Here is a 72089-nt window from a genome sequence, read left to right on the forward strand (position 1 = left end):
GGTTGTGACTTGAGCCGAGTAAGAATAAGGGGTCACTAATGGGCCATGAAAAAAAAGTTTTTTTTATTATTTCTGGACAATAACTTTAGTGAAAAGAAATGGATCACTTTAAATTGTACCACAAGATGCCATTTTTTCCACAGGAAGTTTGGGATTGATTTTTACAGGTTTTTACTAGAACCATTTTGGACGAATGGCAAAAAAAAGTGACCAAATTGGTTCTGGTCAAATTTTTATCCTGTGTCAAATATCTAATCGTAATCAAATTTCGTAGCTGTGTCAAGTGTAAATGATGTGTCCATACTATATTTCAGGGTGTTTTCCAAATGTTCAGGGTTCAATATCTGCAGTCATATCAAGCTGCACCCTGCAAAGCATTTTATTCGAGTTTACCTTCAAATTTGTTAAGTAGCTGGCAGCAATACATCTTTAATAGAATTGATTCTACAATTGAGCATAAAAGGAGGGTTAATTTTATTTTGGGTATTGGAATTGGCTCATGGGGTAAATGTTACCATGCTCACCATGGTTGTTTGATTCAATCATCTCTCAGGGGCCAATTGTGTCAAATTTAGCATTTTGTTTCAAAATTTTGAACATAACCCCTTTATTCTGCCCCCAGAATGGCATATTAAATGAAACAATATTAACCTGAAATCCCAATTCCTTATTTACCCTGAAAAGTCTGTAAATCAAATCAACAACATTGTCCTTATTTTAAGGGTTGCAAAAAGAAATTTGTTTAAGGTAATGTGTATGTTTTTCAAATATATACACATGTACATGTACGTTATCATTTCAGCAAACTTTTTTAACTTGCAAAGCTCTATCGTATTTTTTAAACATTGTAGTAGTTGCTTTAATTGGTTAATTTAATTTCTATTATATAATCCTAACACATTGAATTAGATCCAAATGGCCTTCCATATTTTTCTCACTAAAGAGAAAGTGAAAGTAGCTATAAATAGAATTGAAAGAGTAATCAAGGGAACCAAGGTTATAGCGGTAATCAAAAGAATGTAATCCAAGGACAAAAATCAGACATGGAAAACAGACATACACAACAAAGAACATAAAGTAACTAAAATCATACATACAAAGTAACAAAAGTAAATGAGCGACTCGGACTCCACTGAAAACTGGGAGCATGGACCAGGTGCACCTGTAGGGTAAGCGTCCTCTGCTTTTCTAGAAACACCCACCGAGTTGCTCATAAAAAGTCAAATCCGGGGTAGACAAACGAGGAAAGGAAAACCATGACCCGTTGAATAAATCAGTTTTCATGGTGCTGATGGATACACCATAACGATCCATGAGTTCATGATGACCACCATAAAACCTCTGTAGTGATGACTTCAATCTTGTAGCAACATAACCCTTTCCAGAAGCCTATTTTTTTAGAGTTCTAGCGCGATACAAAAAGTCTGCGTAGTTTTTGAAAGTAGTCCCAATATAAATGGCTTCCATTTAAATTCATTTTGAGTAATTTACTTGTTACAATTAAATATAGTTTTAAGATTTAGAATCGGTTGAAAAGGGTAACTTGCACTAGATACATGTTTGTTAAATATTTTTGCTTACTTTTTATAGGTAAATATGGACTTACAAAAGATGTGTATTTAATGACAGTCTGGCACCTTTATATGCAATATTCAAGGATTACAGTAATGGAAAATGTTTTTAAATGGCTCAGAAAGCTTGTGCTAAATGATAGGAACATTTTGGTACATGATATGACGTTTTTATGGCATACACTAATAAAATATTGAACTTTCAGTTTTTGGTTTGTTTTCCTTCAGCGGAACCATAAGTCCAATGCAACAGGAAGTTGATATCTTAGTGATTTAGTGATTTTAGTTATTTCTTTTCACATTAAAAAAAAATTCATGTGAACTATTTTACTCCCCATCTTTGCAAATCATTTTCAATCATTTTGATATTGTTAGATATTAAATATTATTAAGCATTGTTTACTATACATGACAAATATGATGTCGTATAAGCAGACAAAGCCCAAAACAACATTGCCTTTGTCTACAAAACGTTTTACATCCAATGTTTATTATCAGATGTAGACGTAGAAAATAATAGCATTGATAAGACCTATACTGCTACCACTCTCCAAAGAAGAGAATGTGGAAAACCATAAATCTGTGCAATCCTCTTTCGGTCTCTCTAGATCTACCAAGGCCGATGATTGTGATTTACCGTCTATGTACCGGATTCCTAAAATCCACAAGAATCCATACAAAAACGTTTCATAGCTGGATCTGCAAAATTTACCACCAAACTTCTTTCAAAAATTTTAACGTCTATACTCGCAGTTGTCAAAGGGGGTCTGCAGTCCTACAACAACACCTGTTACTCCCGTATTGGTATTAATTCAATGTGGATCCTGAAAAATTCGAAAGATCTTTTGGAGACAATCAGTTCAAGACTATTATCAGAATATAATAGGATTAAAACCTATGATTTTTCAACACTGTATTCTTCTATTCCTAATACTCAGTTAAAACCCTGACTAAAACATTATACATCGTTGTTTTTCCCAAAAAGATGATACACCTAGATTCAAATATATAGTTCTTGGTAGCGATTCCTCATACTTTGTAAAAAATAATTCCAAATCATCTTCCAAATATATAGAAGAAGATGTTTACAAAATGCTGCAATTCTTAATCGACAACACATTTGTCCAGTGTGGTGGACGTGTTTTTCAACAAACGGTCGGCATTACAATGGGAACAAATTGTGCTCCTCTACTTGCTGACCTATTTATTTACTCTTTTGAGGCTGACTTTATAGCTCAGCTGAGCTGATCTGAAAGAAAGAATATCGTTTAGCTAAATCCTTTAATCTCAGTTTCCGCTTTATAGATGACGTATTATCTTCAGACAATCCCAATTTTTGGGATTTGATACATCGCATCTACCGCAAAGAACTTGAGATACTACAGACACTGTGAAGTCATCCTCACATCTTGACCTACACTTAGAAATCAATGGTAAAGGAAGTTTAGTTACTTTATATTATTTTGTTGTTGTGTATATCTGTTTTCCATGTCTGGTCTTTGTCCCTGGATTGCATTCTTTTGATTAACGCTATAACCTTAGTTCCTCTTTCATACAATCTTTTAGCAGCGAAAATTTGGATATTTTGCATTTTTAAATCTGTGGGTTACAGAATCAATGCGGCACCCATATAAAAAAAGTAAAGGAGTGCCCCAGCTCCCAGGCATCAATTGCGATTAAATACCATAATTTAATTTTGTCTTATATCCAATGCAAACACATTCAAGCTAGAACGAACTCGGGCAATACCAGTACCAGTCTGTGTCCATCCTAGTCCTTCGTGCAATATCAGTCTGTTTCCAAACTTGTTTTATACCAAAATAAATTCTTAGGCAAGCTAAAATGATAAAGCAAATTTATTTAGTCACGATTTTTTTTGTCAACAAAAAAGAGTACAAATGTCAGAGACACGAATATTTGTTTCAAACTGCAAGTTTTTCACTGTTAAGCAATTAGTAATTAACAAATTAGCTATACATTGTATGTATTCACACGTTTGTTTATACATGTTAACATGTTTTGTCGTTGTTGTACCCAGTAAAATAAATGACAATACAGAAAATAGTCATATAAAACATATCATTCTACGTCATTGGACATTTCTATACCCTATGATGAAAAATATATTAACACTTTTCTATCAAGTACACATACAACACTTGTTACTAGCGAAATTACATATCTCCAATTAGCCAATGTTTCAAAATTTGTACACAATATGAAAAAAAACTTTTTTTTCTAAATTCTAAAGGAGGTGTCAATTCACCTTACAAATATATTGTCTAGAGTGAAAGATGGACAGACAACTAACTGCAATAACACTTACTCTCGTAGTGGCATTAGTCATATGTGGATATTTAAAGATTTACTTCACAACATAAAATCTCGCTGTTATTTTCTTTCTCTTCAAATTTTCGAATTCTTAACTCTTTATACAACGTTGCTATATGAAAAAATATTCTTTGAAATCTCGTTTAAAAAGAACTTATTCGTTCATCTCTTGCTGATTCGAGAAATTATGTGGTTCTTAGTTAAAAATCCACATATTTTTCTAAAACACCACAGACGGTTAAAATGAGTTACATTTACACATTAATAACATATTTGTCACATTTGGAAGAGCTATTTTTCAGCAACAAGTTGGCATTCCAATTGGCACTAACTGTGCTCCTCTCCTTGCCGACCTATTTTTTCAAAAACATTTTAAGAGACTGAATATCTTCAGAATCTCGTAAAAAATAAAAATGATAAAAAAATGCTTAATCCCTAAATTTCACACACACACACACACACACACACACACACACACACACACACACACACACATATATATATATATATATATTTGTCAAATAAAGATCCAACATAACCAGAAGTTCCATATTTATAATTCATTAGTACTTTCACGTCTTCAAAGACGATCTTCAGGTGAAAAACTACAATAGTATCTAAGTAACGTTTCAGTGACGTTACAGATATAGAACGACTTAGTAACGTAATAATTAGATTTAACGTTATAAATAGAGTTAAAACGAAACTGAAAGTGTAAGCTAATACATATAATAAAATTGAATAAGATAGGTTTAAATTTTTCAATAAATTTTCGTTCTTTCAACTCCCTTAAAGTGTCTCTCGGAGATTTCATTTTATAAAATGGAAAAATAAAAAAAATTCCACCGCCACAAGTTTCAATGTGTGCACTCAGCGATATTTGTCTATATGCGGAATCTCTGACTTGTTGACGGTGTACCCTCATTCGTTCCGATAATGCATTTCCGGTCTGGCCGATATATATCTCTTCGCAGTTCGGGCATTTAATACAATATATTAAATTGGCACTTTTGCAGTTCATGTTTGCATTCGTATAAACTTTTGTTCCATTCCTAGAAGAAATTTCGTGACCGGAATATATGTGTTTGCAGGTGCCGCAACGTTTGTCTTCGCATGGTGACACTACGGGATATTCATCTCCTTGTGGATCAAACCTTGCTTTTGTTAATAAACGTATTAAATTCGGTGGCTGTCGCTTACTTTGTATAAGGGTATTAGGAGTGATTAAATCCTTCAATTTTTCACTTTGTGTAAAATTTGGTAGGTTAAGTTTCGTTACATTGAAAATTTTCGGATTTGCAGAGTTGTGCGTTACGACAAAAGGGATTATATCATCGTTATTTCCAGATGTTGGTGTCCTGTTGTTTGTAGTCCGTAAAGATTCTATTGGTATTTACATTGAAACTTGAGGGGTGGAATTTTTTTTATTTTTCCATTTTATAAAATGAAATCTCCGAGAGACACTTTAAGGGAGTTGAAAGAACGAAAGTTTAATGAAAAATTTAAACCTATCTTAAACGGACGTTAAATTCAATTTTTATTATATGTATTAGCTAACACTTTTAGTTTCGTTTTAACTCTATTTATAACGTTAAATCTAATTATTACGTTACTAATTCGTTCTATATCTGTAACGTCACTGAAACGTTACTTAGATACTATTGTAGTTTTTCACCTGAAGATCGTCTTTGAAGACGTGAAAGTACTAGTGAATTATAAATATGGAACTTCTGGTTATGTTGGATCTGTATTTGACAAATATATGAACTGTATACTTTATTCGCTACACTGCTCCTCCCGATCAAAATTGATACAGGGAAGATAATGTAAACTTATAGAAGGGTCTGAAAATTTCCAACGATGTTTGAACTGTCAAATTTGTGAAGCAAATCTATGGCAATATCGCTTGCGCTAAGTCCAGCGCCCTAGACCACTCGCCCAGCTAGGCTATGTAAAAATATAGCTTTCGATGGTCGGGTCATTCCTCCTCGTAGGATTAATCTAGGATTAGTGTAAGTTAGTACACGATGTATGGTAGTATCGGAAAGTTGATTGATTGATTAATTGTTGTTGTTTAACGCCAGAGCAGCAATATTTCAGCTATATTCAGGCCTCCTGTGGCGGATCGCAAAGGTTCCTACTCCTATCGAATACCACAGCAGGGTTCTTTAACGTGCGAGGAACGTGGCATCTTTCCCAACACAGTGCACCACTATGGTTTGCGGTCAGGTTTTCCGTAAATGCATGTAACACGCCAGGCGTACCCCATTACACCGCCTGGGGCATACATTCCAGTTGCTCTGTGGACAGAGCGCCTAGCCCCCGGCTAGGTTTCTGAGCACTACTTAGTCGCCTTTTACGACAAGCTTAGCGCTGCTGCAGGCCTATTCTTTAGACACCGAGACCTGCACGGGGGGTACCGGACAGTTCATCTAGGTGTTATTATGTATGATATAGAGGATCAAATCAATGATGCATGTCACAACAAATCATAATAATTCGCTGCACTGCTCCATCGGATCAAATTGATACACGGACGATAATGTAAACTAATAGAAAAGTCTGAAAAATTCCAAACGATGTAAGAACTGTCAAATTTGCGAAGCAAATTTTTGGTTGTTCTCTCCGCGGGACTCGAACTCGTTCCACTATGGCATCTATGGCAACACCACCACCTGCAATTGGAAAATATCAAAAGAATTCACTTCTCTTGATTTGTACAACCATATGAATTAAAAGTAAGGTGTAGGGAACAGACTGTCCAGTATATAGTAGTTGAGGCTTGCACAAGCTAGATGTACACAATCCGAGCTTTCATTGGGTCTGCTTGACAAACCGCTTTATTTGACACACAAAAAAAAATCAAAGACAAAATGTTTTTAAATCTATGAACAAAATGGGAAGTGAAGCTAAATCACGAATTCAAAATATAAAGAACGACACAAATAAAAAATATACAAAGAAAACTGTAGAATGAATGTTTCATTTAACATGTAAGAAATTATCCACGATACAAATATACAAACAAATATCCAGTCTAATACATCTTAATGATGAAATAAGAAACTAAATAAATACAAACAAAAGAAATGAAGAAAGAATGAAAAAAATCGTTAATGTCTGCTATAAAATGCGAATTGAAAAACAAACCAAAATGTACAGACAAAATGTAACTACTCCTCTTTTATTGATTAAAAGTAAATGTCGTATATAGATTTCTTTCCGAAACATCATTGTAGTCTTTGCTTTTAAAAGTATTAAATTGACATCTCAATAAATATGTTTTATAATGCTTAACTCGCATTACCTGACAAACATCTTTTATATTTTTATACAAGATTAGAACAAAATTGTAATAAATGAATATGTCTATCCTCTTCAATTCAAAATGTATTAGCCAATAAAATACATTGGTGATCATTAACAATCTATATAAAGCATTGTAGAACTCAATTCTTTAAAGGATTAAATATCGACACAATCTACGGTAAGATCTTGGTTATTTCATATGTATTGTTTAAACAAGCACTTTGTTGCTGTTGCTATAATAATTTCATTAAAGGATGTTAACGGTTTTGAAAGATAAGTTACTGAATGAAACTATTCTAAGTATTACATGTTTTCATTGGTAAGAGCTCTCTATATTTGGTCAGCCAATTAACTCTACATTCAAAATTTCAAACATTTCCATAGAAGTATTTTCTTTAGAATAGGACACCACAACATCCGTTCAGTAAAAGTATTAAAGAAATGTCTCGACCACGGATTTGCAGTGAGGGAAGTGCTGACAAAAAAGTACACTACAGAGTAGCAGTACTGGGAGCTGTTGGTGTGGGAAAATCTTCCATTATTTCACAGTTTCTATATGACAGATTTACCACTGAGTACCAAGAGACTATAGAGGAACTACACAGAGGTGAATATAACGTAGATGGTATAGATTTAACGTTAGATATATTGGATACTGCAGGTCACCATGAATTTCCAGCCATGAGACAGTTAGCTATTAGCTCTAGTGACGCTTTCATTTTAGTATATTCAATGAAAGATATAAGTTCATTTGACGAAGTACAAAAACTTTACGAAAGTATTATAGAAGAAAGGGAACAAGTGCCTATTGTGATTGTTGGTAATAAATCAGACATAAGTACAGAGTTATCTCCCGTAGATAAAGAAACTGCTGCATCTATTGCTTGTTATGATTGGGAAACTGGTTTTGTACAGGCCTCTGCCAAGGACAATATAAATATTGTTGGAATATTCCAGGAACTATTACGCTTGTCCCAGTTTAGACCAGCTCTTAGTCCCGCTGTCAGAAAAAGGCGTGCATCCATGCCAATTACAACTTTATCTAACTCCGTTCATAGACATTCCAGGAATAGTTGTGTTATAACGTGATCATTTTTGCGAAGTTTAATAAAGTACTTTGATATAAAATATATTGACTTTAAAAGTTGACAGCAAAAAAGTGCAAAGCACTTACAAAAAAAATAAAAATAAATCAAAATCTGAGACTTGTTCTATTTATAAAGTCGGTCGTAATTATCAAAAGAAGTGAATTTTGTAAAGACAAAACTGATCTGTAGAATCCTTATATTTTTGTTATCTTTTTATACATGTATATAAGCGAGAAGTAATTTACAATGATATGACCTTAACTGAATATGTTGAATTTTCAACTTTGAAGATGAAACTTAATTGGACTGCCAAACTACATGTAGAATAGTTATAGTCTTTATTATAAATTGTTAAATCTTTTCTTTGTTATAACATTAAAATGTCCAGTTGTCTCCCATTAGCCGTAGTTAATTGTAAAAAATATACAGATATTCATTGGGAACTCATTTAATACTGAAAGTTGGTATGTGATTGGAACTTTGGGTTGTTAATTTACTTTTCATCACTGTAAATTTAAAAAAAAAATCACTGAATATCTCAGTTTGTTTTCATTATCAAGACGTCTTTTTAGCACTTTCTAAAATATGTACCCGACTATTTCTTTTCCTGAAGTAGCATATTTTATCATTATACCTGTTAAGTGTTATTATACCATTATACCTATATACATCCTTCATGATTATCTGATCATTATTACTTTCTGATTTCTTCGTGTTTAAATGTTAAGTGAATGAAGGTTTTGTTAACTTTATGTAATCCATAAGAAGGAATTTTGTGTTAACTCCTTCCAATGTTGAGGACTAGTTGGTACATGTTAAGGACATGTGTAGCTTACGTCGTTGTAGATTATGAAGGCTAGATGGAACTTTGTGTAGGGAATTTAGTTGGAATTCATTTTAATATCGAAGATTAATAAATAAGTGGTAAATATTGGTAAATAGGGACTTTTGTTGACTTCCCGTTCCATGTAGAAGGTTAGGTGAATTTTTGTATAGGAACGTTTATAGTATATGTCGTAGTGGTAGTCTCTTTTCATGTAGCAGAATAGGTTTGCTTAGGATCTTTCTGGTGCAATTTCTTCCAATGTTGAAGATGGTACTGTATTCAGGAAAACTTGTTCCTTCAGCCGATGTTAGAGTCCCCTCGTATTTTGAAGGTTATATAGTTCTTCCTATTGGAACTTATGTAAATTAACTCGTTCACTCTGAAAACCGTTTGTTGATACTTGTTAAACAAACATGAGTTAGCGAGTTTGTGTGTTCAGTGCATAAACTAATCATTTTGAAATAAAATGCATTATTTTACATTATTACCGTGAAGAATCCAAATCCTTATATCAAGTTAAATTAAATAAATCATGTTTTGAACAGAGAGGACATAAAAAAAATATATCTTATCAGAACATGAAGACGAACATAACTCGAGGAATAAGCAATTAAAGAAATTAAGGGTTTTGATAATTCGGATGTAATAAATTCAGACATAATTTAGGTATGTTTAACACCTCTTTAACAGGGGAATATGTACGTACTAAGGGAAATGATAAAATATTCTATAAATTCAAATTAACATCGACACACTCAGCTCTAACACTAACAACTATACGCGTGGTAGTGTTTTGGGAAACTTATCCAGATAAAATCATTTACTTTCGTCAGGATTGACGTCAGCAAATCCAATTTTCTCATTGCTTTGTCTAATACATTGCTATCTTGGTTGTTTGTGTTGATATATTTGGTAGTAACACAAGAAGTGGAAATAATTTGTGGTGACATAAATGTATTTTATTGAATAACATATAAATTGTATCACAAGGATCTCGGAAAACCTATGTCTTATCTTAGACTAATAACATTTCGTCAATTTGTTTCTAAACATAATTCAATTGATAACAATACTGATATTGACGTTTAGAAATATATACAATGTTGGTATTTATGTAAGCATATCATATCAGAGGACTTTCGCCCCGTGCAGGTCCGGGTGTTCAAAGAATAGGCCTGCAGCAGCGCTAAGCTTGTCGTAAAAGGCGACTAAATAGTGCTCAGAAACCTAGCCGGGGTCTAGGCGCTCTGCCCACAGAGCAACTGGGATGTGTGCCCCAGGTGGTGGAATGGGGTACCCCTGGCGTGTTACATGCTGGGGTTGTCAGGCTATAATACGAAAAACCTGACCGCAAACCATAGTGGTGCACCGTGTTGGCAAGGATGCCACGTTCCTCGTACGTTAAAGAACCCTGCTGTGGTATTTGATAGGAGTAGGAACCTTTGCGTTCCGCCACAGGAGGCTAAATTGCCCGACTTCACCCATCCCTCCCTTTTTCTAGTGGCAGTCGGAGTTTGTCGACCCTACTATCCTTGTGTTCCATCCCGTTTTTCATTTCATCATCATTTCATGTTCATTTTATCACCCGTTTCATGTTCATCGTCTGAATATAGCTGGGATATTGCTGCTCGGACGTTAAACCCCAACAATCAATCAATCAGAGGACTTTCCATTGACCTGGTGATTTATATATAATATCAGTGGACTTTCCATGAACCTGGTCATTTATATATAATATCAGAGGACTTTCCATTGACCTGGTCATTTATATATAATATCAGAGGACTTTCCCATGGACCTGGTCATTTACATATAATATCAGAGGACTTTCCATTGACCCGGTCATTTACATATAATATCAGAGGACTTCCATTGACCTGGTCATTTATATATAATATCAGAGGACTTTCCATAGACCTGGTCATTTGCATATAATATCAGAGGACTTTCCATGGACCTGGTCATTTACATATAATATCAGAGGACTTCCATTGACCTGGTCTTTTATATACAATATCAGAGGACTTCCATTGACCTGGTCATTTACAAAAATATCAGAGGACTTTCCATTGACCTGGTCATTTATATATAATATCAGAGGACTTTCCATTGACCTGGTCATTTATATATAATATCAGAGGACTTTCCATGGACCTGGTCATTTACATATAATATCAGAGGACTTTCCATGGACCTGGTCATTTATATATAATATCAGAGGACTTTCCATTGACCTGGTCATTTATATATAATATCAGAGGACTTTCCATTGACCTGGTCAATTTCTATTTATTATATGTGACTTTGTTTTGTTGATTGTTTAAATTGCATAAAGTATCAAGGAATCCTTCTATATAGAATATAAACGAAACAAACACGTGTAAAATGGCTAATTTTGTAGAATACATTAGAATAAAACCTATGCAAGTTTTCACGTGAAACTAGCGTTTAATCTCAAAGATATTATTTTTAATTCTTCAACTGCTTCTTTCGTGAATCTATATTCTCAAGTTAGTCTGTCTTGGACGTCAGAACAGAAAAAAACTTTTCGATATAACACAATGATATATAATTATTGTCTATATTCCAAATGAATTTAATAAAAAAAAAACAAATCAACTCAATAGGTTTCATCTAGACCCTTAATTGATTTGCATTTATTGAGTCACTCAATGGACCGATAGGGAAATCAAGGAAACCAAGTGGTAATCAAACGAATATAATCCAAAGAAAACTAGACAAGGGAAATAGACACAACAATGACTATGAAATAAACCAAAATAACACATACTGAGAACAACCCAAACTCCACTATAAAAGGGAGCATGCACCAGGTGCTCTGGGAGGTTAACTGTCCTCCGCTGTTATAGAAATACACGCTGAGTTGCTCGTAAAATGTCACGTCCAGGTGAACGAAAGAAGAAAGGAAACCTATGACAGGGTTGAAAATCGGAGTGCGCTTCATTATTATATACTACTCAATGTTCATATCAAAGGACCTTAAAGACTTTATCAATATTCTACAAAGACATAACAATTGAAGTACATACGTAATTTGATTCTACCATAGAAATTGGTAATTTGATCGTGTTATTGAACAATGTTTATCCATAATTACAGAATGATGATTGCTTCCTGAGTTGACTGCAAAATGTCAATTAGTGGACCTCGTTGAATGAAAACTAGAAAATATAATAGATATAGAGAAAATCAATTTCAGTCATCATAATTCGTACTGAAATGTTTACTTCCTGAATTCAGTTCATGACAAGGTCTTAGAAAATGCATCTAGAAACTACGCCTATCTTTAAACTGTCTAATGCTTTCACTTTTGATACTGCAATTTTTTTCATCATCCTTTTTTTTAATAATATGCTCTCCTAAATATACAATATCCACTCATATTAATATTACAAGTTTAGACTTGATTTACATGTGTTTCAATGAGTAACATCTCGACAAAAGATCTTTATCCAAACAATAAAAATACAGTATATAATACAGTATACAGTGATCAAAACCAAAAATATCGAAAAGGTAAATCAAGAGCTTTTGCCATGTGCAATATAAGGAATGAAGCTTCAATCACTTAATGTTAGTGATTTTTGTAATTGCACGTGTTTCAATGAGAATATTCTAAAACGGCGCAACCAATTCGTGGTGTTGTTTCACTCCATCTGATTTTTTTTAGATAATTAAGTGTTATCTGTAAATTTGTTTGAATTTGATTATCACATTCAAGTGTGAAGTTTTGTTGGTGGGACCCCTTTTTGACTTGAAAAATATGAAAGCTTCATACGGAAGTGCTGAAGGAATGAAAGGAAAGTTGACATTACGGAATGAAAAGTCATCGCTTTCATCGTATAATTCGGTAAATAGTTTTTCTTTACCATCGATCTCTAAATGTAGGTCAAAATATGATTTCACAGGGTTTGTATTATCCTTTATGTCAAGTTCCTTGGTATAGATGCGATGCATAACATCCCGAAACTAATAATATTCAACGATAATGTGTCATATTTCATTAGATTTTCTTCAAAGGTTATGCAACATACGATTTTATATAAAATACTTTTCTAAAATATTACAATAGGTATAAATCCTTTGTTGTGTTTTTTATCGGTTTGCAACATATTTGTTTTTCGTCAAGTTCCTTACGATGTATTGCAAAAGAAAAAAAACAACCACATAATAAAATCCTTGTATTTAAATTCTGAGATAACAAACTTTCTGTTTAGATCTATGTCTATCAAATCAGATTTTGTCATGTGACTGTTACGTCATCAAAACATTTTTTTCGTGCTTCGTACTTGAAATGTTGGTGTGCACCATATGATTAAGATTATTCTTTCATGATAGAAAACAAAGTAAGAATCATTCTTTAAATGTTATATGGTACGATTATAATGAAATCTGTCAGATAACAGTGATATATAGTTTATAAATAAGTAGAGTACCAGCAGTAAACAGACTTCCTGTTGCTTATTTCTTCTTGTATTACACTAACAGCTACAAACTTAACTATCATCTATATATCATTTTGCATATCATATTGTATTATCAGGACGATTGAATAACTAAACATAGCATTACATTATAGTTAGAATAGTTTAAAATCTATACTGCATTCAGAAAAACTAATCAATGGAACCAAGATTCTAGCGGAAATCAAAATAACGTAATCCAGGGACGAAGACTAGACATGAAAACAGATAAAAGAAAAAAAGAAAATGAGCAACTTGGACTCCATTAAAAACTAGGAGCATGGACCAGGTGTTCCGGTAAGGTAATCGTCGTCTGCTTTTCTAAAAAAACACCAGCCGAGCTGTAGTCCGGGGTAGACGAAAAAGGAAAAGAAAACTATGACACGTTGAACAAATCAGTTTTCATGGTGCAGATGGATACACCGTAACGATCTACGAGTTGTTATCTTGTCCAAGAATGTTTCTTTGTTGTGCTGTTTCATCTTTATGTCCTTTTTGGTATTCCTGAGGTTATCTTGTCCAAGGGTCTTCCTGGTGTTATCTTGTAAAAGGGTGTTCCTTTTTGTTCATCGTGTCCTTTCGGTACTCCTAGTGTTATCTTGTCCAAGGGTGTTCCCTTGCTTTCCTGTTTGTTCTTTATGTCTTTTTCGGTGTTCCTGGTGTTATCTTGTACAAATGTGTTCCTGGTGTTATCTTGTCTAAGTGTATTCTTGGTGTTATCTTTTACAAGTATATTTCTGGTGTTATCTTGTCCAAGTGTATTCCTGGAGTTATCTTGTACAAGTGTATTCCTGGTGTTATCTTGTCCAAGTGTGTTCCTTTGTTGTGCAGTTTGTTGTTCGTGTCCTTTCGGTGTTCCTGGTGTTATCTTGTCTAAGGGTTTTATCCATTTTTTTGCGTAGTCTTCAACGGAATCCATAAGAACATTAAAGTTATAATTCCAATTTATGGAGCTTAGTTCACGGTACTTGGGACCTTTTGAAAGGACCTTACAGAGACAGGAGTGTCAAGACTTGTTTTGTAATGGACATGTAGTAGCGTAAGAGGTGTAGATAGAGTTTAGTTCGAATGTGATGAAGTCCAATAGGGTTTTTTTTATGAAATGAAGAAAACCATCATGGATCCTAGACGATGTATAGTGGCGATGACCATCCGTCTTGGATTTTTGGCAAATAATTTCTTCACATTAATGTTGTTGTTATATTGGCTTGAAAGGTTTCCTATACATTTGATCCTGGCGTCGTATCCGTAAGGTATTGCAGTACTTAGTCTGAGTATCAGTTTGCAATAAGTTCTCAGATATGTGCATACGTAAATTACTCTTGTTTACTTAGCCAAAATTAATACACAAGCCAGTCAGGGATATTAATTTAGAACGTATATAGTATAATACATTCAAAAATAATAATATCAACTAAATGAACGCTAATACTGTCTTTGTGCTACAAATACAAAGAAAAGTGATTACCCACATGTTTCTCCTCTGCTTTGTTCGGCCTTTATATGTATTAACAGTCAGTTATCTAAAACTATAAAAATAAACAATATTTTTAAAAATATTTTTTAATATTTTTTTCTTCAGCAATGTAACGAATTACATACAATGGGCGTCAAATAACAGAAAAAAAAGAATTGCCTCTTGTCCTTTCTTTTCAGGTATATAATAAATTATGGTTCAAAGTTGTTTCTTCGAACCGATTCTATGCTTCCCTTGATTACTATTTTATGAAAACATCGATGATATATAGGCCTTAAAGGGCATCGAAAGAAAAAAGTTATTATATGACCTAATATGATCATCACTTTAACTTTTAGATACATAGCTTTTTCTATCATTGAAATAGGACCGAATAAGATGATACACACAACAATTGCATTAGCGTACAACCTTAATACAAAACAGTAAATGCTTTTAGGTTTAAACATATGTAAACAAGTATAGTCTGAAAGGTTCCGGCATCAAAATCGACGGTAACAGAATGATAAAACTTCTTTATAACAAACCGAAAGGTAAAACAAAGATACATAAATGACCATATCCGGAGTGTGAACAAGACATGTCAGCAGAGGGTTACACTAGTTTAACTAGGCCATTATCACCCCCTTTAATGTAAGGTAGAACATGAACTGAAACAACAAACACTCCTTAAAAGTCTTCCAATAATATACCCAATTCCCTCATCGAATACCTCAACAAACACCATTATAACAAAATGAGATATCCATTAAAAACGCTTACAGTAACTTAAACTAGACCAGAACGTACTAAATATGACAATACCATTAACATTACCAGCATTAGAAATCATTGGTCACGACAATTCTAGTAGACAGGATTTGGAGTAGTAACATAAAGTACTAAATAGGCAAGACTTGTTGTGGTACAATACAAAAAAATGTCGAAGTTTGAGACCATGATTAGGTTTTCCACTAATGCCAATTACATCTGTCTTCTTTTATTTCAATTAGAAGTTGTATTTCATAGTCACCAATATTAAAAAGAAAATTGACAAATAATGCTGAATATATAATTATGTAACTAGACCACTATCAATTCCGATTATGAAAAGTTAAACTTTATTATTACATGAACAAAGTTATAACATTTTAGTTAGCCAATTATCTTTTATCCGTTCTGAAGCCGACAGGGGATTGACAAGTTGACAGGCAATTTTTTCCCTTTAAAACGAAAGTAATTGCTAAAACAAAGACCAAAACAACTGTCATAGATTGTCAATAGTATCCAGACTTACAGGTTCAATCCAAGTTCACATATTTATTAAGTTTTGCAATGTGGCAAGTGAAAAAATGCATATTTACATTCCAAAGGCCAAATAACCTGTGTTCTGGTTAATTGGCTTTATGAAATATGGCATAGTTGTAACTATATAGTTATGGCACATGGGTCTTATCTTTTTCAGTCAATCTAAGACAAACAAGACGTCTTCCACTCTACATCTTTAACTATTATATTTATGTAGATATAACACATTTGCACTAGTTATTGCAATTTTGTGTCTTAACTAACCTTTATTAGAAGTTTTGACCAATGTACTTGTTTCTTTTTTACTCAACTGGACAAGCAATATGACATACATAAATGAACTGTTGTACGATGTTAATTATGGTTAAAGACGTACTATGGTACTGCACTATGGAACGAATTTCAAGATCGTAAAAAACGATCGCTTTCTCTTTTTAAGAAAAGGCTTAAAACTAATATTTTTAGACTTGCGTACTGTGATGCTTGAATGACTGATTTATGATTTTGTTTGAAGGACTGTGATCATAACCTTCGTTTTTGATAGACATAGGTCTGCTTTTTTTTATAACATACTTGTTCAGTCTGTTCTCTTAAAATTGGATTTCAGTTTTATTATTATGAACATTTACGTAATTTTACAATAATTCGCCTGTTCTCAACCAATTTTTAATTCTATTTTATGATTTTTTTTTTTATTTTTCAGCTTTTCATTAAAGTCACATCTTTCATTTAATCTTAAATCAACTTTATAAGATTTTTACTTTATTTGTCAATTATTGTTTCCATTAAACCTGTACATAGTAGGTGTAATTGTTTTACTTATATTGTTTTTTTTTTTTAACTTTTTGACACTTTTCATTTATTAGACTGTATCAATTTTTGTTTGTATTCTAATTTTTATTGTATTGGTTACTTATGTTATGCAACGGAACCTGGATTCTAACGGTAATTTAAAAAAAGAAACTTTGATCAGATGATCAAAACAATGCAAAATTAATAAACTCAAACAACAACGTACAATAAAAAATAACTGAGTACCCGGACTCCATGAAAACTTGAGTTCATGGAACAGGTGCACTGATAGTGTGCATTTCTACAGACATCCACTCATAAAATTACTCAGTAGTCCGTACACAAAAAGGAAAGAAAACGGTGAACACACATATGCTCTTTAAGTGCAGACGGAAATAGAGATTATTCCGATTCAAGAGTTTATGATGACGACCATAAACCTTCTGTAGTGACTACAAATTTTTCACAACATAACACTGTTCAAGAAGCCTAGAAAATAAATACTTGGTTTTAACAAAAAAATGGATTTCGTGTCGACAATATTACAGTTGAGTTCGGAGGACAAATGTTCAAATCAAAACGCAAAGAATTTCCATGAGTACAAATTGTACACTTCACTTAACCGACCTATATTTGTAATAAAAATGCGATGACTGCTTCAGGAAAAAGAGAAAAATCTGGCATATTACCTATACTTCAGTTTTTTTTTTATTAAAATCTCTGAATAATCATACAATCATAGATTAGATACATTTTACCTACACACATATACGTGAAATGAAAGAGTCAATTTAAAAACCTTCGTCTACTACATACCTAAACGATACAAATATCACTACGATTGTTTAAAATCGAAACTTTGCAATAGAGATATTTTGTTTCATTTGTGAAATATAAACTTCAAATCGAATATCCAAATTATTAATGCTTATTACCATAAAACTTTTGTAGTTATAATGGCAATACAAACTGAATAAACATACATGAAAGTATTCTTGCTCTATAGCGAAAGAGTACACAATCGCATCCACGAATGTAACGAGACAACTGTGAAATGTGTATTCCATAGCCCAGCGAAATGGTTATATTGCCATAAAAAAGGGAAGTTTAATTGGACAGTGAAAAATATTTTAAAAAGATAAGTACTACTTGAAATATAGACCAAGGCCATCTTATTTATATATAATGAAAATAAACTATGCGCAATTTAGGACATCAATGTACTTTATACTTTAAAGTACATCTCTGAAATTTTTCTATATTCCTCATCGTGCATTTTAATGGAAATATACGAGAATTTGGTATATATAGTAATAATGATGTAACTAACATTATGGCATAATATGACATGAACACGTTACTTGACAAAATGTGAAGGGCATACGACAAATACACAAAGAACCACTTTCTATGCAATATGTTTATACCCGACGTCAGTTCAAGATCGTAACCGTATTTTTTTAAACATCTACCCTCGAAGCAAAGTTTCTTTTTGTTATTTATGTGCTTCTTTATTCACAAAAACTAAGCATCAACTTGTTGCTGTTCATATGCTTAATTAAAATGAAATTTACTTCCTTACGAGAAACCCCGTTGTTATTTCTCCATCCCTGTTGTCAAATGCCGACGGTTGACAAATACTGATCATTATATTTATCAAATTCTGTGTCAAAAAAATTCTCACAGATGTGAAAATAAATATTTGGCTTGAAACAGATGTCTGCTTTTCAGAAAAAAAAACTTTTGAGATATTTGATAGAGCGGTAAATGAACAGAACAGAACGGAAGTCGAATGATTTAATTATTGATACTTATAGCCTGAGTACGAGTACTATATACTAAACTTCAATCGTTAGTTCTAATTTAGTGGAACTTTTATTCAGAGTACCAAATCATAGATCTTCCAGCCTAAATACTTAATAAATGGAACTTCCAGCCTTAGTACTAAATAAATGGAACTTCCAGCTTAAGTACTTAATAGAATTCCAGCCTAAGCAGTGGCGTAGCTACCATTTGACGCAGCGACGCAAGCTTGCGTGCACAAAATTTTCCTATGAGTGGGGGTGGTGGTCTTATTTTTTTTATAGCCAAGGGAAAAACTGAGGTATGAATATTCATATGGCGGGTCTATTGTATATTGAATCTGTGGTCCTTTGAAACGAGATGCTACCGATTGAAATATTTCCGGATTTATCATAATTCTCTTTCTAACCTGTTTTGATTTTAAACGTTACAAAGTTATACTTCCGCAAAAATTTAAAAAAATGAAGAAAGCAGCAGAGTCTTGTCAAAAAATAGATTCCCTCTTCCGTAAACGAATAGCTATTCTAGATAATACAAGTAGTGACAATGTCCATTCAGATGATCAGGCGACGGAGCCAGTAGTGGCATCCACTGAAATTTCAGACAAATCAATGCCAAGTCCGTCAAGTCACAGTGATAGTTGTTCATCAAACCAGTCCTCTATCAAAAGCCTGAAAAGAAATGACCCCTCTCACCCTGATATTGGTGATATATCGAGAGAAGATATGACCCGGGACAATAATATCAAAATTCTTATTATAAAGACTAGCTGGGAAAGTGTAGACAATTTCTCTTTCCCTTCTAGGTATGTACCATTTTCTATCATTGATATAAAATAAATGTCATAAAATATGGATTCAAAGTCGGTAATTTTTATCATAACTATAGTGAAAAAAATACTAAGGAATAATCCAGATTAACAACACATAGGGCAAAGACAAATTCGAGCCAAGACCAAATAAAATAGATTCATCAAGGATATGCCGGAGGTTATCAAAATTAAGTCACACAGGACACGTGTTTCGGACCTAAAGTCTCATCAGCTACGTTTATCAAAAGTATAGTCAAATTAGTTAAAAAATAGTCGCAATCGAGGAGAAGTAAAACGTTAACAAAAATACGCTAACTTGGGGAAAATCAAATTTAATATCTGAAACATTTTAAAAATAGAAATCAACTCTAACTTGTCCATCACCGACCATATAAATTATATTTACAGTGGAAGTTTACCCCCCCCCCAAACCCTCAGACAAACTAATTAAAAAAGGTTAAGACTATGTACATGTACATACATGTAAAATTTAAGTTTTTATATGCATATGCCCACCGCTTGCAGCGAAGGGGATAATCACAATTGCACCGTCAAATCGTTTGTTCGTTTGGGGGTGGGTTGAACAACGACTGGCCATGCTAGGGGAGTTATTTGACTTCGTGTGTTTAATCTTGTTTCAAAAATAATAAAATGAAGTCATCAAGCTGAAGGATATCGAGCTTGACACAATTTAGTCACGTAGGACACGTGTTTCGAACCTAAAGTTCGCATCAGTAAATTGCTATTGAAATTTGTGGACACCTGTGTTCGTCTGTTGGAATTGAGAAACAATCATTAAAAAGCTGATATTTTCAACGGTGAAGGCAAATCTAGTGCATATTGTCCTATTGTCCTTCGTTCGTTCATGCGCGTTTTTTTTTTTTTTTTTTTTTGTTTTTTGTTTTTTTGTTTTTTTTTATGCTATCTATAGGATGTCGTCATTTTTAAAAAAATTCAAATGGAATAAAATCTTGACTTTCAGATATATTGGTGGTATTAAGAGAAAACTGTCTCCCTTGTGGTTAAAGAATCCCTGGTTAAGGTATTCCGTCTCTCAAGGTGCCTTGTATTGCTATTACAGTGTGTTGTTTTGGGAATGAAGGTGCTCGCGATAAATCGTTTGTTACTTCGCCTGTCTCAGATTGGTCAAACATTCATAATTACATCAAAAGACACGAGTGTCTTCACTCACATTCCCATAATTAACGATCTGTCCAGCACCTTGTAGATGTGAGAGACTCAAAGAAGGAACCGGTCACATCTTTACGTTCAACAAAACGGAAACACGACATTGGACGAAACAGACACATCCTTCGTGAGATAAGTTCTCATATTATGTGGACGCCAAAACATACCAATAAGGGGGCACACACCTGACAAAAGTAGTTTTATGGCAATATTGCAGCACACAGCAAATCGAGATTCTAAAGCACCATTTAAACAACCCACTATCTAAGATGAAATACACCTCTCCAGATATTCAAAACGAGATCATCAATATTTGTAGGGATATGGTAAGAACGAAAATTGTCGAATCGTGTAATCAGGAAGGGTACTTTGCTCTAATAGGCGATGAGGCCACCCACGTGTCTATCCACGAGCAGGTTTCTATATGTGGCAGATTTGTCGACACGATTGATGGTAAACTGAAACTTAGGGAAGAGTTTTTAGGTTTCGTGAGGGCAACTGATACCACAGGAGAAACACTCGCAGATCTATTGATTGCCACGCTAGAAAAGTATAATATCGAGGTATAGAACATGAGAGCGCAGGATTATGACGGGGCAGCCAATATGCGAGGTGTGCACAGGGGTGTTCTGGCAAGAATCAAAGAAATTGTCCCTACAGCAAAGTACGTCCATTGCAAAGCCCATGTTCTAAATCTAGCTACTGTGCACGCATTCCAGGGCGCATCAGGCAGGACGATGATGGTTACTATACAGGAAACTGCGTTTTCCTTTCATTATTCGGCCAAGAAACTTGGTAAGCTACAGGACGAATTGGAAAAGTACCAAAATGTAAAGATAAACTACATTCAAGTCTGCCTTTCCCATAATCGTTCGCTCCCTAGAGTATCTTCAGATTAAAGGTGATTGCAAATCTGGTGTCCGCCTTTCGGCAATCCTCAGGTTTGATTTTATCTTACCACTTGTAATTGTTGAGCATACTTTGCCAGATGTTGTTCCCTTCACAACAACACTTCAAAGTGTTACGTACGATCTTGTGGAGGCCGTGAACAACTGCTAAACTTTGATTAGAGATTTCGGGAAGCAAAGGGATGATCCAACTGTGTACAATATCCTGTACGATGAAGCTGTTAATCTAGCTGAACAGTTCGATATACCACCGTCAAAACCTCGCACAACGGGGCGTCAGCAGAATCGAGCAAATCCAGCAATCTCTGATATTCGCGACTACTGGCTGGTTACGATGTATTACGCATTCTTAGACCATCTACTAAGTGAATTGATTGAGATCGAGAGATCGATTGGTAAACTCTGAAGACAGATTTCTTGCCCAGAAACTGATCCCTAAAAATCTGAAGGATTTAAGCAATGATGACCAAATGCGCATATATCGTGCCTTTGAAGCCGACCTTTAATCTGAAAACCATTATGGTCGCGTAATCCAGAGATGGATTGCTCGATGGAAAACATTTTCCTCGGACAAACCAAGTCAGCTCTGGGAGACATTAGAAATGACAAACAAAGATCTATATCCCAATGTCCACGCGATCTTGAAAATTCTCCTGACCATGCCTCCTACTACGGCCACAGCTGAAAGATCTTTTAGTGTGATGAAGCGGGTCAAGACTTATTTGAGGTCAACGATGGAACAAGAAAGACTCTGTTCTCTTGAATTGCTTCATATCGACTCCGATTTTGACATCGATGTGAAGAAGTTATTGACACATTTGATAATGCAAAACAACGAAAAATGTTGCTTTCATAAATTGAGTGAATTACTGAAATGTTGAGTGACCTAGTACTCTTGCAAATATCTGATGAAAGTCATAGGATCATTGTTAGACTGACTTTTCTTTCATTTACAAACTTTCTCTTTACGTAGAATCAAAATGTGAATCAAAATGAGTATTTCTTGTGATTGACTGTAGTAAGAATGAATGAAAAACTTAAGATGAATTACTGGTAATTTCCCCAAACTGATCCATTAGGGCCTATCTAATTAATTTAATTACAAATTGCAACTTTCTCAAATAAGAAAACAATTATTTACATTTTAATATGTTTTTGATAAAAAGTCAAGCTAAAATTAAAATCAAACCGAACCATTGCATCCAATTTTTTATACCAAACATAATATTTTCACCTTTAAAAATGGGTGTAGTAAATCCTAAATCCGCGGAGCTTCCGGGGGGCTTCGTCCCTTGGGCCCCCTACCAGGGCCCTACCTTGGATCTGTTGGGGGCCTTAAGCGGCTGGCAAAGCCCCTGCCGTAAGCTTTACGTGCCTTCGCTAGGCCTTAGCTACGCCACTGCTAAGTACCTAATTTACGGAAATTCCAGCTTAAATTCTAAATAAATGGAACCTCCAGCTTAAATACTAAATAAATGGAACTTCAAGCTTTAATACTAAATAAATGGAACTTTCAGTCTAAATACTAAATAAATGGAACTTACAGCCTTAGTACTAAATAAATGGAACTTCCAGCCGTATAACTACATAAATGGAATTCCAGCTTAAGTACCAAATTAACGGAACTTCCAGCTTAAATACTAAATAAATGGAACTTCCAGCTTAAATACTAAATAAATGGAACTACCTGCCTAAGTACTAAATTTGCACTTTTTGTCATGCCATCAGTTTTTGCCTCATTCTTACTGACATAAACTCTAAAAGAACTCAACATGCTAATGGTTAATTAGGAAGGTTTAAAGTAGTCAATACCAATTTTGATACATTAAAAACCTTGCTTGCTCACATTTAAGCAGGCAGAAGTGGAATAAGTCAAATTCAAATTAATGTTGAGACACACTCGGTAGAAATTCCCAGTAAAAATGTCGTCCTAATTGTTCTTGTCTGAAATTAAAAGTGTTTGTACAAGTACAATGTTTTACTTTAAACAAAATTACGACGAAAAATCAGACTTGATGACACTTGATCTACTTGTGTTATTATGTTTTCATGTTTTACATGGATTTAATTATCATCTTTTAGAGATATAATTAAAGTTGAAGTTACTAAATGTGCTGGTGTTAACATATTACAACAAACCACTCAATTATACAAGTATTATATATTTACCTAGTTGTCATGCATTTAGTGGTTTTTGTAGAGATATCAAACGTTCAAATGTATTGATTGTCTTAAATTGGTAAAGGATCACTGAATTTCCCATATTCATGATACTTTCAATTTCTTTTAACGTTGATATATAATCATCAAGCTGTTTTCTTCCACGAGGGTATTCAGTAACCAAAGCAGCAAAGTATATCTATCATATATTTTAAATCGTTTAATTCGTTACAAATTTCAAAATCCTTAAAACACAGAAGCTTCATTCCTTGTATTGTACATGGTAGAACTTCTTGGTGGTGGATTTGGCTTTCAATTTAGTTAGTTTTGGTTTTTAGTTCTTCTTTAATGAATTATTTTGGGATTTAGATGTTTGCATGTGTTTGATTTTAATACTGCTAATGAGAGGTAACTCATTGAAACAATGTACAACATATCGAAATTTGCAATACCAATATGATTGTTTTCAATGAAGATGCAAACCAATTCTGATCAAGAATATCAGGCCATCAAGTCGACATTTATTGTTTTACAGAAAATATGTCTTGTTTCGTAAAAAATATTTTCTAATTAATGAATAACCAAAGACATTTTTTATTGCTTTATATTCCCTTTTCCTCCCTTGTGTGAGCGAAGATGTATTTAGAACACTGATTTAGTAGGACGATATTCCAAATAATTGTCAATCAATATAATAATACACTACCGTTATATAGAAATAGAACGAATTATGGTCACTTTTTGGAATTTTATAATGTGCGAAAACATGCATAATAAATATTTAGATTTACTTTTTTTAAACATAAATACATTTATTTGCAGAATTTCCTTCCTATAGCTTTTACCATTAATCACATTAAAGGTGTATTTCTTTTTAATACAACAAAAAACTCGAAAGGTCGTGAAAAATGAATTACTATCCCAGAAAGTATTTATTTATTTACACTTATTGATAAGCATACCATCGTTCCTAAAGTATTACGGAGATGTACATTCGATAGTATCAACTACCTTAAGATAATGTAACGAAACAAGCATTCTTTATACTGACCGACTAATATTCGACATGATAAATCTATATAGAATTCAGTCTCCAATTATGATATATTGACATTTTATCAACTGATGTGAATATTGTCTTCGTACAAAATCAATTTAATAAAAGTACAGTCATTACATAACCAAGGGTAGTTTTTTTATCTTTATTTAAGGCAATGTATTGCTCTAATCACTTTTCCTGTATTGTTCATTAACACCGTTATCAAATCATTCCACTTCAGCAGTGGAAAGGAAGTGCTTGAATATTTCGCCACAAGTTCTTTAACGTTACAAGTGTTTAATTTTTATCATTTTATCATCTAATATGTATTGATTTGTTAACTTACTGGTTCATAATAATTTACTGTAACCCTGGAATTGAAATCCAGTGAAGTGTAATCTGTCATTGGACTGAAAAGCTCTTTCAGGCGAGAATATAACAGGCAATGGTTTCTTATAATGAGTCATTATGAAACTTAACGACAGACGTTATATGTGTGATTAGGTTGTTAGGGTTCCTTTTCAGAACACTGATATTAAATAATTTAAAGTATACAAAACATTGCAGAACAAATAGAATTAATTATTAAAAATCTAAGCTATTAATGTTATATATTTTTATCAACTACAGCCCAAATAATGTGTTTTACCTACCAATAATCGTCAAGTGTTATAACTTCCAGCAATCATTGTATAACTTAAACTGTTAAAAAGGAAAAACGTTCATCTACTAAATAACCCATTGTTCTATTTATGAGTTTCTATTCAAGCATGTGCCTTAAACAATATAAAGCAAGCTACGTATCAATTGAAGACTTGACAAACGTTTGTTGATCAAATAATGTACTCTTCTGTGATCTGCTTACAGCTTTGAAGTCTGATCAATTAGTTTTTGTTATTATAATAATAAAAGTACAGATTTACACTAATATTATGGACAATATTTGTTTGATAATGGGTCAAGGCAGCCGTTTTATGGGTAATATCATTGTCTATACAATCTATGTTTGTAATGTCTGGAAACCGTATTGAATTATTTCACTTCATTTGTCAACAGAAGAATGATACGATAAATCTTTGTGCTGAGACATATAATTGGAGCCTTATGCCTTGGAGTACTTTTTGTTCTAAATATGAAATTATTGCGTGATAAAATCATGCATCAAGTTCATGTGACTGTATTGATGTTATATTAATTTAGTTAAACATATTTTGAAAAACAATAAATTTTCGTGCTTTTTCATATAACTGGGTTTTGTGGGTTTTTTTTTACAGTTGTTGAATTTGTGACACTGATTATCGCTTATAAGTTATGTTGAATTCATTAAACACTGTGTTTTATCTGTTTAACTGTAAATATAATTATGTCCAAAACTTTTGTTCTGACAGTTTAAATCGTCATCCTTAGTACAATCTTGTTAACGCCAAAGTTCCCGAAAAAAAAAAATCAAATAAAATTAGATCTTCAAATGTTATTGGAATATTAGACAGTTGTAAAACATGATTTGTCATCGTCTTTGAACGAAATTTCATCAAGGTTAATAACACATTGTAAGCTTGAACATAATGAATTGTGTTTGGTGATTTCTTATAGCCGTCAATATTATCAACTGGATCGCAAAAAGTTATGCCTTTTGTTCAGTCAGTTGCTAACGGTTCCCGTAGTTCAATTTATACTTTTATGTTATAGAAGATTTTTTCGTTGATAAACGATTGGATGTGTGGAACATTTCAATAAAATACAATGAGAATTCTAGTATGATAATCACCGAATGCGTTTTGATTATTTTCTTGTCTTGGATTGTATGGTATTTATAAGAAGTCTTTTTTGTAAACTACGAATATTTGGATCCTTTAAAGAACAATATTTTATCCTGTTCCAAATTAGTTATGACCTTATCAGAAGTCGATCACCAAGCCAGGCACATTCCTGAGAATATTATCTCGTGAAAGGTTGTCATATCAATTAAATTGATTAAGTGGAAGCATGATAAACATACATATCATAAATTGATTAAAGGTTCGTTTTGCTTTCAATGGTAAATTCACATCATACCAACGCGAGTTGTAAATTATTGTTAAGACAAATTAAAATTGTTTAACTGTAGTGACCGTGAACGCCATTAGGCTTCTGACTGTTGGGTGATCATAAAGGCGTATTTTAGCGTCTGCCTGAAAAAGCCACAATAAATTCCGTGAAGGAGGCCATATAAAATTCAAAGGCTGTTATGGTATGATAGAAGTGATTCACGCTGTAGAAAAAACCCGTCAAACAAATGGTGCTCATTTAGTCTACATATGTTTCACTTTTACATATTTACTTTTTTTTATATTTTTCATGTGTCTGCGTTATTAAATAAATGTGAATAAATTTCAAAAGCATGATACACAACAGCAAATTTCTGTTTTTTTTTAATAGTCATCTTTGTAGGTTAACACAATAGATTTTTTCCATTTTTTCTCAATCCTAGATGTGGCTTTTATTCGATATTTTCTTTTGTATTTGTTTCTAGTGCTGTAAATGTATGATAATACTTGAAAATCCAGTATTTCTTAATTTACAATATAAATATGAGTGGTATTTTGTATGCAACATGTATAATATTGTGATGGACATATATGTCCCCTCAGTTACATGATAATTCTAATAACTACAAAACATTTGTATTTTGTGCTGTCGCTATTTGTTGATATCAATACCTCTGATTTTTGATCTGTCGGTAAATGGCATATATTCTCCTCTTCAATTGATAACTGCCTGATAAAAGTTAATTTTGTCGTTGTTTAACGTGAAAACAATTATTTGTAAGTTGTTCTCTCACCAATTAAAGTAACCGTTTTTAGTTATAGGTATAATTTATGGTATGTATAATGTTTAACCACGTGGATGTAAGTTAAATACAATTAAGAAAACCAAAACAAAATGCTGATAGTAATTTCCGTACATGGAGAGTAATAATTTTTTGAAAGAAGTGGTCGGCAAGGGATTAAAAATATTTTCATTTGTACTTTTTCTATTGTATTGGAGTTTTTTGTTGCGGTTCTATATGGATTTACCATCATTTTTTTTACAGCAAAAAGTTTTAAATTCATTTTCTGATATCAGAAATTATTATTTAACATATTTTAGAAATTCGTGAAAATCATGTCTATATTTCGACCATGACAATTTTCAAATATACAATGAACAATGAAATGACATACAGGAATCTATATATAATATTAAGAGACATTGCCCACCTTTCTCCCTACTTGTCGACAAAAATGTGCGCCTACCATGAGGAAAGATATTCAGTTATTCCTCTGCAATTTGTCGAAGGTTAAATGAATATTTTAGTTTGTATTTCTACAGAAAATAGCCCCATGCAGGTTCTAGTATAAAAAAAAAAAGACACCCGCAGCAGCGCTAAGCTTGTCGTAAAAGGCGACTAAATAATGCTCAGAACCCTAGCCGGGGGCTAGGGCGCTCTGCCCACAGAGCAACTGGCCTGTGTGTCCCATGTGGAGGATTGCGGTATCCCTGACATGTTACAAGCTTGGGTCGTCAGGCCATAATACGGAAAACCTGACCGCAAATCGTAGTTGTGCACCGTGTTGGAAAAATTCCACGTACCTCGCACGTTAAAGAAACTTGCTGTGGTATTCGATAGGAGTAGGAACCTTTGCGCTCCGCCACAGGAGGCTAAATTGCCCGACCCAACCCAGCCCTCCCATTTTAGTGGCAATCAAAATTTGTCGACCCTGCTATCCTTGTGTCCCATCCTTTTTTTTCATTTCATCATCAATTCATGTTCATTTTATCATCTATTTCATGTTCATCGCCTGGATATAGCTCAAATATTGCGGCTTGGGCGTTAAACCCCAATGATCAATCATAATCAATCGACTGAAAATAAAAACAACAAAAAAGTCGCTGACGAAACCAATGCATCACATCTAAGTGGAGTTTATTAAGACGAGTTTGCCCATTTACTGTTTTCTGTATGTTTTCCTTTTAGTCAAACATATGTTTTGCTGTTTATTTTTTATGTATTGTCCTTTGTCTAATTTCTTATTTTTATTTAACCTTCTTTCTCGTTTTCTTTATGTTGATATAGTAGAGCATATCAGTGTGGTGTCTTTAATTCGAATTAAGTCACAATAAAGAAAAAACATTTAAATCAGAATTTCATCCGAATTTGTTTGTTTGTTTGTTTGTTTTTCTTTTATTGGGGATTTATTTAAGGTCAATCCACCGTTTACGGCATCCAAATTATATTATTTCTACTAAAACATTCAAACGAAGTATTTTTTTAATCACGTGATACCCTGATAGACAGGTAAAGTTCATTCTAAGGTAATAAAAGTGGGCGGAGATTGTTTCATACTTACCGTATATCATCAATTGATATACTGTTAATTAACTTTTTATGCTCAAAATGACGATCTTAGTATAACTATTTTCTAAGATAACTCATTTATTTTCTTATTCTAGCATGTTAAAGAGTAATCAAGGGAACCAAGGTTATAGCGGTAATCAAAAGAATGTAATCCAGGGACAAAGACCCGACATGGAAAACGGACATACACAACAAAGAACATAAAGTAACTAAAATTATACATACAAAGTAACAAAAGCAAATGAGCAACTCTGACTCCACTAAAAACTGGGAGCATGGACCAGAAGCACCGGTAGGATAAGCGTCCTCCGCTTTTCTAGAAATACCCGCCGAGTTGCTCATAAAAAGCCATAAAGTTATACACATAGGCAAACGTTAAAAATGCCCTCTATAATTGCAGAAATTCTTTATTTACTCTTCCTTTAGTCAATGGAGAGGTAAAACATAGTGTGAAGTGTAACTTGCCGTGGAATCAGATCGTTTTCAAAAATAGCTATTTATCACAGTAACAAAGATTTGAGCGAAAATCGAAAAACAAATATCCCGAGTACAAAGATAAGACGAAAACAAAAAAACACACACAAACACAACAAAAAAAACATGAAATAACAAAATAACACCCGGCTTTCACTGGAAAATATGGAGATGGACCCTTGGACACTGGTAAGGTAAGCGTCCTTTGATTCTCTAGAACCAGCCGCCGAGTTTATAATAAATTGTGACGTCTGGGGTAGATGAAAGAGGAAGGAAACCTTTGACACGGTAAACAAATCGGTCTCATGTTGCAGACTGACACATTATTACGATCCACGATTTCTTGATAACGGACATAAGACCTTCGTAGCAATTACTTCGGTTTTGTACAACATAACCTAGTTCAAGAAGCTTAATTGTGAGAAATTTGTCACGGTCTAAAACAATCAGCGTAGTTTCGGCAAGTTCTGGCATAAAGTTTGTGTTGTGAAAACTCCACACGTAGGTGCTGAAGGATGTTGCCACAGATGAAAGGAAAGTTGACAAAATGGAATGAAAAGTCATCACATTGGACATATAGGTTGTTCATGAGTTTTCCTTTTCCATTGAGCTCTAAGTGTATGTCAAAATATGAGGCTGACTATAGTTTCTGTTGCGTCTTTTATCTCAAGGTCTTTGGGGGTAGATGCGATGTATAAAATACCCGAAACTATAATTGTTGAAAGACAATACATCATGTATATTGCGGAAAATGGAAATCAAAGGATCTAACTAAACGGTTTCCTTCAATCAGATTACTTTAACGTCAGACCCATAAGTATGAAAGAATAGTTCAGAGAGTAGCTGGGCACACTTTTTCCCTTTGGAATGGTCACCGTCTGTTGAAAAATTCGTCCCCCACACTGCACAAATATGTTGTCGATAAAACAAAATCCAGCATTTTGACAACTTCTAAAGAATAAAAAAAACGAAAATCTATGGCTTGAGAAAAAGTAATGTATAACATGATATCTGGCTCAAAGAGACTCTTTGCACCTATCATTTTGCTTATAAAACTTATTCTCCCCATTTAATCCCGGATAATCGACGGATGGGAAATGCACTAAGTACCATATCAGGTAAAAAAAAACAACCCAAAGTCCGGCAATATTCGTGTCTAACTCGCTGAACTATTCTTTCATACTTATGAAATTGACTTTAACTTACTTCAGAAAATAACTTTTAGGGAGTCGAAAAATTTGATTTAAAATCAATTTTCTGATCAAAATTTATTTGAATCACAAAACAGTCGTCAATTCGACTGCTCATCACCGTTGTTAATATTTCATAGGCTATTATAATGTCTAGATAAATGTAAGGTAGTAAGGAAATCTGAAAAAAATGACAGAACAGGTATGAGAGAGTTGACTAGTTTTTAAATAATGAAATTAAGTCGTTTCTTCGTCTATTATTTCGAAATATTCGGTCAAAAACATCTTAATTTTTAAGACGTTCCCTCGAAATTACGGATGTTAACCATCTAATTGCATCCGGGAATCAAGAAAGTGAGTCTTATTGGATTTTATAACAAATCATTAAGTCTTTATGTTTAGGTTTAAATGATATTTTGCTAGACGAGAAACGTCCTTGTGACAATACGTCAATAATAGTGTAATGAACTAAGTAGCTAATATTTGTACTATCATGTATCTTCTCTATGGTTAGATACATAATAAAATCAAACGTTAAACTTCTTTTCTTTCTTCATTCATATGTTTTGTATTGGCTGTATGTACGAACTAACTGACATGCGCTGAGAAATGACAATCCTTGTTATAAAAATGGAAGATGTGCTTGTGTGCTTAGGTATGATGTTAAATGATCTTGATAATTTTAGATATTAATCCTTAAAAATATTTGCTCTCTCTGGTTACAAATCATTAAGTACCACAATTCATCGCTATATCAACATTTTTTTCCTTCTTATATTTTTCAACTCTTTATCGAATTTAGGAGTAAAAAAAATAAACAGAAGTTTTTGTTATAGCTTGACTATAAACGTAAGTACTGGAATCATTAAAAATCAGGCAAAAATTGAGAAATAATGAGTCATGTTCAGAAAAATAATCATACAAATTTAGCATTGTGGCAGATAGTTGTGGTCTTTTGACGAATTGACAGTTCGTTTGTCTTAGAAAAGCAGAGGATGCAAATAAAACCAAAAAAAAATAAACACAAAAAAAACAAACAAAAAACAAAAACAAAAAAAAAAAACAAAATAGTAGAATGATAGGGGAACTGAGCTTAATTATGAAAATGCGATAGATTTCATATATATTATACCACGAGTTACTGACACTTAAAAAGAATAGAATAGTATTTTTTGTATTTTTCAGATAACATTTTGGATAAGGTTTAATATAAGGCCTTGTGTGTTTCATCCAATACATTCTTCCTCCCTTCGTTAACAAAATTGAAGTTGTCATGATAAGTATTAATTCAATCAAGATGAAAATATATTAGTGACTCACAATCACTTACATGTCATTTGTCATTTTTTCACATTCGAGCATTAAACAAATGACAAAATTGATTAAATTAGTGAAGAGAACTTTCCTTGAACTGTTATTTGCGGTAATAATACATTTTTTACAATAAATTATGTCTCCCTGGATATTGTTTGATCGCCAATAGCAAATATTTTATCGTTAGAAGTCAGAATTAAGTCTCTCAAACATGAAGTATACGATAATCGAAGGACATCTGAGAACTTTAGAAAAATACAATTAGGTTTGTTTACACAAATAAAATTATTGATGGGAATGAACTTCTGTCCAATCTTCAAGCAAATGTTTTTTTTTTTATATTCAAAACACATCAATCATAAATAATAATGATTGTTTAAGTGTATGAAAGGTAATAACTATTTACACAAAAAATTATTGGTTTTGAAATTTCTTCTGTACCTTTGACTTTTGAGTATCGATATCAATAAACGTTTATCAAATAAAGATATAAAACGCTAGCATGATGTGCACGCGATTTTGATACAAATTTTGAGGAAAGGACAACGGAAAAAAATATCCAAAAGTTATTACCATCATACTACATGTAATAAACATCCAGGACTTTGATTGAGCACGTCGTTTCAAATCCAATATACCCGAATATTCCTAGGCCATATACCCGGGTGGAACGTCACGTGCTAAAAAAATTAATTCAAGACCAACATATACATCTTTCTTCGAGTCTAGTAAAGTAATTTATTACAGAAATTTTAAAAACCACTTTAAATTGAAAGATTATTTTATATTTTTAAAAACATAACTTGCAATAAAATCTTCTTAATTCAGAACTACAGTTCATTATTTACCGATCGAAACCGGATGTTGGCAAACTGTTGATAAAAAATAAAGAATTTGTCATTTCTGAAATACGAGAAACATTGGTGATGAATAACTTTTAATTATTGAATGTACAGCATTTATAAGGAAACGAAAAAATTGATACCAAATATTATTATCAAATATATAATACACTCAAATTATCGAAGTCAATGTCGTATAATATGCAATCGCCGTTGTGAAAAATCTTAAAAGCTATAGAATGTATAAATACGAATATTCTTACTCAAGGCTGTAGGACTGCGTGACCTTCGGGAAAGGACTTGTTTATCCTTAGCTCATCCAAATTGTGTATATATATTGTACATAGGCTTTATTGTATCTTGTATTTTGCTTGTTTTCTCTGTACCAATGATCATCGGATGTAAATTAAGATATAAGAAATCAAACTTTGAACAAGAATGTTCTATTCAACTTAACTTGAAAGAGTCGAAACGATCTCATCTAGTACAACTAAGATGTGGTATATTTTCGTTACCAGTATAGACTTGCACATAATGCTGAAAGCTTCCAGAGGGACGTTTATGCAGACTTTGTGATAATAATGCCATTGAAGACGAGTCATGTTTTTATAGGACATGATATAATGACATTAGAAAGACATTTCATTAGGCATTGTTACAAGTGTAGAAATTATCTACTATAGCAATGACAAAAGACTGAACAATCTGATGTTAATGTTTCATAGGAGGATCGCCAAATATATTGTTGAGGTTTTCATAAGAAGACAACGTGTGATAGATAAATAACCACAAAGTTCTTTGATACATAATGATTAACCTAATCCATTATATCGACAATAAATTGTACTTTTGTACAAAATCTTAACAAACTAAATCAGTAAACTGACCTTTTCTACAACTAGACTGGGAATTTATTTTAACTTAATGAGATACTGAACATATATATCTCAAGTAAAACTTGTTTTCCCTCAAATTCCATATAGATGAAGGTCAATGGACCAAAAAAGAGAGAAACAACAGATTTGCAAACATGTTCTAACATGAACTTAGAAAAAAATCCAGGGGAAAAATTACAATTTTTCCCACTTCCTATCGTGAGCAGTGAGTTTTCACAGTACCATGACGTCTCGAAAAACGTTTTTGCTTTTTTTATTGTCAGTTGAAAAACCTTGAATAAAGACAAAGAAGCTTGATTTGATTGGTTTTTTACTTGTCTTAGCCTTAAATGATTACATTTCCTGATGCTGAGAGTTGAATGACAAACATAAGTAGATTCTTGTTAATAGAAAATTTATTGTGCAAAAAAGTAGGTCACTGAAATGGAAGGTTGGTATACTTTTTTATACGTTTTTATATGTGTATATGGACGTACATTTCGGAATTACAAATGTTTCAGATTGCCCAGAAAGAACCAAGATTGCGGTGAGGTAATGAAATCATTCTATCACGTCGATTCCGGTGATTCAGCTCTAAAGGAATATCTTGGAAAGTCAGTAAGGAACTGCACGTATAGATGGAAAAAGAAACGTACACAACTAAGAACATAATAAAATATTACATACAAAGTAACAAATGTAAATTATCAACTCGGACTCCACTAAAAACTGGGGACATGGATCTGGTGCACCGGTACGGTAAGCGTCCTTTTCACTTTTCACAAAATATAAAACGACACTACATTTATCCGAAGTTCTGAACATAACAAAATGAATGGACAAGAGGTAAATCAACTAACTCAATACATTTAAAGCTCCAATGATCAAGGAACAGGACTTGAAAAGTTATCAGGGGGTTTTCCAATGTAATGTCATATTTTATTAAGATCATGACAGTAATATTTGTGAAATATTTATGGATTTTAATGATGTAACTGATGATACCGTGGGACTAGGGCTATCAGAGGTTATCAAACAATCACTTGTGTCTTGGGTCTACAATTGGAATACTGAAGAGGCCACACCTACGATGGTGCCGAATCCTAGAAAAAAGTAGCATTTCGGATATCAGAGCAATATCCAAAAGCTACACGTATGCTGACTTTATAGCTGATCTGATCCGAAAGAAAGAATATCGTTTAGCAAGATCTTTTAATCTCAGTTTCCGCTATGTAGATGACGTATTATCTTTAAACAATCCTAATTTCGGGGATTTCATACATCGCATCTACCCCCAAAGAACTTGAGATAAAGGATACTACAGACACTGTGAAGTCAGCCTCATATCTTGACCTACACTTAGAAATCAATGGTAAAGGAAAACTATTGACCAAACTTTACGACAAACGTGATGACTTTTCATTCAAAATTGTCAACTTTCCTTTCATCTGTGGCAACATACCTTCAGCACCTGCGTATGGAGTGTTCATATCACAACACATGGGAGTGTTCATATCACAACACATAGGTTATGTCAGAGCCAGCCGAAACTATGCAGACTTTTTGTATCGCACTAGAACTCTAACAAATAGGCTTCTGGAACAGTGCTATGTTGCTACAAGATTGAAGTCATCACTACAGAAGTTTTATGGTCGTCATTATGAACTCGTGAATCGTTATGGTGTATCCATCTGCACCATGAAAACCGATTTATTCAACGTGTTATAGTTTTCCTTTCCTCGTTTGTATACCCCGGACTTGACTTGTTATGAGCAACTTGGCGGGTGTTTCTAGAAAGCAGAGGACGCTTACCCTATCGGTGCACATGGTCTATGCTCCCAGTTTTTAGTGGAGTCCGAGTTGCTCATTTGCATTTGTTACTTTGTATGTATGATTTCAGTTACTTTATGTTCTTTGTTGTGTCTGTCTGTTTTCCATGTCTGGTGTTTGTTCCTGGATTACAATCTTTTGATTACCGCTATAACATTGGTTCCCTTGATTACTCTTCATCTAGTCACTGGTGTGTATTCGTGATTAAATATAAGAAACGAACTTTACATAAAAGTTGATTTGACTGTTCATATTCAATAAAAACAGAAACTTGAAATACACACAACATCAAAGACATTTCCTTTAAAAAAAACTGAGATATATTTATTTAAAATTGTGTGAAACAATCCGCCTATAAATTCATGAGTAAAATCAAGTCAGGTTTATCTTTATTACAGTGTAGCATCATTCTAAAGATAAAAATCCATTCTATTTTAGGCTCAACTTGCTTATATCTCAGTGTACTAGAATCCAGCTGATGAGGAACATGGTCGGTATTTCTGAGAAGGTCGTATTATTTTATAACAATAGCACAAAACGCAATAGTCATTTACAGCATTATTTACTCCAAGAAATTAACATTGACATAGCGAAAGTTTTGGACACATGCCAGACAAGGTTTATTGAAAGACATGATTCATTTGAGGTCTTCTGTGAGCTATATAGCGCTATTGTGTTGTCACTTTGTCATAAAGGAAAGATTTCAACCGAGAAACAAACTCTGAAGCAGCAACACATTTAGCTGCCATCACAAATTTCGTATTTCTTGTCACCCTTGAAGTAAAAAAAATAATGGGTTACACCCTACGATTGACCAAGACACACTATTCAGGGATCAAGATGTCATTTTTGCGTAGTTGGACGATCTGCATTGTCTATTTTGGTGAATGTACGGAAAGATGTAGACAGCAAATTTACTACGTGGTATCAAGAAGCAGTCGACTTAGGGAGTGACCACGATGTAATCCTCTCAATGCCCAGAGCATGTGAAGCAGAGGAATCGAAGTAAATGTTCCTCGAGAAAATGATTCAGAGATATATACTCTAGGCGAGCATTGGCTAAACCGTATATAAATGAACTTGTATCTGGGTTGCAAGAACTGTTTACCGCTAGGGTCAGTAAGTTCAAATATTGAAAGTTCATTGGAGGTAAGATTTTTGTTCCCAGTAAATGGGTTTGTTTCGGTCAATGAGTGCAGAAAATAAAATGTGTTATATGGCTGGGTTATTGCATATCAAAGGAAAGGTCGTAACGGGTATATCACAAAATGACGATGAAAACCTCGAAAATTGCCTTTGAAAAAGTCACAAAATGCAAAAATGTAGTTGTTGTAGAAGATTAGTTTCTTGTATTACAAGGAGAAAACTTTCAAAGGAAAGACTTTCAATTGTTTTATAAACAATTGACATACTTGTTTTCTTTATCAGTTAAAAATGAAAAGTAATCGACAATTTACCCGTTAGTCTCAATCATGAAAGGAAACCGATAATTACAATACATTGAGACATGTCATTGAATTCAATAAATGTTACATCAACATAATTTTCGTCCCGTTCCTTTCATGTACATATAAAAACGCACATTTGTTACCACTGTCTTGTGTATTCAGTGAAGACAAAAAGAAACGTAAAAAAATAACACATTTAAACTATCGAAATGGAGACTCAACAAAACAAAAACGAACAAACATCAATCCAATGTAGACCAGCATGCATTCACAAAAATCGACACATGCAATTCCAAATTAATGCTTTGAAGAAGTTCATGACAGTCATCAATAGTTCTAAAAAGACCTATATTATATGCCACTGAAAATCCCGACAAAATACTAAATGTTAAATGATGATATTCAGATCCTTTTACATGTTCTAGCACAATGACTTATATAACCAACTAACATTAATGAAGATCGAACAGGTGATGTGAAAAATGGATTCAGTGTTTTCAATCATAGACAAATTCAGGATACAATTGGTTATGCAGATTTTTTTTAAATAGAAGGTGCTATAATATTTGTTCACTTTGCTAAAGCATACTTAATGGAACCAAGATTCTAGCGGAAATCAAAAGAATGAAGTCTAGCGACAAAGATCAGATATTGAAAACAAAACAGATAAACACAAGAAAGAAAATAAATTAACCAAAATAGTACATACAAAGTAACCAAAGTAAATGAGCAACGTGGACTGCACTAAAAGCTGGGAGCATGGACCAGATGCCGCGGTAGGATAATGACTTTTTTATCAGATGCGTAAAACACGTTATACACGGGAGTTCAAACATGTGTAAGTGGACATCTGAAACATTTAAAAACTCTAGGGGCATTAAGCATGGTTCCCTTTTATTTGTTCTGTCATTCAAAATAATGTCACAGCGACTAATAGCAAATCACAAAATTAAAAGTTTTAATCAAAAAAACTTGATAGCGGTACACATAGTATCAAAATTTCTCAATTAGATGATGATACTGCTTTATTTTGTAATTCGAAAACCGATGTCGAATTAGCAATGAAGAATTTAGAAATATTTTGATCATTTTCTTGGTTGATTTTAAATAGAAATAAAACAGAGGGACGTTCGGTCGGAAAATTGAAAACAACAATTGAGGACGAAATCAGAGAAATTATAAACCAGTTAAGCGCTTGGAATGATTTTGGTCACTGCAAAAGTGGGAGCGAAAAAATAAACTGGGAAAGTGAAATTGATAAAATGAACAAGTTATTAATATTATGACAAAAAAGGAATTTCATCTTACTAGAGAAAATTCTGATAATGAAGACATTATTAATACCTATATTTACATACGTTGAAAGCTAACTAACAATGCTGGACAAGTACTTGAAAGAAATAGAGAACAAATGTTTCAAATTTATATGGAATGATAAGCTAGATAACGTTAAAAGAAATTACATTATAAATTCGCAGGACAGAGGGGTTACATGTAGGTATGATTGATATCAAAAGCTACTTTATTTTTTTTAGAAACTTATCAAAGGCTTTGGCAAAAATTCCGGATTTTTATAAACAAGTGTTTACATTATGGTGTTTAGTTGATGGGGGACATACAAAGATATTTTGATGAAGTCAGAAAACAAATAATTTGGAATGATAAGAACATAAAGTTCAACAATAAAACTCAGGTTAATAAACAATGGATTAAAAAGGGTACAATATACATAAATGACATTACTGATGTGTCAAATGTATTTGTCACATTTAATTTTTTGTGAAGGAATTTTATCGAAGTGTAAGAGTAAATTCAGATAAAAAAAAAGTTGTGACCTTCAGGCAATTTATGAATACATATTAATGGTATATACAAATTAATTTTTAAGGGTTCCACGTGAAATTGTAGATTCGTACCTTATGGATAAATTTCTCTATACCTTTTGTTTTATGTATTTCATTTGTAGCTAGTTGTTTCCCTCCCTAGAGGACATAGACAGAGAGCATCAGGATATCCGTGCAATCTTCGTATTATTTGTTACAAGCATTTTTGAAATAAATGTGATATTATTTAAAAAAAAAAGAAATAGAATAAAAAAGACTTAACTCGACAAAACAGCGAACGAACGATGTTTCTGTGCGCGCATGACACATCTGAAAACTTATTTTCACGGTAAAAAGCATTACATCGGATTTAATAACTATTATTCTTATCACAAATTTAAGTGCAATTAAACATTTAATTTCAAATCAATTTCATGGTTCTACCAAAGTCAAAATGTGGGCGCATACGATAACACATAACATTAAACTTCTCCCTTTATGTCGTGTGAAGGTTCTTCCAGAAAATATTTTGATTTTTCCATGTATTACTTTGTCGATGACAAGCAGTCATGCCAAAAAAAACCAGTTATTGCACTTTAAATGTATTCCCCTATTAAACCCAAGGATAACCTCAACAAAATGTCAAAATGACAGGTAACAAATATGTTTATTCGAATATCTATTTTCCTTGCTTAAAAAATGTAATTGCATAAGAAAAATATTTTGTCATTTGGAATAATAAAAGATTCTGCTTACATTATGAAGTCAGCCTCGTATTTTGACCTACTCATAGAGATCGATGGAAAGGGAAAACTCATGACTAAGACAAACGCGTTCCTAATATTCAACTTTTATTTGATATATGGCAAGCATCTGCGGATTGATTTTTCAAATCACAACTCTATTGTCAGATCCTCCCGTAACTACGCAGATGTTTCATATAATGTCATACTTCATACAATTAAGCTTCCTAAACATGGTCGTGTAGCTATAACATTAAGTTATCATTACAAAAAAAATTATTTGTTGATCGTCCTCATTGACTCATGGGTCATAATGGTGTATCCATCTACACCATGAGGTCCAATTTATTTACTCTCTAGTCTACCCCCGCCGTGACATTCAATGAGGGACAGATTTTTCTCGAAAAGCGATACATTTCAGTTGACATTTTTGTATATGTATGTGTGCATCCCAGATATTGACTTTGGAACAACCGTTATTGCTACAAAACGTTACAAATTTCCTTTAAACTAGTCAATATTAAGGGGAAAATACTTTTGTTTTTAATGTATGAGATGTAAATTATGCTTTTTAATAACTCTCCCAATTTACTACATATCTTAAATCCCATTAAATTTGCTTTAAAATCAAAATTATTAATCATTTAAATATTGCAAATTTCGGTATACACGTACATGTGTTTCAAGGAGTAACCCGTCATGAGCATCATTAGAATCAAAGAGGTAAAAATATCAGGATTCAAAAGTAAATAACTCAACACAAGAATGTATTACAAAGGAAGCCAGGTTCTTTACTCGGCCAAGTTGTACAAACGACTTTAAAATGATACCCACAGCTTCTCTGTCAAAGACATGGCATTTTGGGTATATAGTGTTGACTAGATACCTTGCAATAAATAAATGTATCCAAGGAGGATCACAGGAGGGTCTACCTGTGAGCTGTTGTTTCTATTATCTAGCACAATAAAAAAAATCCGGGCACTACCAAATTTGAATCAAAACAACGCCAGTGATCTTAAGGATGTAGCCTAGGGTAAGGGACACAACTCTTACAAATCATTTGAACGTTTGTATTCAGCATCAAACATCAATCTCATGTAAGCATCAAACTAAGTTGGACGGATTTCATTCATTTTCAAATGAAAGCTTGATAGGCTTTTGTGAAATTGAATGTGATACAAACATATTACTAATTTCAAGAGTTATGTCCCTTACCGTAGGTCTGCCTACTTTAATGCCAATCTTGTCGGATTCACTCTGTCCAATATGGACGGTTTAAGATTTCACAAATAGATATGACCAGTCCGTTAATATCATGTCTTTAAATTGTATATCAATATGAATAACTTTATTAACTACAAAATTGCCAAATCATTTTATTGTAATAGTTGAAAATATTCTTTTCTTCTTGTTGTCATTGTTGTGTATTCTGTTCAACTACAATTTGTTCCAGTTCCTTTATAGTTACAAATACCGTTGTCATCGTCCCACACAAGGTTATCAGGACATGCCATTTGGAAAATTGGATGTCCTGAAACACAGGTCACATAACCATTACAAGTGATACAGGATGGGTAATTCCCACTAGCTTTCCCGGCACAGTTACTGACACAATCTGTAAAAAAGTTTCAAAAGTCAATACCAATAATAAAAAACCTACCAAAAGGCCAAATTGGTGACTTTGGAAGTCACGAAAGTGATTAAATTCATATACAGTAATCTATTACCTTAAATTTTACCTTTCTCTTTAACGACTTGGTATCGGCGCCACAAAATTTTAAAAATACTTAAGTTTGAGAATATTCTTAACTTCCGTGGTAACTCCAATCGAAATCGTTGAAAGAGTTAACAAGGGAACCAAGGTTATAGCGGTAATCAAAAGAATGTAATCCAGGGACAAAGACCCGACATGGAAAACAGACATACACAACAAAGAACATACAGTAACTAAAATCATACATACAAAGTAACAAAAGCAAATGAGCAACTCGGACTCCATTAAAAACTGGGAGCATGGACCATGTGCACCGTTGAAATTGATGACGTCACAAACAGTTTAGAATTTTCTCCGACTTCAGTAAGTTTCCATTTTTGTAGCACTTGGGCTTGGTATCATATATTTATATTTTTCCTCAACATAACATTATCTGTAATAGTCAATAGCAAGTATACGAATACCGTTTTACTGATAAATCATTTCAGAGTGTAAATTGGTGTTTGTTTTGTTAGTTTTGATAGTTTGACTTAAGTATTTTAAGTTAATCTCACTTATTAACAGATGTTATGCGTGAAGTTGTATAATGCTTATCAATCTATTCATTACGTTTTAGTAAAACCATTCCTTTTCTACGTCATTTATAGTTTAACCGAGTACAGTGTCCTTTAAAGTGAAAATTAGAAAGTCAACAAAATGCTACATTTAAAATTATTTTTCTTGATCAAAGAGCATTACTATCTATAAGAAACTGGTTGTCATCGGCAACATCGAAAATTGCTACATCATAACAAGCTGTGTTGTATCAAAATCTTGATAGGGAGAGGAAAAATCCGACATATAATAACAAGTGAAACATTATTACACTAAAAGTATGGAAATGGCCAATATTAAAATACGGGAAAGACGTCAGTGTATATATTCATAAATATTAATGAAGTTAATGGATTTTTTTTATTAATACTATTTTTTTTTGGGGGGGGGTGTAGTTCGTACTACATACTGCATTATAAATCTTGTTTCGGGTATCCTGTATTTTTAAATACAAATTGTTTGTTAGTAAATTTAAAATCATTTGACCTAATTGAAGATTTCTTATGCAATAGTCATTGAGAAAGGAAAGAATTTTCTTTTTAAACTTTCCTATGAACTGAACTATAAAACTTTCTAAGGAAAACAATTCCGTTTGTAGACAGTTTTTAGATCACATTATACCCTTAAGACCGTCGTAAGACAATAAATTAATTTGCCTGCTCGTATGAAAAAAAAACATCAACTTGAGGTAAGGAGACAAGTTTAGCAAGCAAGAGGCACATTCTAGTTGTGTTCTACACTTAGCTCCGATACATAATCTAGAATGCGTTAGTAACTTTTGTTGACAATGTGAATACATTTTATACTGTTTTCTTTTCAATAATGAAACAACATAGTGTGCGTTGTAAAAGACTTGACTTTGTTGTGGTGAATTTACAGAAAAAGCTCCTAAGATGGATTTTACTCAGTGGCTGTTAGGATGGTATGCTGCCTACTACATTTATGTTATTATTGCCATTCTTTCGCAAGATAGGAAAAACCAAATGAGAACCGTAGCAAAAACAATTATGATAAATGAAACAAATAAAACAATACAGGAATAGATTTCAAACTTACACCACAAAATAAAAATGATGAAAACCAAATGCAACAACATTCGTAATACAAAGGAACAATTTAGACCAAATGGGGAATGTTTAGAGAACTTCAAGCTCCAGAGCGCAACATACTGTAAGATCACTCAAAGTATCTGAAGTTTCTTTAATCAAACCAGGCATTCGTCAGTCTGAGTTGAGAACTGGTACCAAAATAGTGTCATCTGAGAGCTGTGTTGCGTGTGAATTATAAACATATACTTATAAATGGAAAAAAGAAACTGCATTCCCGTTTAAATTCGATACAAAACTTCAAACATGCATAAAATCCTTGAAATTGCAGATATTTGCTTTATTTTTTTAAAACAATGAAAAGGTAATGGTGTTTATCATTTTTTCGGAAAAAAAAATTAAAAATTGTGAATTCCAATTTCTGAGATTAAAAAAACCACTTCTATATCTAAAAACTGAAAAAAGTCGACTTTATTTTGCAAAATCCGTAGTGTTAACTCTGTTAAATGAAATGTTATCGTCGGTAATCATAATCACAATACAATATTTAAAAAAGGGTACACTGCTTATTTTCAAGATCAGATTTGTAAATTCAATTTTTTTCCATCTATCGGTCTTCCGATTCCAAATCATGATAGTTGAATTTGGATGTTTTGGCAGAGTAATTAAGGAACTACGATTCTAGCGAAAAGAGGGATAAGACACTAATGTGTGAAAGTATTAAAAGAAAAGCGTTCCGTCTTTAAATGATTAAAACAGTTACTTCTTTCCATTATATTTATATCCACGAATGCTCTCTTCGTTTTATAGAAATGGCTAGTCAAGGCCTAGAATAATGGTCAAATCAACAATAAATCAACAATAAATGTATTAAATGGGCTTTAAATTCATGGTTTGGTACATAAACAAATCTCAACTACAGTTTCGGGGATACCAAGAAAAAATTGACCAAAACACGTATTTTCGCTCTACACCTTTAAGGCTATCGAAATAACTATATTATTAATCGAGAAATATTTGTACTAGATATTATCAGAATGATAAATAGTGTGGACTAGAGAATTTCATTGTAGAAACTATTGACAATTCTCAATTACAAAAATACCGATCGTATAAATATTGCAAATATCGTTATGTTGTATACGGGTATCAATAAATAATTTAATAGATAGTTTATTTCTCATTTTTCAACTGTGACGTCATTCGCGTCGATCGGCCAGCAGTCCGGTTTTTAAATAATAGGCCTTGTAGAACAACAGCTATCTTTGCAGCATAAAATAAATACCAATAGTGATTTTGGCAGTGTTAGAATCTCGCACTAACATATACAGGCACAGGTGACATAGTATACTCCCAGAAAATTATCAGTCTTCAAAGAGTAATCAAGGGAACCAAGGTTACAGCGGTAATCAAAAGAATATAATCCAGGGACAAAGACCAGACATGGAAAACAGACACACAAAACAAAGAACATAAAGTAACTAAAATCATACATACAAAGTAACAAAAGTAAATGAGCAACTCGGACTCGGACCACTAAAAGCTGGGTGCATGGACCAGGTGCACCGGTAGGGTAAGCGTCCTCTGCTTTTCTAGAAACACCCGCCGAGTTGCTCATAGAAAGGCAAGTCCGGGGTAGATAAACGAGGAAAGGTAAACTATGACCCGTTGAATAAATCAGTTTTCATGATGCTGATGGATACATCATAACGATCCACGAGTTCATGATGACCACCATTAAACTTCTGTAGTGATAACTTCAATCTTGTAGCAACATAACCCTGTTCCAGAAGCCTATTTGTTAGAGTTCTAGCGCGATACAAAAAGTCTGCGTAGTTTTGGCAAGCTCTGGCATAACGTATGAGTTGTGATATGAGCACTCCATACGCAGGAGCCGAAGGGATGTTGCCACAGATGAATGGAAAGTTGACAATTTTGAATGAAAAGTCATCACGTTTGTCGTAAAGTTTGGTCAGTAGTTTTCCTTTACCATCGATTTCTAAGTGTAGATCAAGATATAGTCAAAATATGTTTTATGCCCAATGTAATATCTTGAAGAGATACACCTGAAGTGATATGGAATATTATTCTGATATTTATCTGCAAGTTTGACATTCTTTCAAAAGGGCAATTTTGGGGGCAAGGTGAAGACCCTGTTAGGTTCAGTGTGTATCTTGGCAATTAAGGACTAGAAATAAAAACTGGTTGTCAATGTAAAACGGACTTAAAATCAGCAAAATGTTTGTACTAATATACATTTTCTTGCTAAAGTTAAGGTCTCGACATATATATATATATATATATATATATATATATATATTAAGCGTATTGTTTGACTCTCTTTTTTCTATATATTGTAATGCATATGGTTCAATTAACACACAAATTGTTACTCTTTCTTATTATTCAATCCGATTTTAAATATTTATTTAATTCAAATCACAAAGTAGCTATTATATTGAAATTAAAGTTTCTCCTTTGAATGTAGAAACTTCAGGAATTACAAGATGAACAGAAACCGATCTTGAAATTAAATGATAGCGCGTTGATAAGAATTCGCATACATATTTAATCACTAACTAAGACCTAGAAGAAAAAGAAATTTTGAGTAAATGTTTAAAAGCAAACATGTAAGTTAAGTAGAAATACCTCTTGCAGCTTCAGCATTACTTAAGTATGCCAAGATAAATGTTGTTATAACAACAAACTTCATGACTACGGTCGCTCCGTACTGCAACGTTACCAAGTGTAGAGTGATTTTCTTACTTAAGAGTTAGACGTGAATATTAATTATACTAAGATCAATTTGAATTCACGTGTTACACAACATTTAAGTATATACAAGAATATCATAGATAATAGAGTGGGAAAAGTAGCATATTGCTATAGAGATAAAATCATGAGCGATCGCGAACTGTTTTTTTTTTAAATGTAACAGACTGAATAAATATGAATATTTACAAAAAACGGCATCTATAGTTTAGCTTTTGTTAATATCAAATAACATTATACTTATGTTTCCTATAGTTATGAAAACAAAAGGAAATGTGAAATAGAATCAAAGTGCCAAGAATAAGCATTTTCTGCTGAGGTATCTTACATAAAAAAAACAATTCAGCCATGTTCTGTAAATATGAAAAAAGTTTTGAGTGAACTCAATTTTGATGATTTTTTGGGTTTTTTTTCGAAGTAATTTTCGCCATAAGAAATATATATGTATTCATCTCATACAAACTTAATTCCACATGATAAGGTCAAATTTAACACAATAAAGATTCGATTTGAGTACCAGTATGACCACCAGTTTCGTGATAAAATTTTATAAACAAACTTGTGGGGTGACGATTTGCTTGAAATATCACAGAATATTTATTAAAGTCTTCGTAATTTATCCGTCCTTTTACTCAAACAAAGTTACTATCATCAAGAAGGGTTTCAACGATGATAAACGACTGTCTTTTCTCACCGGTTTTCCGCTTTGTAGACTGCCAATCTCAGATTCGAATGCATCTATCTGTAATTGTTCCAATATGACCCATGAATGATACTCAATCTATTACCAACGAACGTTTCAAATCGCTTGGTTGTGTTCCTTATGTATCAAAGAACGATCGTCGAGTCTGTCCAAAAGGCAAATTGATCGACTTGTATCTCTAGTTCTTCTCGGATAACTTCGTACAACCTCACAGCAACAACAGCTTCCGATAATTCCAATGTCAGTATTGATGTTGGTTTGATGGGTGCTAGGTGCGATTTCCCCATAACAAGTGCCGTAGAAATAAAGCCATTTTCATCTTCTCTTCTCAAGTAATGCGCATGCTCCGTAGCCTGTCGCTAAATAAATGCAGTTCTGTCTTGCTTATTTTGTGAGTATCTTGGTGTTTAAAGCATCGACCGACGGATAATGTCTCTAATTCAGTCAAATTATTTATCAAACCTATCCATTCCTTTTGACAGTTTGCTGGCATTGCTTCGTCCCATCCGACTTTCTCTCTGCCTAAGTTCTGAACTATAGCCTTGGCTGCTAACATTATTGGTGATACTAGTCTAAGTGGATCGATCGTATAGCGAACTAAGTACTGATCAAATCCCTCGTCTGGTCATCGGTTTACTTTCTAGCATTACTTTGAATTTTATTTTATCTTCGTTAACGTCCTATAAAATCCCTAAAGCTCTATCATTCGATAGTGTGTCATCAGGGTTTATACTTACAATAGCTGGTCACCAAATAAAGCGTAAAGCTTCACACTCATTTTCGTAACTCGAACTTGGTGGAACATCACTAGCCATTGCAACTTTCTCTTGTCTGAATCGGATAACTACACCAACTAAACTATTCGTTAGATCCGGATGTAGTAACTGGCTATTCAGTGATGTTCCTATGTACTGAGCTGCACAGTCGAATACGACTAGGACTTTCACTGGTTTATTTACATTAATAACGGGTGGTTTGATAAGTACCATGTCTTTTTGATTGAATTTTAGTTACATCTTTGGCTTAGCCCTCTTCAATGTAGTCATTCATAGTCTTAGTATATATCTTGAGTAAATATTCGTCCCGTGACGATTTCCGTGCATGTGCCATGTGAATATCTATCTCGCCATGGCAACCCTAGCCTGTAGTGTCCGTTTTCTAACTTGATAGATTCTTCCATGAGTTTCAATGCTTCTCGATCTTCGAGCGCGGCATACTTCTTCTAATGGCTGGAGATTCGTTAAAGTCTGTAGACCACATACGTTCTAATTTCTTTGTAATACAACATCTCTTGAGTCGCCGAAGTTTATGCTTACTTTGTTTGTTGAAAATTTTAAATTGGTCAGTCTTTGTACCGGTCCTCTAATAGCCCAACCTAAGCGTAATCTAATGGCATAGGGCTGATTGACATCTGATCTAACTTCCAACGGAATATAAGCTGCTGGTGCGTCCGTTCCTATCAGTATCATACTTTCTGGTATCTTTATTCAACTCAGATATGGTAAGCCTTGTATATCAAGATTGTTAGCTGCTGAGCGTGCGGATATTTGTAACTTTTGACTGACCAAGCTTTCCGTAAACACATCTGAATTACTATCGGTTGGCTTGACGTTTAGGTCTACCTTCTTTCCGTGCACTATTCCTGTGGAGTCGATAACAGTTGGCATCTGGTATGTAACAGATCTTCGAGGAACAGCTAACATCTTGAGTAAGCGCTCGTCGCAGAGGGTTTCATCAGCTTCGTCATCCAGCAGGGCATACGCATGGTACGAGGTACCATTCCCTTCCGCAACAGTAACCGAAACAATCCCTAAACAATTCTTAGAAACAGAGCATTTAGTCTCTGCAGCATAATTAACTGAAGACTGTACAGCTGAGTGATCACTCTCATAGTTTACATAAGTCTTTGACTATTTCATAACTTTGGTCATGATTGTAAGACTTAAATACATCACAAGAAGCTAACTCAGAACAGTTACCAGAACAACATTTACAATTAACATTGTGTGTACTCTTTGTTCCACCATGGAAATGACCTTCGCTTTGTATAGAAAATATGTCATTTTTATGACACTAATAACATCTTATTTTCTCGTATAAACCTTATTCTCGATATTCAAATCGGAAAGAAGATAGAGCAAGGTATTATTGCTCTTTTTTCAATAAATTTAGATGGGTCACTAAACTTTGCTACGCTACCTGACTCATTAATATAGTCAGCTATATCTGCCCATTTTGAAATATTTGACAATTTGGCAAATTATCTGAATTGTCTATATCAGAGGAGAAACCAAACTGTGAAATTATAATCTCACTTTTTCGCATGTTTAAGGATAAGGATAGCTTCGATAAGCTTTTACCATCAGAGTACCTAATAGTAGGCCCATACACCAGCTCTCGATGTATGATCTAGAAATTACATGGGGCCTACAGTATCTTGCATGCAGAACTGATCTTGCCTTTTTATACCCTTCAGCTGTACTTTATATGACACAGTCTCGATCGATGCACCGCTTTGGCTCACATTCACAATACTGAATTAAGTAACTTAATTTAAGATAGTCATCATTCAATTTTTTCTCAACATTCGTCTCAAAATTTCTCACAAACTTGAAATAATCCATCGGATTCCCAGTTAATGTCAACAGATGTGGCATTTACAGGTTACATCCTCTTCATGTAAGGCTGTGACTAGACTCTGTATCGCTGTATCCGCTGAAGATCCGCTATTCATGGATTTTCGATTTATGCTGCTTGCTTCCGGTACACCGTTATTGTTAATATGCACTGGAATTATCTTGTGTTGATCCAATTGAAACATCGCGATATTCAACTTCCTGATAATTGTCGCTATTCACTCCAACATCGGTTGGTACTTATTTCTTACGTTCACCAACAAAATTCACTTCAAGATTTACAGCTTGTTGCCAAACAGTTTCTTCAATCATGGCTTACTCGACCTCCTCTTGCTGGGCTAAGAGTTTATGCTTAGCCCCTACTATTCCAAAGAGCCTATAAATAGGCTTTTCACACTCCTGTATTTTGCCAAGAGCCTGTATATATAGGCTTAGCAACTGTTGTCTACACATTCAGCAAGTGGATTGTTCTGCAATAATGTCATTGACGTCACAGTTCTGAACGTGATGATGCGTGGGGTGCTTCACAGTGTAGACTGTAAACATTAAAACAATGCCAAAAAATTCCTTGCAAATGTTGTTCTTGTTTCTACTCGTCGTTATCTATTGATCAAATATTCACATTTTATTTACTTCTCTTTGCTTTTACCTTCAGTGCAATCTACTTAAATCAACATGTTTTCTTCATGTATTTCGTACAGGGAAAAAATAGTAAAACGTGTAAAAGAAATAACAAAACAAAAGTAAAACAGAAAATAAATAATGATAAATTTTAAACTATATAAACATATAATTTCAACGATACATTGTGTACATGTATTTATTATTGATAAAATCGCAAATATTGCACAATGATTTGTTTCAATGTTGACATCGATTGCACGGAACATTTTGTTAGCTGAACATATGATTATGAAAATTAATCTTCTTACATGTACTAGCGCCAAGTATTCACTAATTAGGAAAAAGAGAACATTGGCATGATGGGTATTCATTTCCTAGAGGTTTTAAAAACTTTTTATGATTCCTTTCAATGTCTCGAATAATAAGCTTATAATTCATAACGTTCAAGATCAAAAACGAGAGTCTGAGAGAATTGTACTATGCAAGATTCATCTCCTCCCTCTTACACGAAATAAAATATAAAATCAATGAGTGCAACTATGGCAAAATTAAATTATTAACTTTATAACTGCTAACATAAACAAACCATTTAACAAAACACAACATTGCAAGCAACATCACATAGAAAGAAAAAGAAACTGTTCCTATTTTCGAGCTTTGGAACACAGAAGCTGTCATTTCATGCATAGACCAATTATTTTGGATACATGAAAGTAATGAGTAAACTCTCTCATAGAATTTGTAATACAATAATTAAGTTATATTTGATAATTGGTAAGCACATACGTATTGATTTCATATCACAACTCATACGTTATCAACTGATCAAAACTACGTGGACTTTCTGTACCGTGCCAGGCTGCTTACAATTAGGCTTCTTAAACAGGGTTACTGTATGTCATCGCTACAAATAAGTTTTATTGTTATCATTATGAACTCATGCATCGTAATGGTGTATCCATCCACAACATAAGAAGCGACTTGTTATCATGTCTTGGTTTTATCTTTTAGCCTTCATTTTATCAGGAAATTAGTGGATGTTTCTAGGAAAGCGAGACGTTGTAGTGTATATTGTAATTGAAATATGAAAAAGTGTGCGTCACAAATATTGCCTTTTAAGAATTTTTATTAATAGGAAAATAAATCCTTTAAACTAGTCAATATATTTTTGTTTTGAATATGTCGTACGTAAACTATATTATGTATAATCCTTCGCCAGATAATTCGTGTGTTAAATTTTCTGATGCCATGTTTGTATAAAAACATTTTAAATATTTTTTTTTATATCTTTTTCTATAAATGACGAAAGTGGACACAAACAAATTTCCGGTTATATATAATAACTTTCCCAGTTGCTACACAACTTTTACTTGGTTTATTTGATTAATTCAAAGAGTAATCAAGGGAACCAAGGTTAGAGCGGTAATCAAAGAGTAATCAAGGGAACCAAGGTTAGAGCGGTAATCAAAGAGTAATCAAGGAGGGAACCAAGGTTAGAACGGTAATCAAAGAGTAATCAAGGGAATCAAGGTTAGATCAGTAATCAAAGAGTAATCAAGGGAATCAAGGTTAGAGCAGTAATCAAAGAGTAATCAAGGGAACCAAGGTTAGAGCGGTAATCAAAATAATGCAATCCAGGTACAAAGACCAGACATGGAAAACAGACACACAAAACAAAGAACATAAAGTAACTAATATCTTGCATACAAAGTGACAGAAGCAAATGAGCAACTCATAAGTTGCTCATAAAAAATCAAGTCTGGGGTAGACGAAAGAGGAAATGAAACTATGACATATTGAACAAATCAGTTTTCATGGCGCAGATTGATACACCGTAACGATCCACGAGTTCATGATGACGACCATAAAACTTCTATAGTGATGATTTCAATTTTGTAGCCACATAACCCTGTTCCAGAAGCCTATTTGTTAGAAGTCTAGCGCGATATAAAAAAAAGTTTGCGTAGTTTCGGCAAACTCTGGCATAACGTGTGAGTTATGATATGAACACTCCATACGCAGGTGCTGAAGGGATGTTGCCACAGATAAAAGGAAAGTTGACAATTTTGAATGAAAAATCGTCAGGTTTGTCGTAAAGTTTGGTCAATAGTTTTCTTTTAACATCCATTTATGTGTAAGGCTGACTTCACATTGTCTGTAGTATCCTTTATCTCAAGTTCTTTGGGGTAGATGTATCAGATTCCCAAAATTAGGATTGTTTAAAGATAATACGTCATCTATATAGCGGAAACTGAAATTAAAAGATCTATCTTAACGAAATTATTTCTTTCTGATCAGATCATGTATAAAGTCAGCAAGTAGAGGAGCACAATTTGTTCCCATTGGAATGCCGACCGTTTGTTGAAAAACGATTCCACCACAATATGTTGTCGATTAAAAATTCCGGCATTTTATAATCATCTTCTTCTGTATATTTTGAAGATGATTTGGAATTATTTCTTACAAAGTATGAGTAATCTCTACCAAGACCTATACATTTGTATCTAGGTGTACCATCTTTTTTTGGAAAATCAACGATGTATAATGTTTTTAAGTCGGGATTTTAACTGAGGTTGGGGAATAGAAGTAAACTATTATATTCTGATAACAGTCTTGAACTGATTGTCTCCAAAAGATCTTTCGAATTTTTCAGGATCCACGTTGAATTGATATCACTACAGAAGTAACAAGTGTTGTGATAGGACTGCAGACCCTCTTTGACAGCTATGAGTATAGAAGTTAAAAGTTTTGAAAGAGGTTTGGTGGTACATTTTGCAGATCCAGCAATGTAACGTTGTTTGTATGGATTCTTGTGGAGTTTAGGAATCCAGTACATAGACGGTAGATCACAATCATCGTCCTTGATAGAGACCAAAAGAGGATAGCACAGATTTATGGTTTTAATAAAAATTGGATGTAAAACGTTTTGCAGACTAAAACAATGTTGTTTTGGGCTTTGTCTGCTGGTACGACAACATATCTGTCATGTATAATAGACAATGTTTTTCCTACATCGAGGTCTTTAAAATTTTCATTCATTTCAAAATTAAAGACTGCAAGGGCTTTATCCATTCTGACAGACATCAATGTCTTCTTTTTCTCGTTTGATCCATTTTCTGGCGTAGTCTTTCACTACATCCATAAGAACTTTAAAGTTATAATCCCAATTTATGGAGCGTGGTTCATGGTACTTGGGGATACTGTGCAGAGATTCGTTTTCGATGATGGATAAATCTCCCGTATCTAATTGGTATGTTGGGTCCCTTCTCCGGGAGAATACCACAGTAGGGTTTTTAACGTGCGAGGAAAGTGGCATCTTTCCCAAAACACGGTGCACCACTATGGTTTGCGGTCAGATTTAGCCTGACAACCACAGCATGTGACACGCCAGGGCTACCCCATTCCACCACCTGGGACACACAACCCAGTTGCTCTGTGGGCAAAGCACCCTCGCCCCCGGCTAGGGTTCTGAGCACTATATAGTCGCCTTTTACGACAAGCTTAGTAATGCTGCAGGCCTATTCTTTTAACACCCGGACCTGCATGGGGCGATTTATCTTTTAGTGCTTTCCTGAATTTTGAAAGAGAGCCTAGATAGCGAACGGATGGGTCGAGTTTGTTCCTTGCTTCAATAACAGAAGAAATTAAAGATTCAGATGTTAATGACAGCCTACAGAATGGATGTATTAAATCTTTGCTGTTTCTCAAGGGATACGAAGTTAAACTTTGAACATCGGGGGTACAAGGTTATTGAGATAGTTGGGTGCTTTATTATTGACAATGTTGTAAAATAAATGTAGTTTTCTTCGCTTTCTTCTTTAAGAGAGTGGCTCCCAACATGTTTCAGAGTACAAAAATTCTGTTTTTGTAAATATCTGTATAACTGTAACAATTCTAGCAGCCTCAAGTTATAGTTTTTCAAGTCTAAATGTATTTAGTATACCACAGTTATTCCAAACTTCACAACCATATTCAAAAAGCGAGCGGATGTATACTGTATAGAGTTTGGAAAGAGTATCCCTATTTAGCTTATATTTTAACTTTCTTAAAATATTTAAATGCCTATTAACACTTTTAATAATAGAATCTATTTGGTTATTCCATTTACCATCTTCTGAAAAAGTCATTCCAAGATGTCTGTGACTGTGTGTTATCGGCATAATGTTATCTTTCAGGGAAAAGGATAGGTCATCTGGTGTTTTAACGATTGAGAAAATCATAATTTCGGTTTTATCTGAGTTAATGTTCATTAACCACTTATTTGACCAGTCTGCAAGTTCCTCCAGATCCTTTCCTATTACTGTTTTGATATTTGCAGTACTACTACTAGAGTAACACAAAGATGTATCATTAGCAAAAAGGCGGGTTAAGGATTGGAGTCGTTCTCCAATATCATTTATGTAGATCAGAAATAGTAAGGGACCCAGGACTGATCCTTGCGATACACATGCTTGGATTGGTAGAAGATATGAGCAACTGTTTTTAAGCACAACTTTCTGTTTTCTATCAGTAAGATAATCCGTAAACCAACCTATGAGATTTCCGTTATTTCCGTACGATTTGAGTTTATGTATCAAACCTTTATGCCAAACTCTATCAAAAGCTTTTGAGAAATCACAAAAATACGAAGCAGCTATTTTCTTATTTTCAAGAGAATTCAAAACACTATTATATAGTTCAATTAGTTGATGCACTGTTGAATGTTTAGGTAAGAACCCCGGTTAGTAAGGATAAAGTAAACTATTATCAATTAGGTTATTATATACATGTTTGTCCACCACTCTTTCCATTACCTTTCCCAAACAGCTTATAAGCGAAATAGGACGATAATTTGAAGGTAATGCAGTGTCCCCCTTTCTTAAATATAGGTATAACATGATCCATCTTCCAAGCAGTTGGATATCTGTGACTTTTAATTGACTTATTAAATATTAAAGCAAGGGTCTTTGCTATTACCTCATGAGATATTTTAAGCAGACGATTACTTATATTGTCTGGTCCTGTAGCCTTATTTGGATTTAGTATTTTAATTATATCTATAGTTTCACTTTCCGATATTACGAAGCAGTTTAACGTATTATTCGTTTTTAGATCTAATTCAGGCAGAGGGGAGTTTCCGTCATCAAGGGACGACACTGATGAAAAATATTCATTCAGCAGATTACATTTTTCGTTATCATCATAAATTACTTCAACTGTGTCGTTATTCAATGTATTAATGAGATGGGGTATAGCATTCATACCTTTGTTGGATTTAATAAGCATTTTCATTATTTTCCAGTACATTTTTGAATTCGTAAAATTTTCCGTTAAATAATCGTCAATATTTTTCTCAAAGTTTTCTTTGGCAACTTTTTTCATATTGTTTACTTTATTTCTTTGTTTTTCATACTTGAGAATATCTTTATCCAGTTTTGTCCGGAGAGCTTTTTTCCTAATTCTGTCACGAATACGAATTTCTCGCCTAATATCATTATTAAACCACAATCTGTCATGTGCACGTAAGGTTATCATTTTGGTCGATATGTTTTGTTTCTTGCTATTGTGATAATTCATGGCACATTTCATCTACATCGTTAAGCTCATTCAATTTATTTTCCCAGTCTACTTTAAAAAGTTCATCAGCAAAGTTAACACGATCAGTTTGATCATATATCCACACTTCACGTTCAAAAGTATTCGATACTGACTTTGAACATTCAATAAACGTAATCGCCGCGTCGTGATCACTGATCTCTCTAGGCATACTTAAAACATCCGAGTACTTCGAGCAATAATTATTGGATCTAGTAATGTTCGTCTATTATTTGTACCCGGGTGGGTTTATTAATCACATTAATTAGATTGTAGGAGTTCACGATATCTAGAAGCTTATTATTTGAGTTACAAAATAGGTTTGAATTGAAATCACCAGCTAGCACGTTCTCATTTAATTCGAGGGCCAACTCTATTGAGTATTGGAGACGCAACCAGTAATCATTGTCACTATCTGGGGGCCTATAGGTTGCACATAACAGAAAGGATTGACCATGCGCATGAACTGCTGCCAGATTATTTCATCAGTTGGATTTTCAAATTCGATATTTCTCGAAATACCTATATTTTGTTTCGAATATATTAGGATACCACCTCCTGCGTAAGACTTTTCTTTACGAAGTGGATCATTCTTGAAAGTATCATTTAGAATATCATGGTCTTGGATGTGTTCATTTAAGTGTGTTTCAGGTAGAATCAAAATATCAAATTCATCAGCAAAGTTATCTAGGAATTCTATTTTATTTCTTATGCTGCGGATGTTTAGATTACATAGTGAGAAGAAGTATTCGCATTTTGTTCTGGGATTTTGTGTCGAGGATGCACCATTTAATGGACCAGGATTACTTTCGATATTTCCTATTAAAAGAATTGAGTAGAGAATGAAAAGTACAAACAGTGCATTCACATTCTGATTTAACGATTGAAGAAGTATAAGTGATGCAACTATACACGAAAAACCCTAAGTTGCTTAGAAATATATCAGAGTATGTGTTCATATAGTTGTGGTAACCAGTAAGTTTCCTCATTCGACACTTGAAAATACCAATCGCTGCCCTATAATTTTCAACTGTATTACCCATTGTGTAATTTAAACAACATATAAAGGTAGGGATTTTGGTAGCAACGGGCTTCGAGTAGTTGGATTCATGTAATAAAAAGGTCATCAGGTCCACAAATTGATTCCAAGATATATAAACAAGTGTACATGTAAATATGCAAAACAGTGAATTGTAACTTATGTACATAATCGTGTATGTGTTTCTGGGGAGTATGATAGGTCTACATGTGGACTGTTGTTTCTGGGGAGTATGATAGGTCTACATGTGGACTGTTGTTTCTGGGGAGTATGATAGGTCTACATGTGGACTGTTGTTTCTGGGGAGTATGATAAGTCTACATGTGGACTGTTGTTTCTGGGGAGTATGATAGGTCTACATGTGGACTGTTGTTTCTGGGGAGTATGATAGGTCTACATGTGGACTGTTGTTTCTGGGGAGTATGATAGGTCTACATGTGGACTGTTGTTTCTGGGGAGTATGATAGGTCTACATGTGGACTGTTGTTTCTGGGGAGTATGATAGGTCTACATGTGGACTGTTGTTTCTGATCAGAATCAAAACAACACCAGCGATCCTAAGTGGTGTATTTAATATAAACTTTGTTCAACATGGACGGTGTACGATTTGAGAAATAGATATGACCAGTCCTTGAATGACATGTCTTTAAATTGTATATCAGTATGAATAACTATATTAACTACAACAATTGCTATATGATTTTATTGTGATAGTTGAAAAAAAAATCTTTCTCTTCTTGTTGTCATTGTTGTGTATTCGGTTTTATAGGGGAGATAACGATTTGTTCTAGTTCCTTCATAGTTACATTTGTAATCGTTCCAAACAAAGTTAGCAGGAAATGGCCTTTGGTAAATTTGGTACCCAGTAACACACGTGTTCTAACCATAACAAGTGGTACAGGACAGGTAATTTCATTGTGATTTTCCTGTACAGTCGCTGAAAAAAATTGTAAAAAGTTTCTAAAGTCAATACCGATAATCATAAACATCATAAACAAAAACACAAAAAACAGTAAAATTCTTTGCTTTTAAAGTCACAAAAATGTCAAAACTTCAATTTTATACACTGTCTTCAGCCTTTCTCTATCACAACCTGGTATCATGTATTTCCTCTTTTTTCCTCATAATAGCATTATCTGCAAATAAAAAGTTAACGTTTAGCGTCTTTTTACTCATATTTACCCTTCCGGATCACCTGATGTCACTTCCAGTCCTTTGGGGAGGGAGTTCATATTTCAAATGCTTTAGTTTTTTATGTGGTTTTGTTTCCTTTGTCTCCAGTTTTTATGTGTAATTTATTTAGTTGCAACATTGTGTACGTAGATTGTGCATCTTTTTTGACAACAGTACACATGTATTTATCTCAACACTAAGATTTATGATAAAAGAGACGACTTTAATTTTCATATTTTATATTTTCCTTAGTTGTGCGGCAATATACCTTCTTCTCCTGCATACTTCGGTATTTTTGCCGATATCCAAATTCGACAAAAATCATTTAAGACTGTAAATTGGTGTTTGTTTTGATAGTTTCAATAGGTTGATTCAAGTATTTTAAGTTAATGTTCACTAATTCACAGATTTCATACGTGAATTTGCATTACGCTTATAAATCCTTTAATTAAGATTCAGTAAAGAAATTCCTGTAAAGTTTTCCACGTCATTCAAAATACAATGTAACATAGATTCCAGTGTCCTTTTAAGGATCGATGGTAGATAAAAAAGAAGATTAGAAATTCGATAAATGCTACATTATACAATATGTCATATCTGATCAAAGCATTTCTTTTTTTTTTTTTTTTTTGGTCTTTTTTATTTCTATGGTAACGCTTTAACTGCTACAGTTTATTTCATATTAATAATTCTTACGTTACTTGCTCAAGTTCTATCGATTTATATATTCGTGCAAAGCTTGAATTCTAAAGCATGTTACATAAATATAAATGATGGGATGATTCGGTGTACAACAACGAGAAAATGGTCTGTATTTCACAAATACGCGTACGTATTCCTTGTATGAACGAAAATATACATCAACAAACGAATTAACAATAAATAAGTGTCTCCTTACAGTATAATAATTTTGATTTAAGTAACTCATTTCAAGGGGGTGTTTTTAATTAGAATGCCACACAATAATATATGTGTGGTCTTTATTTTGGTGGAATCAGTAAGGAGATTTCTTCCTAACATAACAAGGATTGCCTAAACATAACATAGTGTAAAGGTAACATTGATGAAGTATTATGACAAAAGATGACGTCGAACAACCTCCATTCAATTTAACATAGACACGACACTTCAGACGATAAAAATAATGTCCCACTAACAGAATGCTGATAAAAAATGGTTCTTTGAAACATCGAACATTGCTACATCACAAGCTGTGTTGTATTAAAGGAGATAACTCTGTAAAAGACAACGAAATACAATAAAAACTATTGAAATCACCAAGTGGATTATCTCCTAAGAGCAGACAGATTGGAAAGAATAATTATATATATCATCATACAGAAGTATAAAACAACATAAATGAACATACGTGGCCTTTATTTTAGGTGTATCACATTTTTCGGAATTTCCATGATTCATACAAAGACAGCTTTGTTGTACTAAAAATCTAGATTGTATTTAGAGAGAGGAAAAAACCCTTACATAAATTACTTAAAGCTTTTGAAAGAGTAATCAAGGGAACCTAGGTTATAGCGGTAATCAAATGAATGTAATCCAGGGTCAAAGACCAGACATGAAAACAGACATACACAACAAAGAACACAGAGTAACTAAAATCATACATACAAAGCAAAACAAAAGCAAATGAGCAACTTGGACTCCAATAAAAACTGGGAGCATGGACAGGTACACCGGTATGGTAAGCGTCCTCAGTAAACAGTGTTAGACTAATACTTTTAAATCTTTAGATCTGGACGTCAGTTTAATTATTTATAATTATTAAGTAAATGAATTAATTATAAGTAATTACATTCTATCGTGTAATTCTTTCTACAAACTGCTTCAGTAAATTTAAGATCATTAAATATACTTGAATGCTTTAATACTTGAATATAACGAAAATTGATATGGTGAATATGTCAAAGATACAACAACTCCAACAGGATGAAAAATGTCAGCTCAAGGACACCCATGAGTCTTCAATGAACAACAGCTAGCTCCACAACAACATTATACACAGGTACAGCGAAATAGTTGCCCCTCTAAACTCTAGCAATATAAAAAAAACCTTAAAGTGACAAAGAAACAATATATACAAATGTCAGAAAGTCCTAACTTGCGGTGCACAGATGCACGAACAAAGGTCAACCAGCTCCAAACCAGTTTAAACCAACACAAGTTATGTCCTCATTGTATGTAAACTCAATTCCAATTTTTCCCATCCGGGGTTGAGAATCACGGTATATCATAAATCATTCAATAAGGATGCAACCCGTGTCATGCCGAAAACTGCTTTTATATATAGGGTATGTTAATTTCTATAAATAAAGATTTCTTTCGTTAAAATCCGGAACATGGTAACAAATACGAGTAAATCGAACCAATTGTGTTATGTAAAGACGAGATATGATGGTGACAAGGGGACGCTGCCATGTAAAAAAAGAGATAGATAACAATAGGTATAGAAAAATCATACCTTTTATCGTAAATTTTAATATAAGTTTACCATTGTTGATATGAATACTAAGATCAAGAAACGAATATTCTATATTATCAATATTTGTTCAAAGGAAGTTCTACAGGATATATATCTCTATCAAAGGAAGTTCTACAGGATATATATCTCTATCAAAGGAAGTTCTACAGGATATATATCTCTATTTTTTCTATCAAATGATGTTTAGAAGAGTCTTTAATAATTCTAACCATAAAATTGTGATTTGTAACAATACAGAAAAAGGTCTGCGATATGTAGTCCCCATTGGTCCTCATGGGAACTCCAATAACGATAAACGCTTTTATTTTTATTATTATTATTATTATTTTGTTCAACTGAGACCAATTGAAGACTGCTTAAGCAATTTCTTTTGGTATGAAGGAAAAATGTTCCTTTTATCTTATTTCTATGAATTGAACTTTAACATTTCCAAAGAAAACAATTCGATGACGATTGGCTTATTTTCCTACACAAATCGTTTATGCGCAGACTTGAGATAAAACAAGATTTGTAAGACCGATATTTGATATAAAAGTATTGCGTACGTTTGTATAAAAAAAAGTTGGAATCTTTAAATTATGTTTTAAAACTGCTGTACGTGGTAAATATAAATCGTACCTGAACATCAACTCGAGATAAGGATGCAAATATAAGCAAGAAGCACATTCTAGTTGTACTCTACACCAAGCTCTAAGACATAATCTTGGATGCGTTAGTCACGTTTGTCTGGACTTTGTGCTGGCGGTGCTGTCATAGATGTCACAGCGGTACGAGTTCGAGTCCCGTGGAGGGAACGCCCAAGAATTTGCATCGCAAATTTGACAGTTCTAACATCGTTGGGAATTTTTCAGACCCTTCTATAAGTTGCATTATCTTCCCTGTACCAATTTGATCCGATGGAGCAGTGTAGCGAATAGAGTCGTCACATTCTGAGATGAAATTGATGAACTCTTCATTTTAATAACATGGCTATTCAAGGCCTAGAGCAATAATCAACTCAACAATAAATATGTTTGGGCTTTAAACTCCTAGTTTGCTACATAGAGCAAACAGTTTCATGGATATTGTGAAGACGTGGACAACCAAATACCAACACAACCTTAGTTTACTCTACATTTTTTCATAATATCAAAATAACTATGTAATAATCGGCAAATACTTGTACTAGATGTCATCTGTATAATAAAACAATGTTGACTATAGAATTACAATATTGAATTTAGAAACTTTTGACAAACTCTCAATTAAAAAAAAATATCAATCATATAATTATAAGCTTTGTTTTCTTTGTAGAACGTACTGAAATCCATATAAAGATATGCATTTTATTGGTTACTTCCGGGATCGCCAAACGCTGCAATGCAAAGCAAAATCATCATTGTAGTGCGTTTCTAAACATATTCGACAATACAAGCGTTGTCGGCAAAACTCCAAATTAAATTACGTGAACTTGTGGAGAAAAATAAATCGCTTAAATTGAAGGCAAACAAACCAGAAAACTAAACGGAAACACGGAACAACCAGAAAGGTTGAACTTAGTCATATTACGTCAAGACAAAGATATAAAACATAAAGTAATTGAGAACATTTAAAACAGTTAACTATCCTAAATTCAAACTAAAATGACCCAAGACATCTCAATTTCATGTCGCGTGGCCGCATGAATTTTCGGGTAGTAACGATGTCGAGTTCATGTCCTTGAGCATGCCGGCTCTTGTCAAAGGAGAACAATATATTATACACAATATTGAGCCAGCTGAGTACAAACGCGCCGAACATCTGACACAACTTTTGTTTTATTTTATAGTGAACAATTTATTTGTTCCGAAGTATTAGCATTTCACGAAGACGTTCTGCGAGAGATAGAAACAGGACGCGCTTCTTGTAGTGATAACTTTGATTTTGTCAAAACGCGTCGCTTGAACCAGTCACATCCCAAAATGCACTGTTCATCTTATAGCAAAGGGTCGTGTAGTAAAAAGATGCACGCAAAAACACATCGGCTTATTAGAGGGGCATTTTTGTAGCTCATGTTGGATAAAACGCAAATCTATCATGCATCAGACTGCAAAAGACTGCAATAAACATTTTCAAGAGAGTCGAGGTCGAGGTTCAGACGGCTATGCTCACAACTGTCAACAAGATTGTGACTTTCCAGGTCTCAAAATACTACATGAGGGGAAAGTGTGTTTTGATTTATAGTGTTCTAAAACTGTTAACGATGGAACTCAAACTGACAATTTCTATGCCAGCTTTTATAATCATGTTAATGGTATACCTATACAAAACATAGGTCAATTAGGTACACTTAGAGGTCAAATCTCAGTTAGTTGACTTTGATAAACCTAGTGAAGTCAAATCTCAGTTAGTTGACTTTGATAAACCTAGTGAAGTTACATGTAGCTCACCTGAACAAAAGGTTGTCAAAACAGTTAATTAAACCATTTGAATCTGATTTAAAATACTGTAACACCAATGATATTTCTTTTACAAGTAGTGAAGTTATTGACACTATGAACATACACATAGCAACATTGTAAATGTATCTCCGCGGGCAGAAATTGTAAGCATCCAAAATGAATGTATGCGTAGTTACCAGATCAAGAATCTACATGATATTGTGTATAATTCTGGTACCCCCAGTTATCTTGGTTTAGAGGTACCAGTTGACTCTACATTGAACAAACATTTATGGAGAGCCTCTATTTGATCATTATGATTATGAAGTTTTGGATTTTATAGGGTCTTGTTGACCAGTTGGCTGATTTACCAGAAACAATTTTTAGAAATCATAAATCTGCAATGTTGTTTTCATGAACACATAGATAAATACATCCAGATAGAGTTAGAATATAAAGCATTAGTTGGTCAATTCAATGTTAACCCCTTTCAGGTCCCTTTAGCTTCATCACCATTGTCATCTGTACCAAAAAGGTACACAACTGAGCATAGGAATATCATGGATTTATCCTTCCCGACTTGGTCTTCAGTCAATGATAACATACCTAAAAACACCTACTTCACATTACACCACTCCGCAACATTTAGTGCAGCTCATAAATGAAAAAGGTCCCACGTGCCTATTGAACTAAGTCGATATTAAGAGATGCAACCGATGGTAACCAGTTGACCTGAATGATTATTCATTTATTGGCTTTAATGTGGAAATGCAATTTGTATTTGACACAAAAATTCCATTCGGTTTGTGAACTGAGCTTATGGCCGCACAAAGGATAACCAATGCTATAATGCCCATATACAGAAACATTGTTTTCAGTGGGGTGAATTGCATTGATGATATCGGTTCAGCTGAAACAGACAAACATGCCGACAGTGGCTATCAAAATCTCAAAACTCTGATTAATGATCTTGATTTCAAAGTAGCCGAATAAAACTGTTGTGCGCCAGCCACAAGTATGATAATTCTGAGAAAACACTTCGATACAGTGAACATGACAATTTCCATTCCAACTGAAAAGGTAATTGAAATAAAAATTAAGCTATGTCAAGAACAATACTTTACAGATGACAAACTACGTAATAATAACTTTTTTTCACGTAATAGGGGACTGTTTCTTGGATGTGTACAAAATTTTAATGCCGTAAATGTTGACTTGCTGCCAAAAAAAACACACAATTACGAAAATGAGCAATTCTTTGTCTAATTAATGCACGCATTTTCATGAATCGTTATGGACTCAATTCTCTAAATTTAAATAATTAACAATTTCAACATCTGATGATTTACATGTATATTGTTGTATTTTGGGTCAATAGGATTTCTGAATGAACCGTCATTCGGGACGTTATAGATGACAAACAAGCATTGGTTACACAATTTATAAGCACTGCAGTTGCAGATTTATTGCATGATTAGTTGGGAATTTTATTCCATGAAGTATATATATTTTACATTCAATACAACTCTGGACAATATTCCCAAATTTCGTACCACACAGTATTGATCTAGAGAAGAGCATACAGGACAATATAACAATAATCTAGTATTAAGTACCATGCATTTACTTGGTTAATTTTATGGTTTCTTATTGACACATTTTGATTTTTTTTTTTTTTTTTTTTGTTGCATTCAAGCGTTTACACAGTCCCGGTCATACCCGTGAATGTGGGTCATAGTGTATTCGAGGAAATTAGTTGTCATGTGACCACGTTCATTCGTTAAATGCATTATCATGTGATTTTATGTCGTTCCGTGACCTTGTGGTCTAATTTGTAACCTGTACACTATATACTGTACGGCCTACAGCATTTGCTGAATCTTTGACTCAGCAAAATACTTTTTCGGATAAAATCAATACTTCCAAGTGCATGTAAGACAGAAAGGTAGGTCAACTTAATGGTGCACGTCAGTCAATTGATGAGAAATCTCCAAGGCCGAAAAAATAATGTTATGTTTCCGATCACCGTTCTAAAATTTTGTCGGGTCTGTAGGTAGGGATTTAATATTTTTATTTTTATATTAGGGATTTATTTCTATGCTCATTTACATTTACTTTGTACTTGTTTCTTTTAGCGTATTATCTTGGTTATTTCATATCTTTATCATTGGACTGTGTTTTTATTATTTATTTTTTTTTTTTTGTCACGGTTTGAATCCTTGTTCCTTTGATTACTCGTCCTTTAATTACACATTGAATGTCTAACATATCGAGCTTAGATAGGTTAAAAAAGAATGTTTTAGTTGTCGTGTTTGCCTTTTTTGTAACAAACAAAACAAAGAAAACAGGTCAAGATTATTAAACTTATATATGTCATTTCAATTTCGTTATTTGCATCACGAACCAATAGCCCCATCAATGTAATAGTTAAATAAAGTTTCTTTGTAACATTACTATTTGAAAGTAATTTTGACACAAAAACTTTTATTTTCAAAGTGAAATGGAGATATTTTATTCAATTTGATATTTTGTAATTGGTTTAATAAGAAACCCCGAGCTGCAGCTCATTAAAATTCTTCCATCTGACATTTCCGTTCCTTGTAACCAATTTAATGTTTAATAAGCGTAGAGTTTTATCCTCGGGTTGACAAGATTGTTCATCTGATCCTTTATTGTTGACAACTAAGCATCTTAGAACAACGGTAATCCAGTGTATTCAGCTAAGATGAAATATTCCCGTAGGTGATTAATGTAACCATTTCATTTTAATGGAGCAACAAAGCTTATTATCGTATACCTATTCATATATTGTACTATTCATGTAGCATTCTACCGCATCAAAAACTAGAAAAAAAGCTTCATCATTTTAATTATTTTTTTACAAAAGTTCCCTTGAAGCTTCACTGATTTTCAGAGTAAAGCCTTCTAACAAACAATGTTTTATGTGAGAGCTTGGCGTAAAAAGAGAATGCGTTTAAAGATTAATCAAGGTAATCAAGAGTAACCAAGGTTCTAGCGGAAATCAAAAGAACGCAATCCAGGGATAAAGACTAGACAGGGAAACAGACTTCCACAACAAATAACAAAACCTAACTAATAAATACAAAGCAACACAAATAAATGAGCAAACTGACGTAGTGGACCAGGTGCACCGGTAGGGTTTTGATTTTATCCACATTAATTTTTGCATTTATTTTATTAGATTAACGTGTATGGGTGTTAGGTGAACATGAGTACACTATTCAGTGCATATCTAATAGCACCGCACTCTCAGCGGTTTCCATGTTTAAGAGTAATGTTTTATTCTAATTTGTTGTGCAAATATTTTAACAATCCATATCCGAATTTATGTCCAAAAAGTAATTCTCTTAGTCTCTTATGAGCTGCGGAACTGTATGTGACCCAAAATGGAAACGGCAGGCAAAAATAAAGTTCTTAGGTGAATCACATGTTCAAAGAGTTAAATAACCCCCTCCCCCACAAAAAAAACGTACATGCTTCTTGTGTACAATGTAGCAACAAAACTCTTACGTTACAGAAAACAACGTGTAATGTACTATATTGTTGTAAATAATTTCAAAATATTACACTTCTGTCAGTGTCACGTTTTGACTTGATATTCAAACAAAGCAAATTCTTTGGAGAAGGCCTCTGGCCGAAACACTTCGAAAAAAAATATTTAACAGACATTTATTTGTGATGTCCGTGGAATTGAGGCCAGCTTGAACGACTTGCTATTTTGTTAACACGTATGTATACTATTAGGCCTTTTCGCGATTAAAACAAACTAAAACGGACCCTTGTCAACCTAGAATCTATAATGAGTAGGCGTAAGGTTAAAATGGGGAGTATCGACTTCAAGATGTCCATATTTGTTTCCGATTTTAAACCTCTAAGCTCTCTCGTTGAAATTAGGGCCATGATAGTCAAAAAAAATTCAACATAATTTCCGTTCAGTAAATTTTACCTTTGGCTCAAAATAAAACATCATCTTTTTTGCCAATCATTTTTTGCGACCGACATTTTCTAAAAGCAATATTCGTCAACTTTTGTTTGGTGTATGTAAGTGGGTGCATTAAAATAAAATTTCCTTGAAGTCACTCGCTTAAACTTAGCAATGTGAACTGTTAATTGTCGTCTTGGCATCAGGTTGTATAGATATCTTAATAGAAATTTTGTCAAGTTGTTTTTGGGTATATGCTTGTTCATTTCATCTTGTATATGAACAATTAGAATATAGTAACATATCCGATGTCGTGTCCCCGTCATTTCAGAAATGATAATAAATGACATCAGAGTCGACTGTCTTCTCTCGTGATTAAAAGTTTATTGGGTCGATATGAACATTGTTAATCTGTTTTAAGGGTGCTCTACGACGGTAAGTTACTTCCCGAAAATGTCCAGTAATTGTAAATTTTTGCGTTTTAAAAAGATAAAATTCAATCATTAAACTAGCTTATATTTCAGAGCAAATGCCGTTTTATATAAAGAGGGTTTTATATAATTGATCGGGGTAATTTCAGTTTCAAGGGCATTTCTGTTTGACGCAGAATTTATGTTAAAGTTTGTCTGAACTTCAGGATAATTACAGTATATAGGTTACAGACCACCAATTCAACCAATGAGCATTTGGAACGTACGCAAAAATAGTCCTACGCAGAAATTACCCCTGTTCCTCATAGTGCTGTGAAAAAAGTTCTCATCTTATTTAAAAAATTTAAACAGTTTCTGACAGGAAAAACATTTCTGTACATTTTATAGGTGCATTTTGCTTCTTGTGATGTGAAGCCTAATCTCCATAATGATTTTTAAATATACCCCTATCTTGTGAAAACACTGGGATTTCCCATGCTATTTATAGACCCTTCACTTCCGGTGACCAGTACTGCACTGCAAGTCTGCTAACCCCACATGCCATTCTGAGGATTGTGAGCTGACATATGTAGAATCATGCTGATATATAGTCCTCTGCAGGTTAAAGTTAAGGTAAAGTCCAGAGAAGCCATTGAATATTGTGAAATTAGCATAGAAGCCTATGGGAAGTGGAATTAGTGGTTTTTAGCCTTAAGATGAAGCCATGGCAAAATGAAAAGTTTCTTGAAATAGCTTTAAACTACTTGAAGATCTTGTTAACTTTGCCATGAGAGGAATACACTACAAAAATCCTTCAAAATATGCATTTTTTTAAGTTATAGGTCCAAATTATGGAAAATTGGTCTTTTTGGCTGATTTTTATGTCCTATCTTGTAAAAAGTGTAGAAAATTTAGTAAAAATATCAAATATTAAACTTTGAGGGCTATATTTACCTAAATATGGTGGTAATAAGCACTTGAAATCAAGTTTGGTGTAGATTTGAGCAAAAATTAGGTTAGAAATGGGGAAAAACTCACTTTCATTACTGCGGTTAAGGCCATATAAGCATTCCCCTATGGCAACATGGAAAATCCATTATTGAGCACTTTTTTTGCTTTAGGTGCCCTTTACTGGTCATGTTGTAATGTGAAAACACTGTATTTACAAATTTAAAGCCAAATATATCACCTTTTGTGAAAATTTAAAGATTTAGGATTTTTGACATGTGATCAAGAAAAAGGGGGAGGCATGTCAGAAATAAATTTTTTAAAATAGACCAATTTCTTAGAAAATGATTACTTTTAAAACTATTTCTTCATTAATATTGTTAAAAAACAAGTTGTGATTAATATTTTTTATTTGAAAAGTCAGAAAAAGTTCTTTGCAAATATTTAATGCATTTAAGTATGGTAGAATATTGTCACTTTTTTGCTCGCACAACTTGGTTACCCTATATTTAAAAATCAAATATTTAAAAAAGTGCTTGTCACATTTCACTGAAACTTTGCAAATGCATTCAGTATGTGTGTATGAAGATACCTGTATAGTGATTTATTTTTTCTAAGACAAAAAGTGACCCTTTAGGTTACAGACCACCAATTCAACCAATGAGCATTTGGAACGTACGCAAAAATAGTCCTACGCAGAAATTACCCCTGTTCCTCATAGTGCTGTGAAAAAAGTTCTCATCTTATTTAAAAAATTTAAACAGTTTCTGACAGGAAAAACATTTCTGTACATTTTATAGGTGCATTTTGCTTCTTGTGATGTGAAGCCTAATCTCCATAATGATTTTTAAATATACCCCTATCTTGTGAAAACACTGGGATTTCCCATGCTATTTATAGACCCTTCACTTCCGGTGACCAGTACTGCACTGCAAGTCTGCTAACCCCACATGCCATTCTGAGGATTGTGAGCTGACATATGTAGAATCATGCTGATATATAGTCCTCTGCAGGTTAAAGTTAAGGTAAAGTCCAGAGAAGCCATTGAATATTGTGAAATTAGCATAGAAGCCTATGGGAAGTGGAATTAGTGGTTTTTAGCCTTAAGATGAAGCCATGGCAAAATGAAAAGTTTCTTGAAATAGCTTTAAACTACTTGAAGATCTTGTTAACTTTGCCATGAGAGGAATACACTACAAAAATCCTTCAAAATATGCATTTTTTTAAGTTATAGGTCCAAATTATGGAAAATTGGTCTTTTTGGCTGATTTTTATGTCCTATCTTGTAAAAAGTGTAGAAAATTTAGTAAAAATATCAAATATTAAACTTTGAGGGCTATATTTACCTAAATATGGTGGTAATAAGCACTTGAAATCAAGTTTGGTGTAGATTTGAGCAAAAATTAGGTTAGAAATGGGGAAAAACTCACTTTCATTACTGCGGTTAAGGCCATATAAGCATTCCCCTATGGCAACATGGAAAATCCATTATTGAGCACTTTTTTTGCTTTAGGTGCCCTTTACTGGTCATGTTGTAATGTGAAAACACTGTATTTACAAATTTAAAGCCAAATATATCACCTTTTGTGAAAATTTAAAGATTTAGGATTTTTGACATGTGATCAAGAAAAAGGGGGAGGCATGTCAGAAATAAATTTTTTAAAATAGACCAATTTCTTAGAAAATGATTACTTTTAAAACTATTTCTTCATTAATATTGTTAAAAAACAAGTTGTGATTAATATTTTTTATTTGAAAAGTCAGAAAAAGTTCTTTGCAAATATTTAATGCATTTAAGTATGGTAGAATATTGTCACTTTTTTGCTCGCACAACTTGGTTACCCTATATTTAAAAATCAAATATTTAAAAAAGTGCTTGTCACATTTCACTGAAACTTTGCAAATGCATTCAGTATGTGTGTATGAAGATACCTGTATAGTGATTTATTTTTTCTAAGACAAAAAGTGACCCTTTAGGTTACAGACCACCAATTCAACCAATGAGCATTTGGAACGTACGCAAAAATAGTCCTACGCAGAAATTACCCCTGTTCCTCATAGTGCTGTGAAAAAAGTTCTCATCTTATTTAAAAAATTTAAACAGTTTCTGACAGGAAAAACATTTCTGTACATTTTATAGGTGCATTTTGCTTCTTGTGATGTGAAGCCTAATCTCCATAATGATTTTTAAATATACCCCTATCTTGTGAAAACACTGGGATTTCCCATGCTATTTATAGACCCTTCACTTCCGGTGACCAGTACTGCACTGCAAGTCTGCTAACCCCACATGCCATTCTGAGGATTGTGAGCTGACATATGTAGAATCATGCTGATATATAGTCCTCTGCAGGTTAAAGTTAAGGTAAAGTCCAGAGAAGCCATTGAATATTGTGAAATTAGCATAGAAGCCTATGGGAAGTGGAATTAGTGGTTTTTAGCCTTAAGATGAAGCCATGGCAAAATGAAAAGTTTCTTGAAATAGCTTTAAACTACTTGAAGATCTTGTTAACTTTGCCATGAGAGGAATACACTACAAAAATCCTTCAAAATATGCATTTTTTTAAGTTATAGGTCCAAATTATGGAAAATTGGTCTTTTTGGCTGATTTTTATGTCCTATCTTGTAAAAAGTGTAGAAAATTTAGTAAAAATATCAAATATTAAACTTTGAGGGCTATATTTACCTAAATATGGTGGTAATAAGCACTTGAAATCAAGTTTGGTGTAGATTTGAGCAAAAATTAGGTTAGAAATGGGGAAAAACTCACTTTCATTACTGCGGTTAAGGCCATATAAGCATTCCCCTATGGCAACATGGAAAATCCATTATTGAGCACTTTTTTTGCTTTAGGTGCCCTTTACTGGTCATGTTGTAATGTGAAAACACTGTATTTACAAATTTAAAGCCAAATATATCACCTTTTGTGAAAATTTAAAGATTTAGGATTTTTGACATGTGATCAAGAAAAAGGGGGAGGCATGTCAGAAATAAATTTTTTAAAATAGACCAATTTCTTAGAAAATGATTACTTTTAAAACTATTTCTTCATTAATATTGTTAAAAAACAAGTTGTGATTAATATTTTTTATTTGAAAAGTCAGAAAAAGTTCTTTGCAAATATTTAATGCATTTAAGTATGGTAGAATATTGTCACTTTTTTGCTCGCACAACTTGGTTACCCTATATTTAAAAATCAAATATTTAAAAAAGTGCTTGTCACATTTCACTGAAACTTTGCAAATGCATTCAGTATGTGTGTATGAAGATACCTGTATAGTGATTTATTTTTTCTAAGACAAAAAGTGACCCTTTAGGTTACAGACCACCAATTCAACCAATGAGCATTTGGAACGTACGCAAAAATAGTCCTACGCAGAAATTACCCCTGTTCCTCATAGTGCTGTGAAAAAAGTTCTCATCTTATTTAAAAAATTTAAACAGTTTCTGACAGGAAAAACATTTCTGTACATTTTATAGGTGCATTTTGCTTCTTGTGATGTGAAGCCTAATCTCCATAATGATTTTTAAATATACCCCTATCTTGTGAAAACACTGGGATTTCCCATGCTATTTATAGACCCTTCACTTCCGGTGACCAGTACTGCACTGCAAGTCTGCTAACCCCACATGCCATTCTGAGGATTGTGAGCTGACATATGTAGAATCATGCTGATATATAGTCCTCTGCAGGTTAAAGTTAAGGTAAAGTCCAGAGAAGCCATTGAATATTGTGAAATTAGCATAGAAGCCTATGGGAAGTGGAATTAGTGGTTTTTAGCCTTAAGATGAAGCCATGGCAAAATGAAAAGTTTCTTGAAATAGCTTTAAACTACTTGAAGATCTTGTTAACTTTGCCATGAGAGGAATACACTACAAAAATCCTTCAAAATATGCATTTTTTTAAGTTATAGGTCCAAATTATGGAAAATTGGTCTTTTTGGCTGATTTTTATGTCCTATCTTGTAAAAAGTGTAGAAAATTTAGTAAAAATATCAAATATTAAACTTTGAGGGCTATATTTAC

General features: G+C 33.4%; 1 protein-coding gene, 1 long non-coding RNA gene and 2 pseudogenes across 2 annotated transcripts; 3 read left to right on the top strand and 1 right to left on the bottom strand.

The window, feature by feature from the left end:
• Positions 1-7620: 7620 nt before the first annotated feature.
• Positions 7621-8300, top strand: LOC148618506 (GTP-binding protein Rhes-like). The gene has a single exon (XM_088576887.1). The coding sequence runs from the start codon at positions 7653-7655 to the stop codon at positions 8298-8300; it is 648 nt and encodes a 215-aa protein (XP_088433013.1). The 5' UTR covers positions 7621-7652.
• An 11129-nt stretch (positions 8301-19429) lies between these two features.
• LOC148618507 (52 kDa repressor of the inhibitor of the protein kinase-like) lies at positions 19430-37113 on the top strand (annotated as a pseudogene).
• A 4234-nt stretch (positions 37114-41347) lies between these two features.
• LOC148618508 (uncharacterized) lies at positions 41348-46143 on the bottom strand. The gene is made up of 2 exons (XR_015921287.1): positions 45995-46143; positions 41348-41606 (listed from the first exon to the last, which is right to left on the bottom strand). It is a non-coding gene; the product is annotated as an uncharacterized LOC148618508 (long non-coding RNA).
• Positions 46144-61070: 14927 nt separating this feature from the next.
• Positions 61071-62565, top strand: LOC148618509 (uncharacterized; annotated as a pseudogene).
• Positions 62566-72089: the final 9524 nt, after the last annotated feature.

This window comes from Perna viridis, chromosome 4 (genome assembly GCF_037379345.1).
Source record: "Perna viridis isolate PV_CMFRI_1.1 ecotype Kerala chromosome 4, ASM3737934v1, whole genome shotgun sequence".
Lineage (NCBI taxonomy): Eukaryota > Metazoa > Mollusca > Bivalvia > Mytilida > Mytilidae > Perna > Perna viridis.

Coding starts and splice junctions, on each gene's coding strand:
- LOC148618506 (XM_088576887.1), top strand. CDS start 7,653: ATGTCTCGACCACGGATTTGCAGTGAGGGAAGTGCTGACAAAAAAGTA.